This window comes from Aphis gossypii, chromosome X, assembly GCF_020184175.1.
Source record: "Aphis gossypii isolate Hap1 chromosome X, ASM2018417v2, whole genome shotgun sequence".
Taxonomy (NCBI): domain Eukaryota; kingdom Metazoa; phylum Arthropoda; class Insecta; order Hemiptera; family Aphididae; genus Aphis; species Aphis gossypii.
The window spans coordinates 15,275,824-15,347,912 of NC_065533.1; the positions used below are offsets into that span (position 1 = coordinate 15,275,824).

Here is a 72,089-nt window from a genome sequence, read left to right on the forward strand (position 1 = left end):
GCGGCCCAGTTATTTAATATCAATTATTATTTTTTAATTTTCTCTTCTCTTTTCACGACTCGATTCTGGCAACGTTTGTAACCGTTGCAATACGGAACGAAGAAGTGAAACTCATAACTTAACGATACATTTTTTTTATCCATTTTACTTTATTGTTTCGGCAACGTCTTTAACCGTTGCAATACGAGACAATAAGTAAAATCATTTATTACCCGACAGCCTATTAAAAGACAATTCCCGTATCGGCAACGTGTGTCCGCCATTGCAAGACGATACTTATATATATTAGTGTTTTGTAGGGACCGTGGTCGTCATCAATAATAATATATCTTTGCGATAACATTATTATACATAACGGCAACGACGAGTAACGCGTTGCAATACGTTATATATTTATATATATGTTACACTGATACGATTGTTAAACGATAACGTCAGTCTCGTTCTACATTATTTAATACCCATAATCTTCAACATAGCTGTTGTTATTTTGACCATCATAGCGACTTTCGTTATTTATCAGGTAAGCTTATGTTTTCACAAAACATTTTATTATCTACATATTTATATATATATTTTCCTCTGGCTTATATTATTCAATCTAATCAGATTATTATCTTACTACTATTATTCATAGGACATGATAAATATTGATATTGTGTCATCTTGTAATTATTATTATATGTATTATTATTTAATATAATTATTATTTTCACTTGTTATTATTTTTGTAATAAATTTTAATCGAAATAAAAGTTAATAAATAAGGAGAAGAAATACGTCTTCAATTTTGTTACACATCTTATAGTAAAATTAGAGAAAATATAAATTCAAATGCTTGTTTGCTTTTTAATAATAATAAAATAATTTTTAATAAAGCAGCAGCATCAGTATCACTTTCTGCTATTTCAGCTAATGTATCAATTACAGTGGTTAAATTATGGAACACTGATCTTAAGGCTTCATAACGGCAACTCCAGCGTACATCACATAATGTTTTGAGCATTTTAGGCCTACATCAGGATTCAACATTTGTTCAAAAACAGAACAACTTTTAGAAGATGCTCTTTTGAAACTATATAATGTTTTTAATTATAATTACGAGTATCAGATACTACTTTACTATGATGTTTGTCAATTAACCCAATTTTATTTCCAGAACTTGATAATGATTGTTTTTATCCATTAACTTTACAAAACGCTTCTTTATATGAATTATTTTTGTGATGAATAGAAAATCGTTGAGTTGCTTTCCCCATTTCTTAAATCCACATGAAATAAATACTGTTTCCATACTAACTGTAGGAAAAGCTCGACAATAAAAACAAAAAGCTGAATCTAATTCTTGACTATACTCTAACCATTCACAAGACTAAATTCTTGCCTAAATGTTCTACCAAAACATCCGATCGATAGCTTGTCAACGGCTAGATCTAATACAACGCTCCTGGCAGATTGTTTTTGAACTACATCTGATGGCGAATCGCATATTCTGAGCACACCACCGCGTCGACTAGGTGTCTAGGTTATGTACCTAATAGAAAATCTATAGTGTTTAACTAGAGAAAACCGTTTTAGTCCACAGCCCACATAACATCATGATTAAAAGTGAGGGTCAGGTTCTAAGTCCAATATTATATAATAATATAATATAATAAAAATCAAATCAAATCAAATACAAAACAATCAAAACTAATATAACGAAAAGCTAACGTTAATTTTAGATTCTGAACGAAGTGATGAATGTATTGATTTTACAATGATGTGTGTTTTTTTTTTTTTTTTTGTTTTTTTTTGTGTCTGTGTACAGCATAACTAGTCGAAATAATGCTCCAATTTCAAACTATGGGGGTGGTTTCCGATGTAAAAGTGAATATCCTTGGTGCATTATAGAGGTAAAAAGTTAACATTTTCAAACAGTTTTCAAAAAAATCGAGAAAAACAAAAAAAATGACGGAAAAACGGCAATTACACGCAAAACCAGTTTTTGACCAAATCGATTTTTTTTTATGGTTGTAATTCAAAAACTAATCACTGAAAATACTTGAAATTTTCACCAAATGTTAATGTCAGAGGTATCTGTATATAGTTAAATTTTCAAAAAATTTTGACTTTTTTTGAGTTATTTATAGACCACTGACATTTTCGATTTTTTTGAGAAATTTTTTTTTAAGTGTCGATAAAAAATTTTTGGACAACCAAAAAGTTTTGAAAATTTAATACAAGGTTCCTTATGAATTGTTTTTATTGTAGCTAAAAAAAATTAAAAATCGTTATTCACAATTTTTTTTTTATAAGCGTTTATAGTTTAAATTTTTACGAAATCTGTCGAAAACGCGAAAATTTGCAAGTAATTTTGAAGTTGAAAAATCATAAAATTTTTTGTGTTCATAACTAAGAATTAAAATTATAACACTAATTTTTCCATAAGTTTACCTTCAAGTATCTATAGAAAAAAACTCGAAGCATCATTATAGGAAAAATTTTATGTGCGTTTGAATTTTAAATTTTTATGAAATTGCGTAACGATAACGATTTATCCTCAAACGATTTTAAATATTTGTTATTATTCAAAAAGTATAAGTCGTAGATACTTGAAAATTTAACAGTTATTAAGATTCGCGTTTTCTTTACGTGATTTAATTTTCAAAATATTTTGACTTTTTTTCAGTTTCATATTTATAGACAATTGAAATTTTCAATTTTTCTGAAAATTGTTTTTTTATGTGTCGATAAAATCTTTTTGGCCCTATCAAAATACTTGAAAATTTAATGCAAAGTTCCTCATAAGTTATTATTATAGTGATTAAAAAATTATAAGAATTCATAGGCACAATTTTTTTTATTAGCATTTGAAGTTCAAATATTGACAAAAATTCGTCAAAACCATGAATATTTGTAAATTATTTTGTAGGTATATTTCATAAAAAATTTTGTATAAGTAGCTAAGAGTTGAAAATTTAATACAAGGTTTTTTATAAGTTTAGCTTACAATTAATATAAAAGAACTTAAATTTTGTTGTATTCAGGCCATTAAAACATAAACCACCTTTTTCATCAACCACTAGAAATTATATCCTAGGCTGACAAATCGTCTTCGTTCAGAATCGTTTTTCGTATACAATGATAACTATCATTGGATTCAAATTTAACACTCCTATAATATATAATAACAGTACGTGTTCGACCTCCGACCGATACACACGTGTATCCCGGTCTACGATAATCGCATTTATAGCTTCCGATAGCAGTATACGTTAACACTCCAATCGATAAGACATAAGGTATGTTGTTTTATTTCGGCCCCCTCTTGCCTTAGTAACATCATTCAACATCCATCTCCAAGATGGATGACCCAAATTTAACCCCCAACTTTACTACACCCTCAGTTCCAAAACTCAACACTCAAAAAACGTTCGCAGAAACAACAGCTAATTTCCAATTTCCTAAAAAAGATCAAGCAGTAATTTTTAATACCATTGAAGACATACCCCAAATCGAATATATAAGAGCATTTAGTACACTTACTGATCCAAACAATATTAAATTTGCTTCACGCATATCAAACAATCGTTTTTGTATCTACTTTGCCAACAATAATATTGTGGAACAGATTATCTCCAAACAGTCGTACATTGTTATAAATAATAAGGAGATAACCTTCCGCCGGCTTATCAACCAAGCTAAACGCGTAATTGTGTCCAATGTACAACCGGTCATACCGCACGACGTAATTACAAAGGCACTCAACAATCTATCAATTAAAATAGTCTCGCCGATAACATTTATGAAAGCAGGCTTCGCTAATGATGAATTTAATCACATAGGAAGTTTTCGTCGGCAACTATATATACATCCGGATGACATCAATAAAATTCCTAGCTCTATTCTAATCAATTTCGAACAAACAGATTATCGCATCTTTCTCTCTGATGATACAGTGATATGCTATATCTGTAAACAAACGGGCCATACATCTAATTATTGCAAAAAGGAAATTGTAAATAAATCCCAAAATATTCAAGTCGAAAACCCGAATCTTATTTCCAATTTCATGGACACAGATAATAGTATACTAACTGACTCAAATTCAAACAATGAATCTCAAACCACTCTCTCCAACAACAATCCGAATCCTATCCCCAACAATACGGAAATAGATAATAATGTTCTAATCGACCTAACTACAAAAAGTGCAGGTAATCACATAGAAAACTACATCGAAAACTTCTCCACACAAGCATCCAACATCATTCCCCCTTCTCAAAACTCAACCCAGACACCAAAAAGACCAGCCTCATCCACTTCCAGCACCTCCCCATCTATCAAGGCACCAAACGATAATTTCCAAACTAATAGCTCTACGTCTCTTATAAACTCACAAATTCATCAATCTAAGAAGGTAACACTATCCGACAAGCTACTAGAATCCGCGAAAACTCCCCAACCACAAGTAAAAAAACCAAAACGATCAAATTCTTTGGAACAGATCATATTAAAGCTGGATCAAATACTTGAACCAACAAAAATCGTATTTGAAACTATACCAAATTTAAAAATAAACTTCACTCAACTAAAATTTATCATCGAAAACACAATAGGTATACCCAACCCAATGAGTATTATACAACCTTTTAACTTGTCACTCATGGAAATGATTGAAATCATAGACACCATCCGCCCAAAAATCAAGAATACAAGCTTTAAAAACAGGATTTCAAAATTATATCAATTAATGTTAGACTCAACTGGATCCGGAGGTCCTGTCCCCACAGGATTATAAGTTACCAACCTATAATCAACGTATAAAATATTTTATTTTATTTTTTTTTTTTATTATTTATTTATTTTTTCCTTTTTTGTTTTTGTCTCCTTTTAAATCTTATGCTGAACATAAACTTAAACAAATTTCACATTATTCAATGGAATCCAAACGGTATTTATTCAAAAATCGATGAAATCAAACTATTAGTCAACAAATTCTCACCAATAGCACTATGCATCCAAGAAACAAATTTTAGCAACACCAAACCAACTCATTTAAACAATTATTCAAGCTATACTAAAAATAGAAATCACGCTGGAAGAGCTAGCGGCGGAGTAGCTATTTTTATAAACAATCTTTTCCCTTCTGAAGAAGTCCCCATAACATCACATCTTGAAGTAATACCAGTAAACATCACAGTCAAAAGCAATTTAACCATTTGCAATATTTACTTACCAAACTCCCAAGACTTCAACGTTTCAGACATCCAAAATATTATTGATCAACTACCCACCCCATTTATCATTCTCGGTGACCTCAATAGTCAAAACACTCTGTGGGGCTGTAATAACACCAACCACAGAGGAACCAAAATCGAAACAATACTTAATACCAATAACATCAACATTCTCAACAATGGCCAAGCTACAAGAGTTAATTCTAACAAGGGCAACCTTTCCGCTATTGATTTATCTTTCTCCTCTACATCAATGTCACCCAATTTAGAATGGGACGTAATTCCGGAGCTTTCTAGCAGTGACCACTTCCCAATTAAAATAACCTTATGTTTATCAACCCTCATAAAATACACACTCGTAACTCTAAATGGAAATTATCAAATGCTGATTGGAACCTCTTCCAAACGGAATTTGAAAATAATCTATTAAATTCATCTTTTACTAATGAGAATACTATTGAAGAAAATATTGAACAATTTAGCAAACTTATTTACGATACAGCATCAAATATCTTTGAGCAACATAACTACTCTGGAAAACGACCCCCGGTCCCTTGGTGGAATAAAAATATTAAACACGCTATAAGAAATAAAAAGTCATCGTTTAACAAATACAAACGCACAAAACTTATCCAAGACTTCATTGAATTTAAAAAAAAACAAAGCACAAGTAAGATTTTTAATCAAAAATGAAAAAAAAAAATCATGGATACAGTTCACTTCAACACTAAATTCAAAAGAATCAGCTACCAATATTTGGAATAAAGTCAAGATCATAAAAGGGATCCCATCGACACAAATTAAAACCATTTTAACAGATAAAGCAATTCATACCGAACCCCATACAATAGCTCAAGCAATTGGTCATCACTTCTATTCAAATAGTAGTAACGCCAACTTAAACTCGGACTTCCTTAAACATAAACAAGATATAGAAACTAATTATTCTCCTTTCATATATAAGAATCAAAGCTTAGGGGACATTCTAAATGAACCTATAACATTATGTGAACTAAATGCTGGTCTTATAGGAAAAAAGAGCAACAGCTGTGGCTCAGACAAAATTCCATTTATTTTTTTACAAAACCTGCCCCCTAGGGGCATTCTCCTAATACTTAAACTATTCAACCAGATCTGGCGATCTGGGATACTTCCAATCAAATGGAAAAATGCTATTATCACCCCCATACCTAAAAAAAACAATGACAGATTCAAGCCAACTGGCTACCGACCAATTTCTGTCCTGTGCAGCATGAGTAAACTATTAGAGAAAATAGTATACAACAGATTATATTGGTTTGCGAATAAACATAACCTTCTATCACCCCTTCAACATGGATTTAGAAAACACCATTCCACTACTGATTGCCACGTTAAATTAGAGTCAGAAATACTGGATAAATTGGCTAATAAACAAATAATGATTCTTATCAGCTTAGATTTACAAAAAGCTTATGACACCGTTTGGCGTCATAGAGTAATTGAATTGCTTAAACAATGGAACATTCATGGTAATATGATAAGATATCTAACTAACTTCTTAAGTCAAAGAACTTTTCAATTAAAAATCAGGGATTTCATCTCTAATACCTTTGTATTAGAAAATGGAGTACCTCAAGGATCTCCGCTCAGTGTCTTCTTATTTCAAACTGCCATCAACAGCCTTCCCGACTTCATACCAAAACCAATCAAATCAATCATCTTTGCTGATGATACACACATATACGTCAGAGGAAATTCAGTCCCTTCAATAACTAAAGTACTACAAGACTGCCTTAATGTACTGTCAAAATGGTGTCACAATACAGGCTTTATCTTTTCTCCTCACAAAACCAAATGTATTCTTTTTTCCAACAAAAGGAACATAACCAAACCTAAAATTTATTTGAATACCATTTGTTTACCTTTTGTTGAAAACATCACTGTTCTTGGCCTTACCTTCGACTCAAAATTAACATGGAAACCTCACATTCTGAAAACCAAAAAATCAGCTTATAAAAATCTAAGAGTAATCAAAACGCTTAGTCATCTTGAATGGGGCGCCGAGTACTCCATTTTATTAAATCTATATAGATCACTACCCAGATAGCAAAATTAGTTTCACAGAACATTTTAAAAATGTTAGAAATTAAAAAACAATGTTCCGCTAATATTTCAAATTATTTATAGTAATGTAATTTTAATGTTCTTCGAATGTTTCATCATCATTATTTGGCCACTTTATTTCGCGTTTATAAAATATTTTGAATATAATATTGCTCAATTATTAATAAAATAATATTTTCAAAATATTTATTTTAAGTTGGGAAAATGTTCCTTAATTATTAGTATAATGTTATTTCAACATGATTATAATCTTTAAAATGTTCTTAAAATGTTTGTGTAAAAGTTTCAATAATATTTCAATTAAAACATAAAAAGGGTAAAAAGCAAAAAATTGAAGAAAACAAATAAGAAACTAGAAAATATTAGATAGGTAATAGAAAAAAAAATAACGTGATTCTAAATCAGCCAGAGAAAAAAATTCCATACAATTTGGATAGCAATGCAGCTAGCTATTATACATAATGTTCAACCGTACAATGATTGAATCAGCATAATAACCAAGATTTATTCTTGGTACTCCTCTCTAACATTCCTAATGCATTAATCTCCCTAGCTACAGATTGAGCTAAGAAATGTATAAATATATATATGTATAAATAAATGAAATTATAAAAAAAAAAAAAAAAAAATGAATAATTAAGTATATATATATACACTATAAATGTATTATGGTAGTAAAAACTTGACAACTTATACAACTGTGTCAAACATAACAAATTGTCAAACAAATAATTATTGTTCAAGCAATAAAATTTCTTCCAAATAGAATATTAGTACAACTACTGTCATTATAATAATGAACAAAAGTAATAATAATACCATGTGAAAAACAAAACAAATCAATTTGTAAAAATTATTATTATATTTTTAATTTTTATACACATTTTTTATCACTATGAATAAGAACAAAAAAAAAAAAATAAACAGTATTATTTTTATTGTTAAAATAAACAAAATATTTAGTACTTTCAAACACTATTAATCATAATTTATTCATAATTAGTTTTTAAAAATGTCACTCCATCGTAGCAGTATTATAATTATTTTTGTTGATCATCCTATACTTAGCATGGGCCAACCATGTTGCTAGTGGTACATCAAATTCTCTATCAATTAGATTTTGAAACTTTGGATGAACTCTAATTGCATCTATAAAAATGGGTTACATTTTATTATTATAAACAGATTTAAACATAATAAAAATAAATAAACTTACCAATCAATAAACGATAAACTTTGCATAGTTTGAAAGATTTTTTTTTCTTAAACCCTTGTAAAGAGAATTCAAGTATGACTTTGTCTTCAAACATTTTCGCCATCAGCCTTCTGACACTGTCACCAACACTTTTTGTTCCAACTAACAATGTTAATTTTGAGATCTACAAAGTACAATTGAGTTCATTAAAAAAAGTCAAATAATACAAAATTAACAAAAATATTTTATGACACTCGTCTATAAAGTCAACATACTATATTCAATCTGAACTGTTTATCTAAATCAATTTTTTGTTCTAAATCCTCAAGTTCGTTAATTGACTTTATTGGAAAAATTTCATCAAGAATAAAAGCTTCTTGAAATGTGTTTGGTAGGTTTGAAGAAATTAATGTACCTCCACTCTCCAAAATCATGTTTGATGCATTTACAGTGTGACTTAATGCAGTTAAATCATATTTAATTTTAGTTAATGAAGTTATAACAAACTTTTGAAAGTCTGAAACAATAAGCATACAATTTAAGAACACAATTTTATAATTTTTATTTCTATTCAATTATCAGAATAATAATACAAATGTAGTCATCATGTAGATAAACAAAAATTACAATTAACTTAAGTTATTAATAGAAACTGCATATTTTTACATACATTTTTAAATACTATTTAAATTATTATTAAAATATTATTGATTTATATATAACTCCTAAGATTAGCATTTTAAAATAATTTACATTTTCGGTTAAATTATGTCTAGTTATTATTTGGTACTTAACTTTTATAGTTCTTACTAACTAAAAACAAAAAAGAATATAATTTTTCAATTTTGTTACTTTAGAATAAAGGAAATTATTTTTAGTTAATTTAGTAATCTTTTATAATATTTTATTATTATAAAACATGATAACAGATATACATGAATCTAAAAGTTTTACTACAAATAACATTAATAAGAAAATGTGTTGGATGGACAATAAAATGTTAACAATCTATTATATACCAATAGGTAAAAAAAATACTAAAACTTACTAACCTTACCTATACTAAAATAGGTCTTGGCGGGTATTGCAGTATATTATAATTATGATAAAAGTAGCTATTAATAACACTAATTTATTTTTATGACTATTTAATATAATGCATTTACAAATTCTATGCTAATATGGAATACAAATCAATTCCCATGGTAGGCAAAATAAATTATTTATTTAGATCCGTGTCTTACAAGTTGAAATATGCAGAGGTATTTAATATTTATATTTAAAAAGGAGTATATAGGAACAATTTTATCCTTATTGTTGAAATATTTGCATTATTACTAGAAAAATAATACAATTTTCATTGAATTTTGCAGCAATAAGATAGGTTTCTTGAATCAAATAAATGTATTGTGGATTATACTTTTTTTTTTTATATAGTAGCCATAAAATGATTAATATGATTAATGGTTATAAAAATTGCAATAAATATAAGCTATAGATATGTAAGTATTTCAAATAACACATAATAATAATAATAATAATAATATAGTTAAGAGCATTATAATATGGACATAATAATACAAATTATTAAAAAATAATTTTTTAATTAATTATTTGTAATATAATATTTAATTTTAACACATACCAGCTGGTGGCATTAAATAACGATCTTCTTTGTCTGTGTTAATTCTGGGTCTTGTGGTTGAGTTTGTTTCAGGAATCAAAACAGTATCTGTAATAAGTCATAAAATACACAATGAATTATTTCAATATACATAACAGACAAAAATAAAATAAAAAATAAGTTTACTTCAAACCTTTTATAGTTTTTTTTGATGGCTCAGACATAAATAATGCTCGCTTATAAGTTTTCATCGTTTCATCAACAGAAGAATTCATAACAGGCTGGGATGATGTACCAATAAAATGATTTTGGTGATTACTGCTCAAAATATCATCTTTTTCAACAAGTATTTTTCCGATTGGTGATTTCAAGTAGTAATTGTTGACATTATCTGGGGATTTATCAGGCACATTATCATACACAATGGTTGATTTTACTGGTGTATTGAATGTATTAACTGCAGGTGATTTGATTGGGCTCATATCAACTGAATACAAAATATACAATATTGTAACAATTATAGTTAATTAGATATCTAGCAACCTACATAGATATTCAATATAATATATTAGGAAATTATTATAAATAATTTAAACATACCATTTGCTGAACGTTTGGGAAGGTACTCTGGGTCATTATCAGAATCAACTATGTCTTCAATTTCAGATTCTGAAATGTTATTAAAATCTACTAGTTTGTCCTGAGAGTTGTTTTTTTCTGTACAAATTCAAATTATTTTAATTATGTAGCAATAAATGTACATTAATCAATAAACTAATATATAGGGTACCTATAGTGTCCTCTAAAAAAAGAATTTTTATGTTGGACAGATTAGATTATTTCATTACAATCACCATCTAGGATACTAATTTATTTACATCAATACAATTTAATTATAATATTTAAGTATACATTATTATAAATTTGACAAGTGTTTTATATTTATTTATAAAATAAATTAAACAATTAATGATATACATAGGTATACTTATTTCTATTTTAAAATAGACTTATTTTTAAAAAAAACTTATTAAAAATGTATTTTACTTGTTACTAAAGATGGAGGACTTGGAAGGAGTGAAGACTTTGAAGAATTTCCATATTTCTTGATGGATTTTTTTATCTTTTTAAAATCTTCATTTTCAGAAGATAAATCTGATAAGAACTGAGCTTTTTTAGCTTTTAAACGAGCTTCAACTAAACTGCCTAAAGTATAGCACACATTAACTAAATAAACAACAACTTAAAAATATTGAAGTACAGCTAAAAAAATTGGTCATGTTTCTTACCATATGGATATCCAAGAATTCTAGCTGAAAACCATTGAAATTCAACTTTGTTTGGATAAATCCGTTTTTCGATCATTCTTTTAACACAGTTTTTTGATAATGGCCATGCACATTTTTTATCCTTTTTATTGAACCATACATTAGGAACTGACTCTATTGTATTTTCTTTGAGAAAATGAACAACAATCCACATTATGCTGTTTCGTCATCAGTATTAAAATAATAACATAAAAAAAAAATTAATAGGTAAATAAGTCATAAGATATTATAGGTATTAAGTATAGTAAAAAGTTTAAAAATAATAATTATACATTAAATATTATAGGTATTAAGTATAGTAAAAAGTTTAAAAATAATAATTATGAATTAAATAGATTAATAAAAATACAAGTTTAAGTATGAATTAAAGGCATTGCAATTAATTTGTTATTGTGAGTTAACAACATAACTTTTTTATTTATTTCAAAATAATTCCAATATTTTAAATTTTTAGAAGGAGAATCAACAATAAAAATATTTAATAATTTTGAATCAATAGGATTTTTATACAATGCATTTTTATTTTCAAAAATTCTTCCGATTATTATTAAGTGGTTTTCACTTTGTACAATGTTCAAACATCTAGCGACCTCTCCGCTGTTAGTTAAAAAAAAACTTTCTTTTCCAATGGCTATGTTTAGTTTTATATGGCCTATTTGTAATTTTTTAAATTGAATTCCAACAATATTATTAATTAATGGTCCGTCCGTATGTGGTTTTGATGTAATATATTGTTTTGGATTTTGAGAAACATTCTTTTGTATTTCACTACTATAATATACTTCATTATATCGATTTATTACTTGCTCAAGAGGCTTATCATGTTTTCTTACTTTGGATTTCAATTCTTTCATAAAATTTTCAAAAACAAACGCACTACAATTATCAAGAGGACCGTAGCGTTCATAGTCATCTGATATGTGTGTTAGTCCATGAATATTGTGCGAAATATGTTGACAGCCATATGTCATTTCAAACGTTTGGACAAAGTAATTCATAAGTTGTTTCGAATAATTTACATATTGCTGGTAATCAGGACTTAGAAGTACTAACATAGAAACATGTAAGGCCATAAAATTGGTGTAAGCATCTTCATTCAAAATATTTTTTAGCACAACCGGTCCTATGTACAGTAAAAACAATCGTAACTCGGTAGCTTTCCACCTGCATACTTCTTGTATTTCTCTCGTTTTTCTAACAAAGTCAGAGGGAATATAAGGTTTTAAATCCAACAATGATGATGTAAGCTTCTTGACATTACGACTATGTAAACGAACAAGCAATGGCCCTTTATGCAACCAAAGTAAAATTAATTTCTTAACAGCACCCAAACAGACTAAATGCATGTAGTCCAATGAGAATGAATGAACTAAATCTAATCCTGATAACTCCATGAGTCTTGATATTTCTCCAGTATGATGCTCTTCGTATAGCATATTTATATATGCATCATGAGTCCTTTCATTTGGTTTTTGATCTAAGTATGGGAAACACACACGGTTTTTAAAATATTCACCTTCTTGTATACACCTGGTACAAGAAGAAAATCCCGAATGACCTTTAATTTTTAATAAAAATGCTTTAGCAGGAGCATCGCATACAAACACATCAATTGACACTTTTTTCAAAACACCATTGACAACAATACCATTAACAATAAGTTCTTTGGCTTCTGAAATAAAATCTGCTAAAAAATCATTGCTATCACAAGGTTTAGCAGTGCCATAGTAAACACCTATAGGAAAAACTTTTTTTGTGGTGTTATTCATGACAAATGCTAATATAGGCCAAAATTGCCCATTACTGCTTTTGGACAATGGAAGACCATCGATGCCAATGGCAATTTTAATCTCACAAGAGTCAGTTGTTGCATATCTTAATATACCAGCTGCCAATCCAAAATGATAATAATGGCCAGGGTGGACATTACGAATATTAATTCTTGGTCTCTGCGGTGTGGCTAGTAGTGTTCTTGCATCTCTTGGTAGATCTTGGGTGTTAATAGTTTCATATTTTTTCATAACATTTAATAGTTTATTAACAGTTAAGTTTGGTACATTGCATTCAATAGCCCAAATACCTAAGTCTTCTTTAAACTTATTATTTACTAAACTTTTCCTTTCTGTAATTTCATGTATGTCTGATATTTTATCTGGTGAGCTTAAAGGAGAAGACACCATAGGAACTGCCTCAGAAAAATGTGAGCTTGGTCGTTCTACTTGCATTGAGTCTGTTTGACAAGCAATTGTAGGAGAAAGGTTCAGATAGTCAGTTGAACGGGTAACATTATTTTCATTGAATTGGATAGGAATATCAGAATGATTTATGGAATAAATTTTTAGAATATTATCCAATTCTTGTTTTCTTTTTCTTCTTTTGGTACGATTACTTTTAATCATATTGAAAATTATAAGTTAAAAATATTATTTTAACATTTATTAAATCCTGCAAGAGATAATTTAATAAGAGTTACAGCTGACTGACTCTACATTCTTTAAAATTACTAAATGACAAAAGTCAAAACTCAAAATTCCACAGCTCACAATACAATATTAACCAAAAAACTACTCCTGATTTTTGTCTTATTAAAATAAATTAATCATTTAGGTAATCAATTGTTAAAAAAATAAAATTATAAGTAAATATGCTAAATAAGTATTTACCTATATATATTAGATACATACATGCATACATATTATATGTAGATATTACTATATATTATATTATAGGTATTGTTATTACTTATTACTTACTACATCTATAAATTCATAAAATAAAAATTATATAATGTAGGTACTTACATGATGTGAAGCAATCAAATATCAATATCAGTTTAAAATGTATTAAAAGTTACACGTTCAAATCACAATACTGGGCATTAGACCTTAACACAACAGGTGCTCCAGAAAATGCTATAGTAAAAACAATAAATGAAATAATTTTTAATGTAAAATATAACTTAAAAACTAGTATCAGCCTGACTCACGACCAAGCACCATCAGCCACAAACCTAAACAAAATTTAACTACTATTTCATACCTACATTACAATAAAATCATTTTATTTTTAATTAAAAAATATTTATTAGATAGGTAGGTACTAACTGTAAAATTATATGATATTTAAATTAAATAAATATATATATTGTAGTTTAAAAGATTTACATACTTTTTTTGATTTGTACACAAAAAATTTAAAAAAAAGGTATACATAGGTAAACCCAATAAACATAAAATAAACACAAATGAAATAAATTAGCTATACATTAATAAAATAGTTGTTTTTTAGTTTAACACTAGAATATTCTAACATATAAAATGTTTATTGTCTATTTGACCAAGCTGCAGAAGTTAAGAAATTCAGATATTGTTGGCTGATCAAAGATAGAAATTTAGATTTAAAAATTTGAAGTTTGGAAATTACTTACTTAAAACTTAATTTCACGTTTACACTGAAGTATAATACCTAACATATTTAAATGCTACGCACAAAACCATAATGTGGTGAATTAAAAAAAAAACCAAAAAAATGTGAAATGTTTCCACAACTTATATAATTAATATAGGTAATTTAATATAATTAATAATTATAGGTTATAAAGTACATTTTCTAATTTGGCTATGGGCCCTTATAATAATGTAAAATATTCAAGAGCCCCAGGTGGCCAGGTGGGCCAGACCGACACTATTCAACAATTAAGTATAGGTATTAAATAGAAGTTATTAAGACAAAAAGTAATATGAAATAATCTATACTGACTTGTTGAAGAAGATTACAAATATAAAATAGACTCAAAATATTCTCACTTACAAAAGGCGATGACAAAGAACAAAATCGGCTGCAGCAAAGAATAGTAGAATAATTCACCAGACGGAGACACGAACACAAAGTCAAGGCTAATGGAGTAATAGTTAATAATTACTAATTTATTAGCGTCGACGCAACAGTCAGTTTATCTCCAAGATAACAACCGATCAAATATTCCAATGATAATGATTTAACTGAATTTTATTTTGGACTATTTTTAATTTTTTCCTCGAAAACGGCGGTGGGGCGACGACGACGACAGCGGCGACGATGACGATAAACAAAGAACGATATAAATAAGAATACCAACATTAAATTATACATGCGCGCATTGCGCAGAGGCATGTTTATTTGTCGATTATTGATATATTATAATAACGTATCATAATATACTACATTTCCTTCTATAATTCTTGTTATTTCTTGTTATTCTATATTTCTAGTTATTGATACAAATTCGGGTACGCTGCAGTGGCGTTTATTTTATTTTATATAATATGTAGGCACAACGCCACAACGGTTTTCCCAACCGTAACTAGTTAAATATTCAATATTTGTATATTGTACGATACTCCGGCGTCCGGCCCACGAGAGAAGTAACCCGTGTCCCGAATCCCGACCAAAGCTGCGCATCCCTCACATAGTTGACATATCCGACATCACAGCGGTTCACGGTCGGCAACGTTGAGGAAATTCTATAGCGGAAACGTTTTGCTGTACGAACGTTGAAAAGCTGGATCATGGCGCTGGCAAATTGCAATGTTTGCAAACGTTAAGTTTGCAACTTCGATTAGCAAACAGACCGTCCGAATTTCTCCATTATCAAAGTTTTCCGCTACAGAATTTCCTCGTTGTACAACATGCATCATCATAACGTTTACACCTACTCGCTATGTGTGTCAATACGTCTGTGCCACTATATTATGTACTTATATACTTTTAATTTTTCATGTTTTTATGGTATTACGTTCAATTTTGTAAACAGATTGAATATTTAAAAAATAAAAAAAAATTAATTCAGTTTTGTTCCGCACGGGCTATAATATAATAATATTATGAATGGCAATATATTATTATCACTCTATATAGCGCTTGTTTCGCGCTGTATGCACGCCACAACCCTACACTGAATGACATAAACTATAAAGACTAAGGCCTTAAAAAATAAAAGAGGCCTGGGACTGCTGAGTGCTGACTGCCTTCTTTACTCTTTATCATCTATGCGTCAGTCTGCATGCGCGTAGCGGTATACTTCTCTTATTGTGGGCCGGAGTTTAAAATTATTAATAAATATTTAAGCAGAATGCAGATAATACTGTACTAAATATTATTGAGTGTGTACAAATACTATTTAGTATTTACGATGTATAATATATAAATGTTTGTGTATATATATGTGTGTATATATAGTATTATTGTTATGTGTATCATCAAAAATAATTATCTATACAATCGTTATTTTATCGTACATTTTATGAAAGTATTTTACCCACTCAGTCATAGACAATGTGTAAATTACCCGAGTAATGTACGAAATAAACGTTTTATTATAAATAATAATATATTTTTACTTTATTCAATAGGTATAGGTAGTGTTCTCATTACCTGCGGCGGGTAATGAGAACAGTAATAACTGTATTTTGTACTTTACCCAGCCGTAAGGCCGTAACATATATTCAATAAAATCAATATTATTTTATATTTTTAATTTTACATTATTTAAATGTTTTGGGAAAATTACAATTAAAATATCATAAATTTAACCAACTGGAAACATACACAAAATATTCTCAAAATAATATTACTTTACATTCATAACTAAATGTTACTATAATATTGTGGCATAGTTCAAAATTGAATATTACAAAAAAAACAAAATCGTGACATTAAGAAAATATTTAAAAAATTATATTTATATTTTAAACACAATACAATATTATACGAATGATAAAATGATAATATTTTAAATTCAACCTAGTTAAAATGTTATCACAACATAAATGTTATGAAATTGCTATCTGGGTTAGATCAAAACTTGACTACGGCTCAATCTGCTACGGAAACTCTAATCGTAATATAACCAAATTACTTGACCCTATTCATAACACCGGTATAAGATGTGCAACGGGAGCCTTCAGAAGTAGTCCTGTCACCAGCTTATTAGCCATCACTGGGGAACCTCCACTTCACTATCGCAGACTAAGACTATCACTCAAATATATAACCAGAATTTTGTCTACTCCAGTTAATTCAACTATTCACTATTTAAATATAAACCATTCTTCATCTGTATACGATTTAAACCCGAATCTCAGAAAACCACTAAGATCAAGACTTCGCAAAGAAATGTCCGACAACAACATCTCCCCTGACACGATCCTTCAATATGAAACCTGCCTTACTCCGTCGTGGATTTTACAAAACTACGAAATCGATACCAGTCTTAGTGGCCATGTAAAAAAAGAAACACCCGAAATAGTCTATCGAAATTTATTTAATGAACTAATTCATATGGATAACCCCAATAAGTCTCAAATCTATACTGATGCATCGAAAACTTCAACAGGCATAGGTCTAGCAGTTATACACAATAGTTCTACTCAATTATTCCAGCTAAATAGTCATAGCAGCATTTATACAGCTGAATACATAGCTCTCTTAAAAGGAGTCCAAACAGCTGTCAATTCAAATTTTGACAGAATCGACATATGTTCTGACTCACTCAGTGTTCTGTCTAATTTAAAACATAATACCCAGATGAATCCCTTAGCCATAAAGATAAAAAATATAATTCAGTTATCCAAAAAATTCATACGACTTATATGGACTCCGGGTCACTGTAATATCGTAGGGAACGAAGAAGCAGACATAGCAGCTCGAAATGCTGTAAGTAACCCTAACGCCTTAACACTCGATCTTGTGTCACCAGTGGATACTTTCAGGAACATTGATAAATACTGCATACAACTAAGGGACTTAGATTGGCGTCAAGTTACTGATAACAAACTTAGAGAAATCAAATATTCAGTCGAACCTTGGCCAAAACACAATTTCTCTAATCGAAAAGAAGAAATCATTATTAACCGACTAAGAATTGGTCACACAAGAGTCACTCACGATTACCTCATGAAAAAGACTGAACCTCCATTATGCCGCTCTTGCAATTTGCCCAATACAGTCAAACACATTCTCATCCACTGCCAAATATTCTCTGAGGCCAGAAATTAATGTGAAATCCCGGACAATCTATATGAAGCCATAGGACCCCATGCCGACACACAAAAAATTATCTCATTTTTAAAAAAAATCGAAATGTTCAACTTAATTCAATCTATTTATATTCAATTTTTTTTTTTTTTTTGTCTCTTATAATATGTTTTGTGTTGTTTTGTATCTCTTTTCAACCATTGTAACCTAACTTAAACACTATAAGCTAATAACCTTGTCGTTGATGCTGAAACAATAAAAAAAAAAAAAAAAAATATAATAATGATCTATACGGCACCTAATGTACAGCAGAGCGGTACTCACTTGCCGGTTTTTTTTTTTAATTTACCGTAATACGTGACCTAATATTAGTTGTCCGTACTCCAACCGTACGGAGTATCATATTTCATTATTATTTTTAACTGTAGACCACCTCAGCCATTATTTATAAAAATGTTTTGTTGAAAAAAAATCAAATCAATGTTTTGGAGCTTAGTGGAAGTATTCAAAAACTCTGAGTCTACCAATGAACTCTTGAATGAAGGCGCTACAGTACAAAATTATATGCTGAAGTTATTGCATCTTTTAAAGCTGAAAAAGTGTGTCTTAAAAATGTTATTGGGTTTGCTTCTGATGGATGGAATACTATGATGGGTGCATGGAACTCAGTAGCCAGCAAATTTTTGGAAGACTTCCCAAGTGTAATGATTCAAAAGTGTATTTGTCATTCCTTAACTCTTTGTGCGCCAGTGAAGAATGTTAAGTACTTCCACGCAGATTAATAATCTTATATAAACATATTATATTTTAATATTTTTTAAATATGTAGAATATTATATTGTAATATTAATATAAATACCTATTGTTTAGATTTGAAGACCTAGCTCGTGGTGTTTTACAACTTTTTTAAGTCAAGTTGCAAGAGATATGCCCAATTGAAAGAGTTTCAAGATTTTTGTGCTGTAGAGCCTCATCACTTCGGACATGTCAAACTTGTAGGCTATCTTTAGAACTGTTGGTTCGTCGTATTTTAGAACAATGAAAATCACTTAAAATGTATTTCACTCTACATAGGTTAGTATATAATTTGTCATTGGTACTTGTAATCATAAAAATAAGTACTATACTATAATCTATTTTCAATGTTACAGATTTGATTAGCGTGTAACAAATGGAGAAAACAAATATATTTGCTTACATGACCCACTTCTACTTTTTTTTTTAAATTTTTAGAATGGGTTCTACAAAAATTTGTTAATTTTATCAAACTCTTTCAAAGTGAGAAAAGTGTTTAGCTATACTATATACTAAAATGGAAAAAACCTACACAGGTTAAAAAAATAACCTAATTATTTACATTTATAATATATAATAGTTTTGGTATCATTTATATAATATGCAACGTGAAGGGGAATTTATTTTTAAAAATGTTGCACACTTTGTTTTAAAAGTATTTATTTTACCGCATTCATCAGTTGACTACGAAAGAATATTTTCTAAAGTTAACCCAACCAAAACTAAGGTTAGAAGCAAACTTCAAGTACTAGCATTAAATGGCCTACTATTGTCTAGCAAACTAATTAAAAGAACATATTGTGTAAAATTCGAGCCAACAAAATCCTTGATAAACTCTATGAATGTCACGATGTACAATAAATCATCTTTTATGATTGTAGAAGAAAATTTAGTAACTGTCGCATGGAGTAATTAGTAATTAGTAATTACTCTATGAACTAACGTAACTGAAGCTATTGATTAGTGAACAGTGATACCTAATTAGTGAAACTTGATTTTCATTATTTTATTTCAATTTTAAGTATCATGTAATTTTTGTTTTTGAATTTTTTATCATATTGTCCATAATCAATTTATACTTTATATTTTTATCACAGAAGAATTATTCCGTGTTTTCAAGCCACAGATTAACAGGACTGGAAACGAACAATAGTGCACAGTAGGTATCAAAGGCGTATTTAGGATTTTGCTGCCCTGGGTACACATTTTTTTTTTACAACTGTTTAAATCAGTTTAAAATAAAACCTTCTAGTTGAATTGCCTGACCCTCCCCCCCCCAAAAAAAAGTACTTTCCGGGGCAATTGTCTTCCTTGGACCCCCCCCCCTAAATATGCCACTGGTAGGTATAATGAAAAGATCCACATCTGTTACGAAAAGTCAACGAGCGTTTTTGGCGCCATCTTCAAGTCAATTTATGTACAAATTTTACATATTACTTGTTGAATTAAAATAAACCCAATACCCAAACAATTTAAAAAAATTGTTACTTCCAAAAAAAAATTGAACTTAAAATTTAAAGTATTAATTAGAATTTTAAATATATTAAATAATTAGTAGTTTTTACATTGAAACAGACTCACCGGCTATTTTAATATACAGTTCAATACAATTCTATAATAAAAAAACTATAACAAGGGGCATATTGAAATATTTTAAAATGTTTTATAAATGCTCCGTTTTAAACTGTAAGAGTCATGAAAAAACATTTAGGAAATGTACTCTATTTTTTGTACCTGTGGACCGTATTTTATAAACACTATGGAATAATGTAATTTCTACAAATAATAATAAGGTTACTGTTGTGAAAAAAATATGTTAATTGCATTTTACAAATTATGATTTAGTTAGATCTTATGTAAATATGCCAGATGATGTTTCTGACCCATTGCAGCAAGTTTGTACTTATTTGAAATATTTATTACAGCGTGGTTGCAGGAAAAATTTTCGGGGGAGGTTGAAAAAATTATAATTTTTTGAAGGTTCATAAGTGAGAAATTAATCATCCATTCATTTCGGAGGGGGATTGAACCCCAACCCCCCTGCGACCGCCACTAATTTATTATACCTTCTGAAAAAAACTTCCTTGTGTACCATTTTATTTTGAAATTATTTAATCGACACTATTATAATTATTAATGTAAAACTTATTACTACCTAGTACTTAATGATTTATTTTTTCTTAGAGGAGCATTCCTAAGTTACAAAAGGGTGATGTGTCATCATTATATAATACTGTTAACAAAGGCTGTGATGACTGCTCAGAAATTACACCGATACCTGCCACAATTTATCACAGAGGTATAAAAACTATCTAGTTTTTCTATTACCTATATAAATATTGTACAGAGAAAAACTTGTTTTTTTTAAATGTTTAAATGAGCACCTAGGTAACTTAAATATTTAAATTTTATTTTTTGATTAATTTTTATTGAATGACTAAGACAATGAATTAAAATTTTCAAATAAATGTATTAGGAAATTTTTTACCGAGTGAATGGGATTTTGAATAGTCTATTACAGGTGTCTCCAACCTTTTTTTACCGCGGGTCAAATTTGCTATACGCTTTGGCATCGCGGGCCAACATTTTTAGAGGAATAGATAGGTTATAAAATTTAGAAATAAATTATAATAGATAAGATTTATTTAAAAAATGTATGTTAATTTATATTATTTTTTTTTATTTTATAATTCAAAATTTATTATATCTTATATATAAAAATGAATATAATAAGTATACTTAGTCGTGCCATAAATTCTGTCCCTATTTATCAGTTGCTCCATTAATATTTTACGATAACACTAATGACTTTGTTTATGAATATAATTTTCAACAATTGTAATATCTACTATTTTTGGTTAGTACGATAGTTCACGTCACGTATTAAACATGGAATGGGGTATTAAAGAAAATCGTGTTGCTGTTATTGCGTTATTTAAGTGTAATAAAACACCATTAGAGATTTTCAACTTATTGAAACTGTTGAAAATAACGAAAAATTTTGTTTATCGGACCATAAAACGGTTCAACGAGTTCAACACTATAGATGACAAGCCAAGAAGTGGACGTCCACGTGAAATAAGAACAAATGCAGCAGTCAAAGCTGTCACACAGAGAATTCGCAGAAATCCACTTCGCAAGCAAAAAATCATGGCTAGAGAAATGAAAATTCCACCAAGAACCATGTCACGAATAATTAAAGAAGACCTTGGTCTTGGTGCTTATCGAAGAAGCACCGGTCAGCGGTTGACAGACGCTTTACGTCAAATTAGAACGACAAGAGCGAAGAAGTTACTTAAGCGGTACGCAAAAAATGGCCACAGACAGATACTGTTTACAGAAGAAAAAATTTTTACTGTAGAAGAAAAATTTAACCGTCAAAATGATAGAGTTTATGCTCACAACTCTCGGGAAGCTGCTGAAAAAATTCAAAGAGTAAAAAGAGGACATCATCCAGCCTCAGTGATGGTTTGGTGGGGAGTGTCATATGAGGGTGTTACTCAACTGCATTTCTGTGAGCAGGGGTCAAAACACGTGCGGTTAACTACCAAAATGATATTTTAGAAAAGGTAGTGAAGCCTTTAAGTGATACTTTGTTTATAGGAAAGAACTGGATCTTTCAGCAGGATTCAGCGCCTGCACATAAAGCAAAAACCACACAACGCTGGTTAGAGGTCAATTTACCTGAATTTATCGCCGCTCAAGATTGGCCCTCGGCAAGTCCAGACCTCAATCCTTTGGACTACAGACTGTGGAATATTTTAGAGGAGAAGGCCTGCTCTAAGCCCCATCGAAATATCGAATCATTAAAAGCCGATTTGGTAAAATCAGCTGCCTCAATACCGTTAGAAGTGGTGCGTGCTGTCATAGACGAGTGGCCAGATCGTTTGAAGAAATGTATAAATGCAAATGGTGGACATTTTGAATAGTATTTATTTTTTTTTAGTTACTAAGTTAATAAAGAATAAATAACATCAGTTTTTTTGTATTTGTTTTATTTTATTAATTATGTATACTCCTTTGTATAAGGGACAGAACTTATGGCACAACTAAGTATATTAAATTACTTAGTGAGACGTTTGGAACTGCTTGGTTTTTAAAATGTCTTGATAGTTTGCATCAAACTTTGTGGTTCCAATTAGCAGCGTCGCTTGTAAATGTTCGTCACTTAAGTTAGTTCTGTACTTAGATTTTACGTATTTCATTTTTGAAAATGTCTGTTCACACAAGTATGTTGAGCTTAATATTGACATCATTTCACGCTCATGTTTTTTAAGATTTGGAAATGATTCCTTTGGTAACATGGCGTAAAATTGTTGGAGATTAGCTTCCTTGAAATAGTCTTTGAAATTGTTGTTTGACATGAGCTCGATAACTTCAAGCTGAAACTCTGTCGGTAAAGTTTCTATTTTTATGGCAAAAGGATTTTCAAAAATTCGAATACGGTCTTCTGCACTTTCGAAATCTCTAAACCGGGTCTGGAACTGCTCTTTCAAATATGTGAGAACTCCAACAGCAAAATCGGTAGGAAATTCTACATCATTTTCAAGTTTGAATTTGTTGCATGTTGGAAAATGGGCAAGATTTTTTTCTATTAATTGATTTGTGAATAGAGTTAATTTTAATTTGAAAGCTTTAATGTAGGAAAATGTATCAGAAATTAACGAGTTAGCTCCTTGCAACTTTAAATTTAACTCATTAAGAAGCTGAGTTATATCAACGAGAAAAGCTAATTTCCATAGCCATGACAAATCAGTTAACTCGGTTATAACACGGTTTTTTTCTATCATAAATATGTAAATTTCTGAACGAAGATAAAAAAATCTTTTCAAGACGTGACCTCGGCTGAGCCAACGAACTTCGCAATGATATGGAATATCTGGGTACTCGCTTTCAATTTCAGTAAGAAAGTTCTTAAACTGACGGTGACTGAGAGCACTTTTTCGAATATAATTTACATTCTGCACAACCATATTCATAACTTCAGATATTGGTGCATTTTTCCCACACAAAGCTTGCTGGTGTATTATGCAGTGAATAGCCATTGGTGCTGCTGCACCAGTCTCCAATACAACTTTACAAACATTTCCAACCAAACCTGTATGTGCTCCACACATGTTACGTCCACCATCAGTAGTTACGGCTTTTAAGATGTTAAAATCAAGACCCAAAGTAAAAATAGATTCTTTTACCTTCAAAAAAATTTCATTACCAGTACATGAATCTTTCATTGAGTGGACGGCGGCCAATTCTTCGGTTATTTCAAAAGATTCATTAACTCCGCGAACGAATAAAAGCACCTGCGCTGAGTCTGAAGTATCGGTAGATTCATCCAAAGCAATTGAAAAATATTTAAAGCTTTTAGCAATATCTTTTAATTGACGAATAATATCATTTCCGAGATCTGTGGTACGCCGTGCAATTGTATTCGCTGACAAGCTAATACCGGTGAATAAATTGATTTTATCGGGACAAATCTCTTCAACTGTCTTCAAAATGCACTCTTTTACAATTTGGCCATCAGTAAACGGCTTTCCGGCTATCGCCAGAGTACGAGCTACTTGAAAACTTGCTTTTACGAGAGATTCATTTTAACATAACTGTTTAGTAAAAATAACTGTTGAGCTAGTAAATTCTGTTTTAAGATTTCAAACTTGTCCGATCGTAGTTTACCAGATAGGTCGTGTACTCTGTATCGACTTTCCGTTTTTTACTTTAACTCATATTTATTTTAATACAGAACAGAGCACTTCACTCGATAATAAACAACGCTAAACTACAATAATCATAAAAACTGATTCTATATAAATTATAAATTATACCCGATACATTACAGTGGACTCGCGTAGTTAGAAAAACCCGTCGATTAAACGTTTGATAACATTATTATTACAACGGAAAAAGTCGATCGTAACTTATCTGACAATCGCGTAAGTTTTGAGTACAACATTAGTCAAATAAGTTTGATTGACGAGTTTTTCTATTATTAGTTAGTGTTAGTATATGTGTATAAATATTATAAATTGTTATGAATAATACCAAAAGAAAAAATAATAAATTTATTTTATTTTATTAATTAATTCAATAAAAAATAAATTAAACCAATGAAAATTAATATTTATATTTTTTTATATTTTATTTTCAAAACATTAATTAGCTTGGCGGGCCGGATTCGGCCCGCGGACCGTAGGTTGGAGGCCCCTGGTCTATTACATCATATATAAAAACTAGCTAAATCGGATGTTTATTGTTTACTTTCTTTCTTTTTTCGGTGCCCTAGCAACATTCCTTAAATAAACGACGTGAATTTTCAAACGAAAATAATAGCACGTAGGTTGTACAGTTAAAATTAGTTTTATAATAAATAATAGCCGACCCCTGTGCACTCCGCAGCACCAACACAAATATGCAATAAAAATCATTTATTTTTTCAAAATTCTTTATTATTAATCCAACACATTTGAGTAAACAATATTCTTTGTTTGTACATTTGGGGCATACACAAATAAACAATTTGGAGTGCCAACTCTTGAACAGGCCACGTATAGTTAGTTGCCCGTACGAAAAACACGGCTCCTCCAAATTTAAACCGCATACTTGGAGCGTTTGTCCTTGTGCCGTATTGATGGACATGGTGATTGATAGGTGTACGGGGAATTGCAATCGTTTGAAATCAAATAGCATGTATGTTGGTATCAGAGGAATACGTGGGATGGGTACAAATTCCTCTTTCGCTTTGCCAGTCAATATTGTGGCTTCGATTAAATTCGACATCAATCTTTTTAAAGCTAATCTTGAACCGTTGCACAGTTTTGATGCATTCGAATTCCTTAGTAAAATAATTGATGAGTCGATCTTCAAATTCAAGAAATGCGGCGGTATACCGGGTGGTTCCAACTAATTAAAAAATTCAACTGAATAGTTGACTGCATCATCTTCATTCAATGCGCTATCAATAGATTTATATGATATTACTGCACCAGACAATTTTTCTTGGATGAGATAATTGATAGCATTGACATGCGCTTTCTTTGGTGCTAGAATTGCGCGTTCACTCAACCAATTGTGATTCCTGTGATTCTGGATAATATTTATAACACTCGTTCAATCAATTCTTCTTTTGATTTTAGAGTTGTACAAAAATTGTTTGGCAAACTAATTAAACCGATTGTGTTATCGATTTGAACTTTTCCATTTTCAATTTCCAACAATTCCTTCGAAAACCGATCTGCAGATTGATCATTTTGCAACTGAACACGCATGTTTATGTTCAGCGTCAATTTTCGCACATATCTCGACATGAAAGAAGACTTTAGGCACGCATTGATCTCATCTGCCGGTTTTGAGAGTGGAATTACGGGCAGTGTTTGCCTAAAATCACCTGACAATAATATCAATGCACCATCAAAAATGTTTTGATTGCCACGCAAATCTTGCATTGTGTGGTGTATTGCTTCAAGTGATTTTTTGTATGTCATCGTACATTCATCCAATAAAATAATTGCTGTTTGTTGCAAAACTTTCGCCATCGCAGAATTTCTTGATACATTGCACGTTAGATTTTCAATCACCTGTAATCTATTATATAAAAATAAGTCCGGTTTTCCTCCCTGACGCTATAACTCCAGAACGCACGAACCGATTTCCACGGTTTTGCATTCGTTGGAAAGGTCTTGGGCTCCGTGAGGTTTATAGCAAAGAAAATTCTGGAAAATTCAGGAAAAATTCAACAGAAAAGTGGGGAAATCGTTTTTCACATACAGCGCCATCTATTATACATAGCATGTACTTCAAACCAATAGCAACGGTGCGTGATAAAGTGTGTGACAGATAGTCATTATTCTCTGCTCAGTTAATTTCATTTAAGCTCAGTGTAAATTATGTGGATCGTGCATTTGAAGTTAAATTCAACACTCTGTCCATAGTCCAAAATGCCTAGAGAACGACGTGCGAACATCGGCCGCCGCACAAGACATGCAAGCCAGCAACAAGTCTATTCAAGGAACTTAAGAGAAGAAAGACAAAATATAATAAGAGAAAATGACCGATTGAGACATCGCGTGAGCACACGAAGATCATTGGCATCATACAATCGCTTGGCATTCCAATATGATCCCACTGCGAACTACAGTGATGATGAAAATTTGGATATTGGACGAATGACGACTATATGCCGATATTGCAAAGTTCAAAAGAGAAACGGTTGGATTGTGCTGCGCAAGTGGAAAAGTCAAACTGGATCCATTACTTACACCACCACAGCCACTGAAAACATTGTTTGATGGAAGTGATCCCGATTCCAGCCATTTTCTTCAACACATCCTTGAATACAATAACTGCTTTCGCATGACTTCCTTTGGAGCTAATATCATTCGAGAAGGCGGCTTCATGCCGACTTGCAAGGTAAAAGATACAACACACATAACCAACACATAACAACTTCATATACACCACACACTACACCATCACACGATTTACAATGTATTCATGAACAAATTTTAATGATTATTTGCAATTACAGATACAAGGTCAAATATATCATTTGCATGGTTCAATGGTGCCAACACCAGATGAACCGCATCAATTTCTGCAAATATATTTCATTTCGTCGATGGTGGATCAGCTGAACGTGCGGTGCAATATACAGGGAGCACAACAGTTAAAGAGACGAATTATTGAACAGTTGCAAGCATTTTTTCACGCTAATAATGCTGTGGTTAATATGTTCAAAACAGCATTGGAACGAATGCCATCGGATACGCACAAATTTGTCATAAGAGCGGATTGTACTCCAACAGGTGAACATGTGCGAAGATTCAATGCACCCACCGTTAATGATGTTGCTGCAATTATTGTTGGCGATCCAACTAAATCACGAGACATTGTCGTTCAGCGAAGAAGCAATATCATGCATCGTGTAAACGAGACACATCGTTTGTACGATGCGTTACAATATCCAATCATTTATTGGCAAGGGCAAGACGGATACGACATCACGTTGAAGATGGTCGATCCAATTACAGGTACAATATTCACACACTAATTATTTCCATTATTACTTTTATTGGTTTCCATTAACAATTCATTTAATTTTGCATTTTCAGGAGTATCAACGAATAATAAAAATCTAAGCGCAATGAATTACTATGCGTATCGTATGATGACTCGTACACATGAGGAGAATGTCATTCTGAAGTGCGGTCGGCTATTCCAGCAATTCGCTGTCGACATGTATGTCAAAGTCGAGACCGAACGTTTAGCGTTCATCAGATTCAATCAGCCAAAGCTACGATCTGAGGACTATATACACTTGCGTGATGCTATTCATTCAGATGGTGATGTTCAGAATATTGGACGACTGACGATTCTCCCATCAACTTATATCGGAAGCCCACGCCACATGCACGAATACGCTCAAGACGCTATGACGTACGTGCGAAATTATGGAACTCCGGATTTATTTATTACGGTCACATGCAATCCGAAGTGGACGGAAATTGAACGCGAGTTGGAACGGGTCAAAAACCGCAAGATCGCCATGACATAATCGCCAGAGTATTTCAGCAAAAACTCAAGGTTATGATGGATGTGCTTACTAAGTATCGAGTTTTTGGTGACACACGTTGTCATATGTACTCGGTGGAATGGCAGAAGCGTGGACTACCGCATGCTCATATCCTAATTTGGTTGCTGAACAAATTACATTCAAATGAAGTGGATGACATCATATCAGCTGAAATTCCTGATCCAGTCACTGATCCCCGTCTACACGACATTGTGACGACACAGATGGTGCATGGACCGTGCGGTGCATTAAATCCATTATCGCCTTGCATGGCTGATGGAAAGTGCACAAAACGATATCCGCGACCGTTAGTTGCTGAAACAGTCACAGGGAACGATGGATATCCAGTTTATCGTCGGCGTTCAAAAGAAGATAACGGTCGAACTATCAAAGTTAAAGTTCAAAATCAAGAGATTGAGATCGGAAATGAATTCATTGTACCATATTGCCCGCTGCTATCACGAATTTTCGAAACACATGCAAACGTTGAGAGTTGTCATTCGGCCAAATCAATCAAATATTTGTGCAAGTACGTCACAAAAGGCAGCGACATGGCTGTGTTTGGTATTGCGTCGGAAAATGTGAATGACGAAATCAGCAACTTCCAAATGGGCAGATACGTCAGTACTAATGAAGCACTGTGGCGATTATTGTCATTTCAAATTCATGAAAGATATCCCACAGTTGTACATTTAGCAGTGCATTTGGAAAATGGCCAAAGAGTTTACTTCACTGAGGCTAATGCGGCACAACGAGCTGAGAGACCACCATCGACAACATTGACTAGCTTCTTTGCAATGTGTGAAGCAGATCCATTCGCAGCGACGCTGATGTACGTTGAAATGCCCAAGTATTACACTTGGAATCAATCAACAAAGAAATTCCAACGTCGCAAACAAGGAACCCCAGTTTCAGACTGGCCACAGGTGTTTTCAACTGATGCACTAGGTCGTATGTACACTGTTCATCCTAGAAACGATGAATGTTTTTATTTGCGACTGCTGTTAGTAAATGTACGTGGACCGAAATCATTTGCGCATTTGAAAACTGTGAATGGCCACCAATGCCAAACATATCGAGAAGCATGTCAACTATTGGGTTTGCTGGAGAACGATTCTCATTGGGATTTAACACTTGCAGATTCAGTTGTTTCATCAAATGCGTACCAAATACGAACGCTGTTCGCAATTATCATCACCACATGTTTTCCTTCACAACCAATTCAGTTATGGAACAAATACAAAGACGCCATATGTGAAGATATCTTGCATCGCTTGCGTATTCAAACGAATAATCCTGACATCCAAATAACCGATGAAATCTACAATGAAGGATTGATTCTGATTGAGAATCAATGCTTGACTATTGCAAACAAGCTACTGATTGAAGTAGGAATGATTGCGCCAAATCGATCGATGCACGATGCATTTAACCAAGAATTAAATCGAGAGCTGCAATACAATGTTGATACATTGCAGGAATTCGTTAGAAATAATGTTCCGTTGCTGAATGAACAGCAAAAACAAGTATACAAAACATTAATGCAAGCGGTGGACAATAATACTGGTGGTCTATTCTTCCTGGATGCACCTGGAGGAACAGGGAAAACATTTGTCATTTCATTGATTTTGGCCACTATTCGATCAAGATGTGACATAGCTTTGGCGTTAGCATCATCTGGAATTGCGGCGACTCTTCTAGATGGCGGTCGTACTGCACATTCTGCGCTTAAGTTGCCACTCAATTTAAACACAATTGATACTCCAACGTGCAATATTTCCCGATCCAGTGCAATGGGAAAATTGTTAATGCAATGCAAGCTCATTGTTTGGGATGAGTGCACAATGGCACATAAGAAATCACTTGAAGCACTTAACTTCACACTGAAGGATCTTCGGAGAAATAACAACATCTTTGGCGGCTTGATGATATTGTTGGCAGGCGATTTCAGGCAGACGTTGCCAGTAGTTCCCCGTGGAACGCCTGCAGATGAATTGAATGCTTGCCTAAAGGCATCACCTTTATGGAATAACGTAAAAACATTATCGCTAACCACTAATATGAGAGTTCAACTTCAAAATGATCAAAGTGCTGCACAATTTTCCAAACAATTGTTAGATCTTGGAAATGGAAAAGTCCCAGTTGATGCGACATCTGGATTAATTACTCTTACCAACGACTTTTGCCGATTTGTAGACACTCAATTAGTTCTTATTGAAAATGTTTTCCCAAACATTAGTGAGAATTATAAGAATTATGCTTGGTTAAGTCAACGAGCAATTCTTGCAGCAAAGAATAATGATGTCCACGCACTGAATTTCACCATTCAATCAAAAATTGCTGGCGATTTGGTGACATACAAATCCGTTGATTCAATAACAAATCCCGATGATGTAGTAAATTATCCAACGGAGTTTTTGAACTCTCTGGAGATACCAGGATTTCCACCACATAACTTGCAACTGAAAGTTGGTACAGTTATTTTGATACTGCGTAATTTGAATCCACCGCGACTTTGCAACGGTACTCGACTTTCGGTAAAGAGACTTATGCCGAATTTAATTGAGGCAACCATTATTAACGGAAAGTACGCAGGTGAAAATGTATGTATTCCTCGAATACCAATGATTCCGACTGATCTTCCGTTTGACTTCAAACGATTGCAATTCCCAGTTCGCCTTGCGTTCGCAATGACAATTAATAAGTCGCAAGGCCAATCGCTTAGTGTTTGCGGGATAAATTTGGAAAATCATTGTTTTTCACATGGACAATTATACGTTGCGTGTTCACGAGTTGGGAAACCATCCGCTTTGTTTGTGTTAACGTCAGACCAAAAAACAAAAAATGTGGTTTACCAAAGAGCACTACAATGAAACAATTAAATAACACTTCATTTTAGTAGGTAATTGAAATGAATTTATTACTGTTGTGAAATGAAATAAATATTTTCCTTTTCAAATATATAACAAAAAAAATTTTTTTTCTTTATCTTTTAATCACCAAACGAAATGTTACATAAAACGAATCTGGTGGCGAAACGGAGTTCGCCGGGTCTGCTAGTACATTAATAATAATTACATCTCAATTAATGTAAATGCATTTCAAGCCAATCAATCAATGAATATAAACAAACCTGCACATTTAACGGTAATTTTAATACAGAGTGTGCTGTTCGTCCTCCATCCAACAGAGTAGCAGCTATTCCAGACGCAGCAAGTGGCCAATGCAATTTTCCCTTGTGCTCGAATGTTTGCCAAAATGAGTGATATTATAAATATTTTACCCGCACCACCGGGTGCGTTCAAAAAGTACAATCCATCGGCTTCATTTTTTACTACTTACATGATGGTATCGTACACATTTTTTTGATGGTCATTTAATTTGGGAACATTTAAATTCACTAATGTTTGCAATTCATTGATATCATACCGTTGTACTCGTCGCAATTCTCGATAGAAAAAATCATGCATTGGACAATTGGGTGAAATCATACCTAATTGTCCCAATGTTTTATTGGCGATCGTAAGGCACATATCTTCAATCGCTATTAATGCCTCATGATATATTTTCAATGTTATGATCAAATCAGAGTTTCCTGTGTGATGGCGCATTCGAATCAAAAAGTCTTCTGTCATAAAATCTCGATATTTAATCCATAATTCAATCGGATTCGATGGAAAACCTGTTGATATTATTATGGCATACAGCATACGTATTTGATGTGGAAATGAAGCAATCGATGCATCTTGAAGTGATGAATTCCAATGTTCATCTTTTTCCAGTAAACCCAAATGCTCACACTCTTCACGATACGTAGCACATAAATGATCATAACTGTTCGCAAATCTTCAAATGAACTCGGTCCCACAACATTCACAAACATCAGCTGCAAATAATAACATTCTACCATTTTGGATGAACTGTGTATAGTCTTTCCATAGTTTCTGCATAGAAAAGACCTGGATGCCATCAACTGCTGTTCCCTGTTTACGCCGTTGCCATGTTTTTTGTGCAGTCCAAGTGTAATAATGCGTTACATTTGAATACAGCAAAGTTCTGGCAAATTCATCACTTGCGCACAATTGAAAAAAAAGTAGTTAATGTTGTTACTGGTGGACGTGTCACTCTCTCTTGAACATTTTCATAGGTAAAATATACACGTTGTCTATTTCTAAGGTGAACTGCCAAATGAATATCAGCAGGAAATCGTTCATGCATCGGGTATGAATAAATTCTCCAAAGAGCCTCATTAGTGCTGATGTAACGTCCTATTTGATATTGAGCAATTTCATCATGACTATTGTCAGCAGCTACTCCGAAAACAACCATATCACTCCCTTTGTTGACATATTTGCAAATGTATTTGATCGATTTGACCGAATTGCAATACTCAACGTTAATGTGTGCCTTAAATATTTTTGACAGTAGTGGTGAGTATGGAACTACCTAACGATTATCAACTTCGATGTCTTGATTTTGCATTCTAATCGTTACCGTATGGCCATTATCTTCCGTAGACCGACGTCGGTACAACGGATATCCATCATCATTGTGACAGAAGTCAATGCTCTTGGGTACCGTTTTGAACATTTTCCATTGATCATGCATGGAGAATTCAAATCGAGTGCACCGCAAGGAACGTGAATCATATTTTTCTTGACAACTTCAAATAATTCAGGATCAGCAATTTCATCTGGAAAATAATGGCAATTATTAATATCTGGCAGTTTATCCTAAATAAACAACATAAAATAACCCATAGCAACCAAACATTTCCAAAGTAAATTTTGGCCATGTCACCAGGGGTGCACTTAAGAGGCCATAACTCCGGAACTACTTATCGCACAGCTTTCAAACTTCACAGAAATCATCTACATATCAATCTTAATATGCTCTGATATTTTTATCCAATCGGTTCGGTGGATCTTGAGTTATATAATTTCTTCAAAATGTACACTAATTTTTGTATATATAGATATTGCATTTTAGATTCTCAGTGAAGCGAGTGTTGCCGTTGGGCTTTTACGAAATACGAGACAATATTATAATAGACTAATATATATAAAATTATAATAATAATATATTAATATATTAATATTATTTTATATTATAAAACGCCTTGTGGGTTTGAAGGTATGCAACACAAAGCACACTGCCTAGAATCAATGGGGTAGGCAATAAAACATGACGACGACGATGACTATGACAGGAGACTAAAATAGCTTAACGGCCATGGGAATGAGGAAATTGATTTTAAACACGGGAAAAGGGAAAACGAGTTTAGTTATAAGGGGGGATGTCTCGGTGGTCGGAATCGGTATGGTGCAATGACCACCGAGCTCACATAAATCGGACTATACTTAAAATTATACTTAAATTAAGATGCTGGTGACGATGGTGGCAATGACGATGATGACTCGAAGACCTGGGCGGCCTCTCACACACCACGGCGGATGCTGGCGGTCTTACGCAATGGACTCGGATCAGGAATTGGCTCCACTTGTCGCAGGCCACAGACGCTGTTGATCAACAGGCTGCACCAATCCCTGGTATCGGGCGATGGAGGAGCTACGCCCGCCGTCCCACTCGGTGACAGATTTTGTCACAAGTACACCGCGATAGGTATACACACCCAAATAATATAATATATAAAACTCACGTCTATTTGTCGTTGATGGTGTGTTTATTGTGGAATATTGCAACAATAGTAATAATAATAATAATAACAGTAATAGCAATAATAAATAATACAATACGAAAATAAGCAATAACTCCGGAAGGATACAATTGGTACACCACTTCGGTCACAGTGACCCGATCGGCACAACCGTGCAAATGTCACAATGACAAAATAAATAATATTGTGAGACTTGTTGCCACATTGACACCAAACCCAACAATACTTACAAGCTGCTTTAATAGCAAGAATAACGAAAAACAAGAAAAAACCAAACGATCAGCGATGTACGGCTATGTACCGGAACCGAACAACGAGTAAAAAAAAACAATAATAATAAGAAAAATTCTTGGTCGCGTAATCACAATGACAATAATTAAACAGGTGATAATAAAACAAAGACAATGTAGCGACAACGATAATAATAATAATAAAATTAAAATAAAATAATTTACATACAGGTAATTATAAATCACATACACAACGGACGAGGAAGGGGATAAAGATAAAGATGGGTTGCCGCCGTCGTGTTTTCAGTATGTTATATAATAATAATGATAAATAGAATTTGCCTCAGCAACAGCGAGGAATGTATTGGTTTTATAATAATGTTTATTTCTTTTTTTTTTCTGTAAACATTTTTCTCCTCCTAAACTTGCTCAAAAGTATCAAGTGTAGCATCTTTTAGTTAATGTTCTTGAGCTGGTACTTTAAAGAGGTAATTTTTCGATTTTCTCAATAGTTATTTAACGCCACGGAAAAACACCGAAAAATTATGAAAAAAAACGAGATTTCAATTTATAACGCTTGGTTTATCACAATAGTAACGAATAATATTTAAATATTTAATGAAATAAAAAATATTCTTTCGTCCGCGCAGAATCGTTTTTTTTATCGAATGCAATAATTGCATTCAAATCGATTACTGTAAAATTACTCTATCCTGTCAGAGGACCGTAAGGATGATAATGGACAAACTTTCTTCACCGTAATGACCTACTAATTTTTTGTTAATTTATTACAGATTCCTCTATGTCATAAAATACTTGATTTAACTTGTAGTACACCAATTGACTCATCTAGTAGAAATTCAAATTATAACTCATTATGACCAAAAAGCTGATTATGCTTTAGTATTCATGTTTCAAAGCTATGCTGTAAATTGTTCTTAACCAATTGCTGTATTTACATCAAAACCACAAGTTAAAGGTATATTTTACAATAACAACAACAACAACATTACCATATTTGAAGTATTTCAAATAATTAATATAACTGAAAATTATTTAATATTTTTTAAGGTTTTATGCTATGGTAGATGGTTTAGTTAGTGATGGTGCATCCACTAACAGGAAATTATGGTATGAATTTAGAGTTAGTGAAAAATAGGAAGATTCTAAAAACTTTTTTTATACATCCGCTTAATGACAAAAGAAAGTAAATGTTTTTAGTGATGCATCACATTTAATAGAAACAGTATGGGATTGCTTACATAACAAGAAATATTTAAAGGTATGAATGTATGATTAACACTAACTACTTATCTCATTTTTGATACTTTATCAAAAATAAGTGTTAAATTAGCCACTCATGTAATTGAAATATTAAACATACTTTGTTAAAATTTGTGTCCAATTGACATTAATATATTTTAGGTTCTGAGTAATTCAATTGCTAATGTTTAGGAATTTTATAGAAACCGATAATTTATTATCCTTCAAGGAAGTGAAAAAACTTAAGATTTTGTTAAAAGTTTTAATGACACTTTTGATGCATTAAATCGAAGACACAAAAATGAAAGAATTAAGTTAAACGGTACTGATTTTAAGGTAAATATATTTTATAATACACAATATGAATTTTTAGTTCTAATTTTAAACCTATTAATATTAAAAAAAAAGTTTTTGGAAAGCACGATCAATTAGCTAAATTCCTAAATTTTTGGGAGCAAAATAGTAAAGATGGTTAAATATCTGATGATGAATTTCTTACTCGGCCAACTACTGAAGGCTTAAGAATTACCTACGTTGTAATCAACTATAGATTTGTTTAAATATTTACTGAATGAATGTAAGTACCATTATATCCTCAGTAATAAATTTAACTAGGGTCAGATTTGTAATGAGAAATATACAGCGCTTCTACCGACATCACTCACGTAATAATTACGCTATACAGCTCGTCCCGCCGTAAAAACAACAACTATAATTACGCTGTTTTGCGACCACCGCGTACATACCGTTCACCTCAGATGGCCCTTATGAGCAACACGTTTTAATCGGTTGCTGTGGCCGCGATTCGATTTGCATAGTAAGTATAATATGCAAATCGAATAACCAATTATCAACAGTACACATGCACCCTATGTCCAATACAGTAAGAAAAAACCATCTATACGCCCAATGAATGATACAAAAACCAATTAAACATATCATGTTAATCGTGTATACTGTCTGGATAATTCGGACCAGGCAGTGTACAAGTAGGGGTCAATTCTGACCGTGAAAATAACAAAAGTTATTTGACCGAGTTTTAATCGCCGTTAACCGTCGTGTATATTACGATCCGCCGTGTTTTCCCCGTCATCGCTAGCAAGCGCCACCGCATCTCCTCCTCTGTCCGTCTTGCCACTCGCGGAGAACGCGCTCTACCTATACCCTCCGGGTACGGAATACGTCTATACGTATTATACCTGCACGGTGCGGGGTACAGAGCGTACTACACCAATGTGTTAAGAACCGCTCGTCCTCCCTACCGTTGTGTTGTAATGGCACAAACCATTTACAATAATTTAAATGATCCACTAATTTTTTTATTTTACAACTTTTTGGAGTGGGTATTACCAAAGTTTGTCAATTTGAATAAACTTTTTCAGAGTGAAAAAAGTGTTATAACTGTACTACATACTAAAATGGAAGAAACATATAAAGGTAGTTAAAAAACAAATAAGATAAATTTAAATTAAACCAATTTATGAATAATATTTGTATAAATATGTATTAGGTACTAAGTAAATATTTTTTTTTTGTCTACCAGAGCTGTTATATTCATTCATAAAGAAGTGTCCAGATCCATTTAATTGTGATGTCCAGGATAGAACCATGTTTTTAAGGAACGAAGAAATGTATTTAGGGTTTAATGTAATGACATTGGTGCAAAAACCTGAAATAAATTCAAATAAAAAAATGCTAATCGAATTTTATAATAAATGTAAACAGTTTTTAATTGTTTCCTGTAAACAAATCAAAAAAAGGTAAAAAATATGGTATCTACTATTAAAATAAAGTGGATGTCTTGATTTTACTTTTTACTTAATTTCTATTTTTTAGTTTCAACTTTCAAGTATGATTTTAATAAATCTTTACTAAAAAAACTCCATAACTTTCAACCAAAAGTTGTAATGAGTAAAAAATGTCTTGTTTCCTTGGCTTCAATGTATAATGAAGTTCCAAGAATCTCTGAATAATATACCAAATTTGAACTTCAAGTAATTGATACAGAGTGGAGAAAGCTCAAAATAATTGATTTAAGTGATACTATAAAATCAATAAAATATGTTGATGAGTTTTGAACGTTCTTGTACAACTGGGAATGTGATGATGAGTTTAAGTTTAAACATTTGGCCGGTTTTGTGTTAAAGATTTTGAGTTTACCTCATTCTTCTGTCGATTGAGAAAGAGTTTTTTCCAAAGTCAACTTAATAAAAACCAAAGTTAGAAATAGATTACAAGTAGAATCTTTAAATGGATTACTACTGTCTAGTGAACATATTAAACGTACAACTTGTATTCATTTTAAACCTACTAAATCAATGATAGATTCTATGAATATCACTATGTATAATTACGAAGCAACCGATGTTAGTGAAACTGAAATTTCAAATTCTGTAGTAGAATTTGGAAATTATTCAACGTTTCAACATTCAATTGTTTTATTTTTTATTTTTTGTTGACTATGATATATTATTTTATACTTATTAAAAAGTTGTAATTATATACATTTTTTATATTTGATTTACCTTTTGATCTATTCTAATCACACATGCCATCCTATTGCAATATTTCCTATCACATATTCACATCGAGCAACAGAGTGTCGGGAGCACAGCTATAGGTACTAGTATCAATAGACTGATACCGAATAGACTAATAGTGTATCTACTAAATAGTGAGTAATGACTAAAGAGTATAGACTATTATAACCATGATCACAAATAAACATACACCTTAGATATATCTTGAATCGCAGCCGTGTAATAGAGTAAATATAAGAATATAACACGGAGTACTAACTGTAAACTGACAATGTTAGTCTGACATAACATTTTGATTTTTATGTTAAACTCGAACTGATAATAAATATTACGTCAATGTTATCACTTAACTACGAATTTATCACGATGAAATTTATTTATTAACGTACGATTTTGTACGGTAATTTGATAAAATATATACGGACGAAGGCCTTTTGGTTCTTGGCAACACAGACACCTGGTTTCACACTTTCACCCAGACTCCCACGCAAACAAGAGACGCACCACGATATATAAGGGAGCCCGAAGACCAGCAACGGTAGATGTACCAAAGCTATCAACATCTAAGCACTTTTACGACACTCAACCACTTATTTTATTTGTTACATATATTTCGTTTATACGTAATTAAGACATTATTCGTTATTAAGTTTTAACTTTCATTCAAAATAACCATTTGGTTTCAACTCTGAAACTGGCACGCAACAATAGTTACCAAGTTGGTTTATTTGGATTTATTCAGTAGATAGTTAAAAATATCTATTCAATCGGAAAATCACTTGGTTGTTTTATAAACTATTGATAGTCAAAACTAGTCGGTAGTGCCCATCACTAGCCGACACCGACGCGCGATAAGCGCGTCTGGAATTGTCAACCGCCCGTACCGCGAACCGGCTCGAGGTGAGCTAGTTCTTTTACCCGGTGTTCGTCAATTGCGCCGGATTTGGAACACTACCTGTATAGTATACATCTATTGCGCCGGTATCAAAAAGGTATAACTAAAAGGTATACATCTATTGCGCCGGTATCAAAAAGGTATAATTAAAAGGTATACATCAATTGCGCCGGAGCATTTGACAATGACACAAACTGTCTTGGTTAGTTTTAATTTTTATAGTAATTATATTATATTATATTAATTAAATATTAATTTATATTAACTATATTATTTTTATAATTATTTGTACAACAATAAACAAAAATATATACATTACACACAATTTATACAATTTATAATCTAAAAATCTTTATCATATTGTGAGGCAATTAAAAATATGTTGAACAAATGGTCAAGTATCATATTTCATTTTGTCATGTCTAATAATTTGTCATCCCGGTGCAATACTCAAATTGTCTTGATTTCGGTGTCAATATTTACTTTTCTAAAATAATTAAATTAAAATTAGACAATGTAGATATAAATGAAGATTTTTATTTAATTACCTTATTAAAAATTTTTGTTGTGGTAGCTTATACGTTTTACAAATTCAAACATATCTAAATGGCCATTTAAATATTTGGATATATTTTCGTCAGCTATGGTTTTTTGTTTTTTATACTTATGATTTTTAATTTTCTTTTCTTTTTCGACGCTATTTATTTTTATATAATATGATTGAAGTTGAATAATTTTTAAAACTTCATAAAAAACAAAAATATTTGGATGGGGTGAATAAAAATATTTCCCAAACGCTGAGTGAAATGACTCACAGGCATTTGTTGTTCTTTCGCCTGATATGTTACACGATGACCAAAGATAAGGTGGAAAAATTGCATTTTCATCAATATATGTATCAACGAGGTAATCACAAAATTTATCAATTCGTTCGTCCATTGGTTTAATGCCCATAAAATCAACTGCGAAGCAAGTGCCGACGTTTTCAGGTTCAAGTAGTGGTAGGCCGAATATCCACTTTAACCATTTTCCAATTTCACTTGAATGATTTTTATATTCTATAGATAAGTCTAAATTTTGGATTTTTCTCCACCATGATTGAGAAAGATGAAATCGACAACCACGTAAAATTATATTTGGCCAAACTGTAAGAACAGCCTTATGTATGCTTTGCTCAAAATCTACAATGCAAATTTTTGGTTGAAAATGTATAGACAATTTTGATGTACATACCTCAATTAAACTATTAAATGCTTGTTCATAAATTTTAGTTTCTTTATTTGGCAAAAGCAAAAAAACTAATGGAATATAATTACCGTTTTTAACTGTATGGATTGTGAATAATTGATAAAAATATTTGGGACAGTAAGAAAATGTCCCATCCATAAATATTTTTTCTTGGCAACAGAGAAATTTTAAGTTAGTCATTGTTGAAAATGCTGTTATTTTGTTTTCAGAATCGTTTATTAATAAAAATTCTTCGTTTTTATTCGTAAGTGTCGGAATATTAATTAAAGCTTCTTGGGTTTCTTTTAAATTTGTTGGTAATGTTGGAATATTTTTTCGTCTAGCTCTGTATAAATTTTGTCTTATATTTGAAATATCATCGGTTTTAAGGTTGTTTATTACATGATTAGATATTTCCTTACTTATTATTTTTAACGGTTTTTCTGTTAAATCGTCCATTGCTTTTCTTTTCACCTGATTTGATATAATTTGCCGTTCCAAGTTATTAGGAGTAGGATGTTCATGTTTAATTTCTTCAGATAAAATTGTAGTTTTACCCTCGTCTATGTATAACTTAGAGTTGCAACTTTTGTGAGCGCACCGCCATTTATGCCCTTTTTTGGTAAGTTCCTTGTAAGAAAATTTATAATTTTGGTAAATAATAAGTTCTTTACCACGTTCGCTCAATACTATTTCCATTATAAATTTAAGCACGAGCCACAACGACTATAATACGTACAACGCGTGGAATTATACTGCACAATACTACAGATTTATTTTATAAACATACAATATTTGACCAAATTTTATTTTATCTTCAAATAATAAAATAATATAATGGTTTTCAAATGTACCTATGATATAGATATAAGATATAGATAAAGATCCACTTATTAGATTACAACACGTAAAAACCATAGTTGCAAAATTAATTTGTACCTAAGTTCCTTATTTACAAAATATACAATAATTCTAATCTGTAAGTTTTGAAATCAATAGACAATAGACATAGTATTATACACATTTATATAATAATATATTTAAAAATCGATCGGCGCAATTGACGTACACAATTTATAACATTGAAATATCGATCGGCGCAATTGATGTATACCTTTTTCCTATCCCATAATTTTTCTTTTTTTACCTGTGATTTTCGGCGCAATTGATATATGCCCCTTTTACCGCACTGACGACACCGCCGTATATACCACCCGCACCGTACGCCTCATCGACACCGTACGTCTGCATTAGTTTTTTTTTTTTCTTTTTCCGTACACACATCTTTTTTTGTCACCACCGTGTGCATATTTTCATCTTTTGTGATAATACAATTACAACTTTATTGTGTACAACAAAAATATATACTACCACCAGCGAAAAACTAGTGTTATTTGTTTATTTCTCTATCCTTGTAAAATTTGTGTTGTGAGAACCTGGTCGTTGTCAGCCGCCACCGGTCCGCAACAATAGTAATGATAATGTTGTTACTACAAGAAGAAGTAGTTTCAAATTTCAAATTAAAACTTGACATATTGATAAAAGAAGGCAACTGGAAACCAGTATCTATACTTGAAGACCACAATTATTTCAGACATCTACTATAAGTTGTGTAATTTATTATTTTTGTAGATACACATAATATGTGTAGAAAATTTTTGAAAACTACAATATGTAATATTTGTTTGGAAACTTTGAAAGGTTCTACTGAACTGTTTAATATACCAGCAGCTACATTAACATTATTAAAATCAAATAGACAACTAATTTATCCTAATTTTCATATTTTCAATTTAGTTTTAGTTTTTGAAAAAGGCATTACTATGCACTGTACAGAAATCGATGTTTTTCAATTAACTCTAAATTATCTTTAGAGAATTATACAATAACATTCCCATGTGATATTCATTCTTCGGGTATCGTAAAAACTACCAATAAGTGTTTATTATGTAAGAATGCGAATGCGGCAGTATTGTGCTATGGAAAATTTACAACAACAAAAATATTTGTAAAAAAGAAAAAATTAAGTAAATTAACTAGCTACATCACGTCACAGATAAGTATAATATAATAGATAGGCAACTCTCATGTAATAAAAGAATACCATGTTTCAGCGCCCCCGGTAGGTAGTTGTACGAAATAACTAAATTAACGCTACCATTGATAGTTAAAGTTATCGATTTATAATCGATAATTTTCAACTTTTACTATAGATACATTTTCTTTTTATTAAATTTATTTTAATAATTATTGATTATACATGGTTAAAAAAAATAATTAACATACAACTATAAATAAATAAAAATCACATCATTTTGAGGCAAGTTAAGTGAAGGATATGAGTTGGCATTAAATCTTTTGGTTCTGGGGCTTGAACAATTAGCAGTAAAGTGTACAGCACAAATCACTTTTTGTTTAACATTGTCATGTTGGTTTTCGGATTTAGAAAACGATGACAGACTACACCTATTTACATAAATACCATAGTTTTAGACATGTAATGTGAAGTATAAATTGTATCTGGTTAAACGCTACTGTAGTAAATGCGCATTTAACACAAATTATTAGGGTACTACATACCGTCACGACACACCTTGACGCGTTCTTGGATGACATAATATAAACTTAATTGAGACAAACAAACTATACAAGTCAAATAAAAAATTACACGGCATACAGTAAAAACTCGAGTAAAAACAAGTAGTCATAGATTATTGTTTTAGGTTAGAAGTGAACATGGATTAGTATAAACCATGAAGAATAGAATAAGGAGACCAAACTAGTACGGCTGCTCGCATGAAAAAATTTACCGAAACGAGTCGCACGATTAAACGGTCACAAGTAGCGCTGCATATGCTAAAGTTGCTACTTTAACCCACGTAGAATGGGACTATTCATGTTTTTTGTAAAATATATGTATTATATTGAACCATGATCCAATATAAATTTTATAGTTCATAAATATTTCATTGACATTTTTTTATTATTATATTATAGTCAATTCTTTAACACTATCAAATATCAATATTAGATTAACATATTGTAGTTTGTACCCTGTGCATTGCTGTTCATAACTCAAATACTTAATATTATTTACAGTATAAAGTAACTATTTACTATTTTTTTGCTGGTGACTAGTACCTTACGAATGTCGGGAACTGAACATACTTACTTTTGTGCAAAGTACTTTCATATTTTATTCGTCGAATAACAAAGTTGAATGAAAATGTATACATAATTATTGTAATTTAGATACGTATCTATTTTTTTTAGCCGTATCTCTGTAATTACCCTTTTTTACAATGAAATGCATTCGCATTATTATGAAAAATCTAATTATATTTTTAGTTAATTGATTTTTATGGTTTTCTAGTGAACATCCAACTAGAGGGAATGAATCAACATCAGAATTTATCATTGAAGTTATGTAGTAAATTATATCCACATTTAACTCCTCTGACAATAATGCTTTCATGGCAGATTATTCTAAAGATGTAATGAGCATAAATAAATTATTAAATGAATAAATCAAAAAGTCTTTAATACGAAGTGATATAAGTTTGTCTCTTGATAGGGTTGCATCATTTTATCACTTGTCAAACTCTGGAGACATAGAATGCAGTTGGAAAATTTTTTTCCTTTTCTTGCTATATGCCCTGAAAACTAGGAAAGGACCAGACTGGAAGTATCTGATACACTATAATCATTATCACGAATAACTGCGACTACTGGTATTTCTTGATATTCTCCTTTGTCTAAAATTACGGCCAATGCGTTTTCTAATATTTTTATACGTTTTTAGAATCAGATATATCTTCAATATTCAAAAGAGTTTCCAACATTGTTCCATCTGGAATATTTGAGCCTCGGGGAGGTTTAACCAATGAATATGCACTCAGTAAGCGAAACATCTGTATGAATAAAATAGCATCAGGATGATCATTAGAGCCACATGCAGATCGCATCATTCTAAAAAATCTCTATAAAACATTAAAAACATTTACATGCAATTTTCATATTAGGCAGTACCTATTTAAATATACAACTTCATTTTTTTTTTTATTATTATTATTAAATCCAAACTTTTAATGCATCTTGATTAAGGTGTGATGTCATTAAAACTTCGGTGTAAGAAATTGCATAATTTCTTATGTGGCTTTCAATGTAACTTTCAGTCCCAAACAGGTATTATCAGTAATGAAATTATATCCAAAAAACTTACACTCTTTTTCCCACTGAAATAAATATTTGATAAATACTTGGACACTAGAAAAAAAATGCATACAGATAATAATAATAATATGGTTCATGTTTCAATACACATTTAAATAAATGTAATAAAAAAATATCATATTATCTATTTATAAATATCAAATAGTAATTTTAAGTTTACAAAATATTACTTGATACTGTTGTGAATTGATTCTTAAGGCCTGAGCTGGAAATCACGAGGTCATTGTATGAATCATTTAATTTACTCTTTTAATGAAAACTTTACTACTCTGACTATCTATCAAATTTGGATTATTTTTTTGACAAATTTCCATTGCAATAGCAGCATCATGACTAAAAAACTAATATAAAATAAAAATAGTTATTTAAAAAAAAAATATGTTGAGTGTTATACTATTATATTATACTCGAAAAGCTCGTCCAACGTTCATTTTTTGGAAAAATGTCATCTGGTTGAAGTTTTGAAATTTTTAAAGAATAATCTAACAACTTTTCTATTCAACAATACTTTTCCATTGCTTTATTTTTATTACTCCATCAAGTGTCTGGTGAAATGTAAAACTATTTTTTCTAACAATTTTTTTTATATAATTAAACTTGTACTTTTTAATTAGCCATACATTATATACTATATTTTATTAAAGAGTTTCTTAAATTGTTGACTAGATGAGAGACATCTAACATGAACCAAAGTCTTCGGTTTTCATCACATATATTCTGACAGCTTATATTACCTTCAGTTATACCAAATTTTGCCCACATACTTCTATTCCATGCGGCTCCATCAGTTGTAACCACATCCACATAAAAGCCGGACTTTTCAAGAAGTACTATAGCTTCTATGATCAGTTGATACAAAACTGTACTGTTTGTTGCCCATTTACTCAAAAATCAAGTTAAAGCTTGAACCCATTTCCCTTTAAAAGGTTGGAACATCAACACTAATACGTGGTCTCTTCTTTGATTTTTTTGGTGAAGTGGAGTATACTCATCAAGATCAGTAAAACCATTGACTTTCGACTTTCAAAGTTTTTTTGTCAAACATTAATTGCTCAGATACTTTCATTTCATCAAATACCTAATTGAGTACCTAAAAGTGTATGTATGATAATATATAATGTAATATTATGAATTTTGTAATCTTTTGGATTATATTAATTTACCCCTTTTTTCAGGTTTCAAATGTTTTAATTTTTCATTTAGGCAACTAACAGTGCTGGTTTGAAATCCATACACCCCTTTAGTGTTAGCAAGATATTTATCTAAGTAACTATACTTGGCAACGAAAAAATATCATGTGACCTCAAATGTTCTTATACTTTTTTACTTTTGATTCGAATAAGTATAAATTCATATATCCAATTTAATGTATATCTACGTCCGTGGCCACTCTAACCTTTTGATGCAGCTAAGCAGGATTTCACAGCCTCTTGTTGCATATTAGGTAACATATATTTTCTCCAGAACAGTTCCATAATTTTTTTAGTACAATCATTTTTAATTTAGAAACGTTCTTTTTTATCAGATCTACATAATGAGGTATATTTATTATAAAAATTAAAAATATTTAAATTTAAATTTATCATACAAAAATATATTGTATCACATATACAATTTTATTTAGACAAGTACCTTTTTCTCAGTCTGTTATTTTTTCTTTTAAGTAACTTTATTTTGTTTTGGGCATTTTTTATATTTTTGACTATATTTATCTGCCATTCTTTTGCGTTAAATTAGGCATTCAAAATATGAATTACTTTTAAAACCACGTTATGCATACTCTTTTTCAATAAAACCTTTACATTTATTAGATTTTCTGTAAAATAAGTGCCAATATTATATATAATATCAGTGGCGGCTCGTCAGGGGAATCTTTGAGACGGCGACTCTCCGTAAAAATAAAATGTAGTAACGTAATAAAAAGGTTTGAAGAAAATTGTATTAAAAAGTAATATTTTTATGTTTTATCCATTTTGAAAATAATTATTATAATATTATAGTTTTCGATTGATAATATTTTGAATTCTATTTTTACATTAATAATGAGAGGATGGGACGGGTGTTATTCCATAACAATACGGGCTAAATATATCGATGACGACGACGGTCGCTAGTTCGGGAATCTCTTGTCCAAGAGACTCAATTGTGTATACTAATTTCATATGCAAGACAAAGCGGAGGACGGGGATAGATTGTATAGATGTTATTCAGTACATTGAGACTAGACTCATTCAAAGTTTTTGCCATTCGCGTCGCGGTCGTCACGTATTTTTCTGTGAACACAAAAACTGCAGCTAACTTGGTGTTATGGCAAAGGACCCGACATTTGTGGGAAAGTATTATTGATGATTTTGCGAAAAAAAAGAAAGAAGAATTGAATTAGAATATAAAATAATATAAATTATCTATTCTTATAATATTATTATAAAGGTATCAATTATAATAATAAAAAAAGATTTTTTGACACTTTTGTATTAATTTTTTTTTATTATTGAATGTTCAGTTTCCCCAATGAATTTATTTGCGAGCCGCCACTGTATATTATAGTTAGATGGTTTAAAATAAAATTGTATATTTTAATTAAGACATACAAATAAATTATTTATTTATTTAACATCGTGTATTATATATCCCCAACAAAAACATAACAGTGAAAAAAGGCCAAGTTCCAGACTCCCTCCTAAAAAAGTCGGCCTATCAAAGTAGTGAAATCTACATTATGGCCAAGTCTGCTATTTTTTAATTCATAATCTCAATGCACTCCTACATTAAGGAGCAACACTTCTCTTTTTTTTTGTATTGTTTAACACTTGGTCAGTTTCTGAATGAGGAATAAACTAGACATGGCCGTAATGTAGATACCACTACTTACTATGATTCGCTGTCTTTTTTGAGATGAAATCTAAACCTTTTACTTTTTTCCGAGTCTTCTTCTCCCCATCATCCTCGTAAGTCATAAGCGAGCACATTCGATAATGATGTTTTATTCCTCATTCAGAAACTGACCAAGTGTTAAACAATACAAAAAAAAGAGAAGTGTTGCTCCTTAATGTAGGAGTGCATTGAGATTATGAATTAAAAATAGTCTATTAAAGTAAAGTAAAAATACCTTTTTTCACTGTTATGTTTTTGTTGGGGATATCATTTATTTTTGCGGGCTTCAGCGTCGTGGACGACGTGTTGTTATTATTTATTTATTTTTTTACTGTTTTATTTTTTAAATTTTTTTAAATTTTTTTTTTTTATTAGTCGTAGATTTTCTCTTGTAAGATTATCGTTCGCAAACCGACGAATATTATTAAAATACTCTGTATTTGTATAATTATATTATATTTTGTATTTGAATAAAATAAATGAACGAAAACATGATTATGTTTTATAAATATATATATATAAATCAACTACAAACAATTGCTTATTACCATATTGTAACGCTGTTTGAAAGTAAACGTTTATGCGTGTTAAGCGCGCCACTTCATACGTTTAGAAATACACAATCTAGTAGATTTTAATTAAAATATTATTTATCAGTTATAAGCAAACATATTTATATAATTTTTTCAATGATATTATATATGTATCTCTGCAGCAGTTTATCGTCAATATAAAATTAAACTACTATAAAATAGTATAATATATTAAATAATATTATTAGTTATAAAGTATAAGAAAATATATGTGTAGGCTCTAAAATGATATACAGGGTGTAACAGGAATATATGACAAATAACATAATATACTAGAATAATCGACCGGGCGGAAATTTGTTGCGGCGACGCGGTAACGTACGGCGAATAGGCCGCAGCATTGAACGTGTTAAGAAATACACTCTGGAGAGGCATTAATTTTGAAAAAAATTTAATTTTTAGATTTTTCCCTTTAGTAACACTGTAAAATCTACCTGTGTGCCAAATTTCACGTTTCTAGCTATACGGGAAGTGTCTTATAATTTTGATGATCAGTCAGTGAGTCAGTAACAATATTGCAAATTTTGAAATCCTGCCATTTTGAAATGGCACAATATTAAGGGCTGTTCCAACTCGGTGGTCGTGGACTGTATTTTTGGTTTAGAAGTAACAGGTGAGAAAATAACAAGAACAATAAATTAATAATTTGTTATGCCGGGTGACCGCCTACTATTGCACTGAATTTAAGTGTAAGAGGGGGCACAAAATACGTGCTGGCCAGCCTAACGGGAGCTTAAATACTAATTACACAAAAAAAGGTACAATAAAATCTGACTGAGAACGAGCGCAGTGCTGATGCTGGTGAGTGGTGATACTTGCCGTCGGTGACGGGTACGATGGTGACGGTAGTGACAGTATTGACGGTGGTGACGGTGGGTAACGGCGATGGCGATGGTGATTGGTGGTAACACTTTTTTACACAACGTCACAAGAGAGTCGGAACGGTCGGAAAACTCGGTGCACGTAGGCGATTCGGACGCAACACTGTGACTGCCGTAATGTGTCGTGTATACGTAAGCGGTCGGTGTACACATTCAAACACACACACACACACACGATATATATATATACACACCGGCCGATAATATAAGGATAGGTGCGGACTTATCTGGTGTCGTCCGAACATACCAGCGGCCTTGAAGGTACCGACCTCCAAAAATTATTGGCAAAGGGCAGAGCTTTACAACTGGCCGTCGTAAAATGGAACCAGTAGCCAGTTTGATGTCAGCCACACGCGTTACAGCATCCTCTCCTGGAAAGACAGCTACGACACCAGCAGTTTTCCAAGTGAGTGGAGCTGAGTGCTCTTTTATGATTACCAGGTCACCTTCCACCAGGTTTTCGTCGGGCTTTTGCCACTTTTTCCGAGGTTGCAACGTATTCAAATATTCCCGCTGCCATCTTTTCCAAAAGTGCTGCTGTATCTGGGTCACTAAAGCCCAGCGTTGCCGTATACTAATCTGGGTAGTGGGCGCTTCGGTGCCTGATACTGGTGTGGTTGCAGGTGGTCCCATGGATAGAAAATGGCCAGCGGACAATGGACTAAAATCGCTGTGGTCGGCAGATAAAACACCCAGAGGTCGTGAGTTCAAAGATGCTTCTACTCGATGCAAGACCGTATTGAGCTCTTCGTACGTCAATATTTGGTCCTGGATGACTCTTTGCAGTAGTGATTTCGCGGATTTGACGGCGGCCTCCCACAGGCCCCCCATATGAGGCGCGGAAGGTGGGTTGAAATGCCACTTTATCTGTTTGTTTGTCACATGACGAGTGTACAAGTCCTCATGGATTATATCATAGACTTCTCTCAGATACCGGTCTGTACCTACAAAATTTGTACCGCAATCGCTATAGATATCTGAGTAGTGACCCCGTCGCGAGAGGAATCTATCCATCGCTGCTATAAACTTTGGTGTTGAGAGATCCGAAGTTAACTCTATATGGACTGCGGTTGTTGACATACACACGAAAATGCATAAATAGGCCTTCGTTACGCGCAGTTTACGCAATTTTGCAGCCTTAACGACAAAGGGCCCAGCGAAGTCCATGCCACTTTTATTAAATGGTTTCACTTGGTCCAGGCGGGCACGTGGAAGGTTACCCATAAATGGTTGAGGTGCTCGAGGGTGAGCCCGGAAACAAGGTACACATCAATGTAGTCGTTTTCGGATAACGTTTCGCGCCGAGAGTATCCAGAGATGTGTTGGCGTTAATGATTGGAATCATAAGTCTCGAACCGTATAGGTTGAGTTGTTCGTCAAGCTCTGGATTAGTTTCGGGTGTTTGGTGTAAACCCGGTTGTAATAGGAGTGAGCGGTCTTGAGCCGTCCAATTTCCTGTTGGGAATACGCGTCCGTTGATCGTGTGCTGTGCATCGCCGCTGAAAGTGTCTGGGTCCGTGTAGTCGGGGATTCCGTCTTGTGGAGCGTGGATAATGGAGTTAGCAAATTCTAGAATGATAGGTATGTTAGGCATGCCTAGCATGTAGTCGTAGGGGCTAATCGCATCTCCTTGAATCCGTGGTCCTGGGTGAGAGGGTACAAACGGAGAGTCCATTCTGTAATTCGCGTCGTCTGGTGTTGTGGCGCATATGCTTTTTAGCATTGGAAGAAGAGGACCTGGAACTGGTAAGCGTTCTGGTGGCAAGTTTTTCTCAAGTTGAGAGTGCATTAATCGAACATTGTAGTCTCCAGTTTTGGAGTGGTTCATAGCACGTAGTATTTGGTAGTACATAAGTACTCCGAAGTAAGCTCGAGATAGAAAGGGGTGCCATATTTGGCCAGTTCTTTCGTAATACAGGTTGTCAGTCATGAGCTGATCCATATAATGGATTACCTCATAGTAGTTAAACGATGTAGGCGTGAAAGTCGAAACTTGAAGCGTTTTTCTTGGTACGATTGGAAATCTTGCTAAAGCTGTAGCAATGAAGTCTTTGCGTGCCATCGCTGGTATATGTTTCGTTTCAGGCTTAATGTCGACGTCTAGTTTTGTTTTGACTTGATCTTTCAAGTCTGTAGTAGATACTTTATCTGGATGTGCAGATGAGCGAGCATCATTTGAAACCGTGTTTAGCGTCTCTGTCTTGTTGATTGACAGGATAGCTGAGTCGAGAAGTTTCGCGGTCTGCGAAGGCATCACTACGTTTAATGTCGTCATTATCACGTGTGTGTGTAGTGTGTTTCCAGGTATATGTTTCTTAGGTTTAAAAAGCCGTAGTCTTTTGATTAGAGATCAGAAAGTTCGGTGGAAACAATTCCTTTTAGATGCGACCACTCAGCCGCAACCACATGCTTGGACGGCGTAAGTCCGGTAATTTGTTGAACCACGTATGCATTGATAGTCAACTGTGGTTTATTTTGTCGTACGGGACACACTTCTAGGTGTGCTAGTGCTTTTACTGTTGGTGCCTTAACTCCACCTATACCGTTGACTGCTACGTGACACTTATGCCGCAACACGCCTAGCCTGTTACGACATCTTTCAGTCATGTAGCTGCTTTCGCTCGCACAATCGAGTAACGCCCGCGCTTCTTGGTAATGACCTTGAGCGTCTCGTATACGTACCAATACCGTTGACATTAGCACTTGCGAGCGTGTAGGTTTATCCTTCCCCGAAGCGAATAATACCCTTGTTGGATCATTCTGATCATCATCGCTGGTTTCCCTACTTCCTAAATGCAACCAGGAGTGGTGGCGGCCTCAATATTCCTGACACACTCGTGTATTTTTGCAGTTTCCAACGTGATGCTCACTAAAACATAAGTAGCAACGATTCAAATCTTTTATTATTTGATGTCGTTCTAATGGTGTCTTCTGCTTGAAGACCGGACACTCGATGAACAAATGCCCCGGTTTCACTTTGCAGACTTGACATGTAAATGAATTTTTCCTTTCACTTAAGTTGCTGTGACCCTTTTGAACGGTTTGAGCCACGTGTAGAGTGGTTGATTTGGTAGATTTTTTAAGTGTCCTTTCTCCTCCACTTGTAGTAAAGTTTCCAGCTCCGGCTGCCTTACAAAACTTGGTCAGAAACGTTATGAAGTCTTCAACCGTTGGGTCATCATTAGTGTCAACTGACAATTCCCATTGGCCTCGTAATGGTGCATCCAACTTTTTCTGGAACAAATGTAGCAATATTGGATCCCATTGGTCGACCGCGTACTTCTGGGTTCTTAGAGCTCCAACAGATTCGGTGATGGTATTCAATAATTGACGTATTGATGTTGAGTCACCAAGTATAGCTTCTCGTGCCTCCCAGAGTTGATCAAAATGATCTTGTGCTATTGTACGACGGTTGGAATACCGTTTCTCCAAAATATCCAAAGGCAGGTGATAATTTTCTTCACTAAGAAGTAAATTATTTATAAGTTGTAAGGGTCCCCCCCCCCCGAGGTACGCCTTTAAGTAGCTGAACTTTATAACTGGTTTAAACATTTCGTTATTATGTACTAGTACGTCAAACTGATTTCGAAAACTCGTATAATATTTTTGATCCCCCTTGAAGTGGGGGAACTGGTAATTTTTCTACTGGTATAGAGACATGATGCGTTTTCTGCTCATAAAACGTTTGGTTTAGACTAGCGTCGGCGATTGCTTCCGGTAAATGCTCATCAGCGAAGATTTTACATCCAATGTATTTGTCTTCGAAACTGGCACGTTCTTTCTCCGTGTCGACCGCGTCAGTCCCGAGAGCGGTTTTACATTGTTGCCTTATAATTATTGTCAGTTGTGCTTCAAACTCATTTGACACGCTGTCTAACGATGCAAACATAATTTTAAATTTTGATTTTGCCGTTCTGGATTGGTCCTGTGTCAGTGCCTCCCCAGCATACGCCGGCCGATAATATAAGGATAGGTGCGGACTTATCTGGTGTCGTCCGAACAAGGGCTTATTTTCTTACAGCGTCCTAAGCTACTAGAGGTTAATCTGTGTTTTAAATTTCAAAAGTTTATCTTAAGAGGAAACAGAGATATATGGGTTAATAAAAAAGGGCGAATTGGTTCGTGTAAAGATACACTGCCATTGCTGTAACTTGGCCTGGCGCACTGCCGTGCGCTCAGATCTATAATAATGTAGGATTTGTATTCTATTGAAATTTAGAAATAAAAAATTGTGTAGTGTAGTTATTAATTACTGTTACTTGCATATGGCATACCTGAAAATATTTTCTCCCAATGACATAATTCCTTTGCATAAAATTATATCATGTACAATATCTATCAATCCATAAAGGTTATCTAAGGATTCTATACTAGTAAAATTTTTAATTGACAACTCAATGCCATTTAAGTATATCTAAAATGCGACAAAAAGTTTTAAATTTGGTGTCAATGAATTAATTAAAAAAAATAGAAGGAAATATTTTTTTAAATAAGGTAAACCCAAAACCCTTAATTTAGTTTTTATATCTTTAGAAATAATACCTAATTGTTTTTTATTATTTACATCAAGTTTTTCAAAAATCACTTCATTTTCAAATATCCCATACTTCCATAACTCATCGGATTTTCTTAATTGTTTTTATCCAAAGACCAAAGGTTTTCAATACCTACATCAAAAGAAAATGTAACTGGTTCATTTAGCAATATCTTTGTGTTTATATCACTTGAACACTCTAGTCTGATACATTTCTCTTTAAACATAGTTTTATTCTCAGTTTTTAATTTTCTTTTTTTTTACATTTTGTTTTGAAAAATATGATAGTATATTAGGAAATATTGTATGTATTGAACCATCCTTCAACCTAATTTTATCTCTTTTAATTGTTTCGGTATCATCAAAAACCTGTCAATGCAATCATCTGTGAAGTGTACACCATACTTTTCTTTCAAGGCTTTATCACTCCAAGGGATAGCCAATACTCATTTTCTAATGTGTATAGAGTCCTAAAAAATATAATAATTTATTATACTACTGTCACTGAAATATTTTACATTACCGTCGTTAATATAAGTAAGTTTTAATATTATATATTTATGATTTATACATAGTATGTAAGTATGTTACTTTTGGAGTTAAAAAAAAATACTTTTATTTTTAATTTTGTTAATTTTATTAAATTTAATGGTAGCAGAATAACCTGTTTTACACCCGTACGTAACATGATTTAATTTAAAAAAAAAAAAATAATATATTTTAATATTTCTAATAAAAGATAATGAAATATTAGTACATAATATCTATAATAGGTACTAAATAAGGTAATATTTTGAATTTTTTATCATAAAGTTGACATATATATTCTGCTAAATATAGTAATGGCCATGATTGCATTCATTGTATTTGTATGGGTACCAATTATTGATGGGAGAAAAAATCAAATAAACACACATGCACAAGTATGAATGCGTAATTTTACAAACTATAAAATGTATAATGGGTTATGGTTGGAAATAATGCATGTATTTTACAAAAAACGCAAAAACATGAATAATCCCTATACTACGTGGGTTAAAGTCATAGATAATAAAGTTATGGATAGGCCATGCCTATGATAAATATATTTGAGGCCACGCGCCTGGAGGGGAAGGCAATTTAGGCGTTTTTATAATGTTATAATGATAATTGATACTCTATATAAGTATACTTGTTTGGCCTCAACTGAACCCCTTAAATACCGCTGATAATACCGATATGTCCTATCCATATCTTTATTATATATGTTTAAAGTATACCTTAGCATACGCAGCGTCACCTGTGGCCGTTTAATCGTGCGAATCATTTCGAGACGTTATCAGAAGCGGAGTTGGGTCTCCTTATTCCAGTCTTCGTGCTATCAACACTTCAGGCGACGGCAGCATCTGGGGACAGTACCTGCTCCTGGTGGTTGTACAATGAACTATAAAAAGGAACCAATTACCCATAGAGTTGCACCTGCCTGCTACATCATAAAATTATTAAATAATTTCAACATTATACTATTATAATTTATTGTTTTAAAAATGTATTTTTTGTTTTTATTCATATAAAATATATATATATATACTTATTTTTAAAAGTAAATTTTTGTACTTTATATTAAACTATAATCTACAAAAACTTGGTATAATATAAATTAGTTTATTATTAGGTATACATATTTTGTAAGAAAAAAGTGTAGTATGAATTATGACCATTTTTTGAATAAAATTATATACCTGATGATATATTTTAAATAATATTTTATAGATTTAATAAATTTGTTTTTCTTCAGCTTCATGAACTGTAATCAGTGATTTATTCAATTTTATAACACCATACAGCGCTACAGTCGCTCATTGATTTTCCGTAATAGATCTTGTTTAAATGATACAGTTCGTTTCTGGTCCTGTTAGTCTTAGAATGTGCTTTAAACTATTTTGTGACAAGATGTGATAATCGCAGTTTCCTATAAAAGTATGTTTTGGCATGACAATAAACAAATCACAAGGGCAAACCTTGAAATTTTCAGGGATCGATATAAGAGACAATCAGTTAGTGTCTAGGTAGTTATTTTGGTACCAACAGGAATTACAGCTAATGTAGTTTATAGAGAAATATTATATTAACGATAAAAATCAGCTTAATAAACAATTAATATAATATGACATATTTTTTTTGTAACAATATTATTTAAATTAAATTTAGTTAGACAATATTTAATGTTACCAGATAACAACAATTAATAAGCCCGAAAAACGACAGGTAATTCAGATATTTAGGTGTATAAATAATAATTATATAAAATGTAATTTAATTATATTTTTACATCAATAATATTAAATAATATTAAAAATTATAATATTATACAGTGTATATTTGATTATATTTATTATAAATCTGAATGAATATTAAATACTGAAGTTTGAAATTTTAAAACTATATCAACTTTATCACGGATAATATGCAAAACGGCTTTAGTGCATTACAATACGGCTTTCTCTATAGCCGCCAGTTGTTGATCGGCCTTTTTGCGCTACTTAGCAGAAGGCGCTAACCAAAGTGCTGTCAGATTTGGACTCACTTTTAAGCTCGAGTGATTACACCGTTTTACCTACGTCGTGTTACTAGTTATAAGACAAATTTTAATAAAACCGAGGTAGCGTGTTAAAAGAATATAGTAGATAAGAAATATATTTCTTTTTAAATATAATTCCTTTTCTATAATACACGATAAATGATAGTTTATCAATAAATAATAATCGTTTGTTTTTAAAGGTTTTCTTTTACATTTTAAAATTAAAACTTAAACTTGGAATTTAGAAAATGGATCAGTGGGTTCAGTGATCATTTTGATCAAAATTAAAATGGTAAATTATTGTAGTAGTTTTAATTGTACCAGCTCTAGTGACGTTAGGGAATATTTGTTATTTCATAAGTTAGTATAAAGCTTATTAGTTTATAATTTAAAATAAATGTATTATATTATTTTAATATTTAAGGTTCCTTTTTAAAGACTAAGATAGGCTACAGAAATGAGTACATGCTGTCCAAAGAAAGGATTTTAAACCTTCTTCCAGTTCGAAATTATGTACTATGTAGCTTACATTTCAGTAACAACAACCACAACAATAGATGTTCATAATAGTGATGATATATTTACTAAAGAAACAGGGCCCAAGTTAGTAGATGTTGGTGTACAGACTAAATTGACTGGTGAAAAATTAGACAAGACATTACAAGATTTACGTCGAGATCAGAGAATTTTGCAACAAAAATTAATTAGAAGCGATGATATGTATGATAAAATAATAATAATAATATCTTAATGTTCCGCACGCGGAATTGTGAACGTTTCACTCTTGGTTATCAAGGCTTCTACCATATCTTCAAAAACACTCAATAATTTATACAAATATTTATTTGGATGTTTCAGCCATCCCCTAGATTTTATACTTGTCAAATCAGCCTTCAATACAGAAACATTCAATACCTACTCATGACACTAGATTAACATTTTGGACTAAAACTTCTTTTAGTTATTTGGTGAGTTAAATAACTAGCTATATAATACTTTAATTAGTCCACAATTGGAGAGAATGAATAATCGTGTTCGACTATATCAGTAAATTCCCATTCACCTTCATTTATTAGACCATTTAATTCGGTTTTAATTTATCTATTGCTGTTATATTATCTTCTTTGTTTTCATAACAATTCATCAGAAATAGTTATTAAATTGTATTACTCAAACCTTCTATGTAAAATTCTATTATAAAATTTTAAACCATCTGTTGGTCATGGTCAACAGATTTACTAAAAATCCGTAAAAAAAACAAACTTATATTACCTAATAACCTATAGGTACCTGTGTTACAAGACGTACACGCATCTTTAAACATGTATTTAATAATTTTACACGATTTTCATTCAACTTTGACCATACATTGGCTGTTACAATTCTTCATATCTTAGGCATGTAATGTTTCAAAATATTCCCAATTTACTGGATTTTCATTTGGATTTATCTGCAAGTGATGTATGAATGTTTAGTTGTATTATTATTGACACAAAAAAAAAAAACTGACTATTACCCGAAGTTTTCTGTTGTTATATAGCCGGTTCCTGACACATTTTATTAAATGGAGACCTTCAGAAAATGTGAACAATTTCCTACTACTATCAGCAAAATGTTTAATATGAGTTTTTGAACTACCTAATTTTCGACTTATACCAAACTCAGACCATACTCGTCGGTTAGTTTGAGCTCCATCTGAAACAAACCCATGGACCCGAGCACCTGTTTTCTCAAGAAACAACACAGCTTTAATAATTAATTTTGCCAGTGTTTACCCATTAACTGGTCCTTTGGATGCAAACACTCTGATAGGCTATGTATAATTATCAGATATGGGTTGAAACATAAAAACTAACCCATGTGTGACTTTAGAATTTATGTCTATTACTTTAGGCAAGTTGTTCATTTTATCATCTTCTCAAAAATCTATTAAGCCCGTAAAAGTGAGAGATCTAGAATTTCCTGCAACACTTCCTCTAAGCGAGATTTCTTCAAATATTAAAACCGAGAAATACTACTCTAAGTTGAACCAAAATTTCCATGACAATTATTCATAATCTTTAATATATTTTCAAACATAATTTTTTTATCTTCATTATCATTATTTTTAATTCTAGATGTTCTAGATATTTTCTTCAGTATTACCGTTTTATTACATAATACATTATTTTGAATAGTTCTAATTTCAAGATTAATAATCTTTTATGAAAGGTTCATAAAAGGATTAATCAACAACTTTATCTCCTTAGGCAATTTTAGCTATGCTGAAACGTTCTGTGGGAGTTATAACTGGACAATATTCAGAAAAAACACCAAAATATTTATAAATATCACATTGGTAACATAGATACACATAATATAAAATAGCACATATAGAGCAGCTGAACAAGAACAAAGTTCACTATATTAGTGTACATTAAACCACTTTCTTCTTCACTCTGTACTAATAACTCATCATTACTTTCTTGAATAATCATTTTTTTTTTTTTTTTTTGATAAGTAGTTTTGTTAATCATTTTTTGTAGAAATAATATGGACGATGCATTTCTACTGTCTGAAAATTCTCTTAATCTATGTTTATAATAGTTTTCTAAGTTAATACATGTTAAATCAATTAGAGCTACAACATTATAAGCCGTTACCCTACATAAAACATGATCTTTAAACAGTCTTATAGCAAACTCATAATAGTAATTTGTAACATGACTTCTTGATGTATGATCTCTAAAACATTAACACCACTTTTGTCTCTAACTCCAATAATTATGTACATAGTTTATCCAATTTAGACAGTCAAGATTTTCTCCAATTAACTTTAAATATGCATGTTGTTCATCAACAATTGATTCAGGGTGCAATATAGCTCGAAACTCTTTAGGCTGTTTTAGACGATCGCGTTTTCTCGCGAGATAGGAATGGCGCGCCATGCGTGAGATCAATTCCATCGGATTGGAGCACCAAGATCAAAACAAAAGAATATAACACACGTCAATCCTACATTTTTTTTGTTTTACGTAGAATTGATAAGAAAGTACGTCCATTTAAAGGCTAAAAATGTCCACATTTCCACGAGATTAGCGTGGCGCCTGGAATTTCGGAAATATCAATAGTTTTATCTAGGTTCCACAGTTGCACTTGTTTTTGAACTAACTTCAGTAGAGCGCAGTCTCGTGTTATTTTATGCTTAAACTTTTGGTTTAATTTACATTTGTTTAATTTACAATTAATTATGTACAAATTAAAACAAAAGAAAATATTTTTCAATCCATCGGACGCTTCGAGGCTTTGGAATAAGTATAAGGACGATTTTTCGGACGATATCCGGCGACAATACCATAGACAACACATGGAAAATAATATAGCAGACGATGAACTATATATATATGAATTAAAATAACCTTTTGTAAGTCCATTGAGAAGATACAAGTTAACTCGATTCTTAGTTTAGAATCTTCCTTATATTTAGACGTTGCTGCTAAAGCCTTGGATTTTTGGTTTACCAAAAGTGTCTTACTAACTAGTTTGTTTTAGATTAATTAGATTATTTGAACAATTTTTTTCAAAATAAATTTCTGCGGTTTTTAACATGTTATAACCATCTACGTCAACTGTTTGAAGAGTGATTGTTTTATTTAAGTTAAAACCTTAGAAAAATTTGATACAGTGTATTCGGGTTCTTCAGTTTCTTCATGTGTTTCCTCCTCGTCATTATCTGTTGTTATAAATGACTTAATATCTGTACTATCTTCTTCAGCTCTTAGAGTTTTGTTGACCAAAAAAAACTCTTCACCTTGCATATGAGTTGGCAGCATATTAACTAATTGTTCACCAAAAATTATTTCGTTTTCAAGATCTGTGTTATCTAAATCTATAGGCAAATTTTCCAAAATAAAACCTGATTTTTTAAAACATTTAGTAGCACAATTACCAGTTATTTGCTTTATAGACTGTTTAATCCACATCAACGCATCTAATACAGAAATGTTTATTGCAAGTTCGTCAGCATCTTTTACTACGTCTATCTGTGATAATATTTACCTAAGTATCATTTAAAATTTTGGATTATATCTTGATCTAGAGGCTGACAGTGTGACGTCGTATGTGGTGGTAAAAATACTAAGTTTATATGTTGTAGTTTTAAATCAGGATGTGATGTTGCATTATCTAAAAGCAAAAAAATTTTACGCTTTTGTTTTTTCATTTTTTCGTCAAACCACATTAACCACTCAGTCATTATACATAGTGTCATCCATGATTTTTTATTTACCTCCCAGTGTAGGTCTAAACGTTTTATGGCCACATCCTTAAAGCAATGAGGTTTTTAGATTTACCTATGATTAGTGGCTTTTTTAATTCGCCTATTAAATTAACGCATAACATGACCGTCAATTTTTCTTTAGAATTTTTCCCAGAAGTACAAATTTCATTTTTAAAACTTAATGTTTTATTAATATTTTATAAAATAATTCTGTTTCATCTGCATTGTAAATATTTTGTGGCTCATAAGAAGAAATTAATTGACTTTTATACGCCATTCGTCCACTGTTTCCGTATCAACCGATTTACTCTCGCCGCAAATCACTTTAAAAGAAATATTGTATTATGATTTAAATTTATCAAGCCAATCATTTGACGCTTTAAAATTTCCACATTCAAATTCTTTACTTACTTATAAAGCCTTTTCTTTAAGTATTGGTCCCCTGATTGGAATATTTTTAGCACGAGCTGCACAAAACCATTCGTATACAACTTCGTTGATATTGACTGATTCGTTTTATAGTTTTCATTTTATCATTACCATGCGATTTCCTCAATTTAAAAACCGTTTCTCTATTTTGTATTAAGTCGGTGGATTGAGTTCTTCCTATTCCAAATTAATCTGCAAGAGTACGTGCACTCACATTTTTTTTTTGGTAAAAATCTAACAATTTGATTTTTTCTGCTAAAGTTAAATGTTTTCGTTTAGATACCATTGAAATTGTAGGTACGTACTTACTTTGAAACATTTTAAGCTTACACTGAACACAAATGATAAAATACACAGTCACAGACAAGTGTTATTGCCTTATCAACATCATAAATTAGGTTCGTTAAGATAAATTGTCAAAAATAATTTCGAAATAATAATTTTCTATTTGATATACTTTTAAACGTTGACCGTTAATTGGAGTGCCCGCTATTTAGAAGTATTAATGTATTTTTCCCATTACACTCGACGGGACCAAACAAATTGAGTGTTACATATAAGTGACCGTTAATGGAAATTTTACTATAGTTACATCCTCGACATATGGTGTAATATTTTTCAAGGCTATATAATAATCATAATACGAGATTATTAAAGTACTAGGTTGATCTTATTCTAATTCATTTTCTATGATATAGTTTGGTCCTACATTTACAACATACATTTGTGTACTATCTTAAATGGCAATACAGTTTCCATATTAAAACCCAGAAATTTTATTATGAATTAATAATTTCTTGTAAACTGTTTTGAATTATTTGCAAATGGGATTGTTATTAAATCGTTCTCTCGTTGCTCTACAGAGCTAAAAAATGTCTCTAGATGGTTTTGAGATAATTTGTAAGACAATAAATATTCAATTGAATATTGATTATGAATAAAAGAATATAATTTCAGCAAATTATTTTGAGCTTTAACTAGGCCAATAAATCCAGTTCTTCTGCTACCCTCAATCACTTTTTTACAGAGTTGTGTTTGAATGCCCCGGGGCAAAATTTCATTTTGGGCCACAGGTATCATATCAAGCACAAATAAAGGCGACACCTACTTTTACAAAATTAAGGCTCCAAGGGGCAATTGCCTCCTTTGCCACACTTATCACGGCACTGCTTTTTTACCATTCCCCAACTTAAAACTATATATGTATTCTTCAAACTCAATGCTAAATTTTCTATAATTATCTATACTTCATTCATCTAGTGACACATTGAATGTGCTCTTTGAATATTTTGACCGACAATTTAAACTATCAAATGCGTTATTAATCATCAAACAAAATTTAGAAGTGCCATTTAATGAAATATCATTAAAATATTTATTGCTTAATGATTGAAAAAATTTAAGTGCAATACTTACACTGTTACACTTGAGCTGCTAATTTAACATTAATTTTTTCATTAAAATAATAAATGGGCCTTTCGGTTAATTTTGTCGCAACTTTTAAGCGCTTATTTTGTTCTATCTGATATAATTGTGTTATGTGTTCCCATTTGATTGATCGTCCCTCGTCATAAAAAAAAACACTTATAATCACCCAAAGTGTTTTGTATTAATCTCAACATGTGACATGCATCATAGAAAATATGTATTGGATCATAAGTAAAAAGATTTTGGATACAAAAATGGTTTTCATTATTGTTACTTATTATATGTTAAAAGAAGCACCTAAATTTTTACACATAGTACTGTTGGAGTAAGCACCATCAAAAGTTAAACTGTAGACTTTTGCCCCTGTTTCATTCAAGAGTTGTAAGCAATCTCATAGTAAACTACTACGTTCAGCACCATTCAGTCCTCTTTTAAAAAAATATTTCAATGTCTATTGATTTCTACAGCCATCAATAATGCGTTTTTAGCATGAACTAGGTTATCACCATCACAATTATTAATATTTGTGCCCATACCATTAAATCTATGCATTTTCTCTCCATCCCACTTTATATGGTCTCTTATGCACATTTCATCCACAACTAAATTACAAATAATTGTTTGATCCTTGGCTTTAGGTTCTATACAACTAAAAAAATATTTTAATGTACAATTTTCAATTATTTTTAAATTGAGTATTAGGAACTCAATTAAATAATCACAAGTAAAACCAGGTTCACCATTAACGACTTTACAGCATTTACTTATAGTCTTTTGACGAGGAAAAACGTTTTTAAAACTCTTGCTAACATACACATGGGCTTTACTTGAATAAAATTGAAATGTAATGGAAAACTTTCTCAGTTTTGATGTAAAAGGTATTTTCTGTCCTAACATTTTACGCTCAACCAAAGAACGCAGTGTATCTGATCCCAATGACTATTTTAAATCAAATATTATATTATTATACAGCAATATTGGAAAAAAAAATCCATTCAACAAAAAAATATCAAATTAGCTTATAATTAATAAATGTAGTTAATGTAAAAAAATTGTATTAGTTATTAATTTTAAATAAAATAACAGATATTTATTATTACCATATAACTATACTAACTATAGTACTATACTAAAGAAAAGTTATGATCATTTTAAAATAGTAATAGTAAGTAGTAATTTTTGTACTTAGTACAAATCAAGAACCAGTATTTCAATACAGTATTTAAAAAATCTAACCCTTTAAATTTTCACCTAAACATTAATATCATCAACTAATTGCTGCATATAAATAATATAACTGATATAGATTTTTAGTTTCAAAATTGATTATGCACAACTCTTACAATTTAGTTGATAAGTAAGTGTAATACTGTCTGGTTATAACATTAATAAATGACATTTCAAACATTTTAATCATTTCCTCTCATTTTCAGTGTCCAAACATCTGAAACAAAAAACATAATAATTCAACTTCTTGAAAAAAAGTTGAACTTTTTAAATTAAATATTATAGCTATTTAAGTTTTTTGAAGCATTTGAACATCATATTAAAAGAGCCATAACCGAAGAAAATACAAAAACATTGAATTCTATAAAATACATCAACATCAAGAATGATGTTGGCAAATTGCTTCACTGCTTTGTTCAAAATATAAATAAATGGTGGAAAATCCATTTATTGATTTAAGTTGAACATATAAATTGTAAATATTCCACAGTATTCCACTTGGTGGCGTAATCAGGATTTCTAAAAGTGTGATTCAAAAAAAAAAAAAAATTTTTAAATAAAATATAGCCAATGAGGCTATATGTGGAGGGGCATGGCTCATCTGCCCCCCTGGCTACGCCACTGATTCTACTATATAACTTAAACAATAAAAATTAATAATGTAAACCAGTGGTTCTCAAACTTTTGTTTGTTCGCGGAGCCCTTATATTCCTAAAAAAAAATTACGGAGCCCCAAAAATCAGAAATGTCTATATGAGACAACAAAACTTCATAAAAAATGGTGTCAATTGTAAATGATTTGCTTTTTATTTTCTGTAAAATACGAATATATACAAATTATTTAATTAATTCAATAAGAAAAAAAGAACATAATATTTTAGCAATTTATAATTTTTAATATTTAATGATTTTAATGTGATCCATGATGTTGGCATTTTTTATTGACCAGTATTTTTTATATTTGGCTTGATAGGCGAGAGTTGAATGCGCATATCTGCTTCAGCGTCCAATTTATTACGATATTTAGTTTTCGTTGATGCATATGATGAAAATCCGGTTTCACATAGATATGTTGTTGCGAAAGAAGATGTGCTAAGATAGCTTTTTTAGCCAGAGATTGATATTCGTTAGTAATACTGGTATTGCACCAAAAATCTGTTAATGATATTTTATCAAATAAAGTTTTTAAAGATGAATTGGTGGTCATTTCAATAAATTCTTCATACTCTGTTATAGATTAATCTTCGGGCTTATCGTTAATTAAAAACGGATTTTTAACCCAATTAAGTCGTTGGATAAATTCTATATCTTTACTTTCTGGAAAATATTTTTCTAATGACGATAGGATTTCATTTAAATGTTGTTCAATTTCGCCATTTATTTCATCGAAATCTTCAATATTACCATCAATCGATTCTAAATATTCTTTTAACAAAGGAAAACTATCAATTTTATGTTGAGAAAAACACAGCCCAAAATTTAATTTTTTTTTTAAAGCTCGAATTTTGTCATTTGCCATAAGAACGGTGGTCATTTTACCTTGTATTGATAAGTTCACTTCATTTAATTTTGTGAAAATATCAGCCAAGTAACAAGTAACAAGTCGAAATAACCAAATTTTATCAGTAAGTCTGAGCTGTAAATTAAATGGGTGATCGGTGAAAAAACGTATAATTCATTGCGCAATTCAAGTAAGCGTACAAATGTTTTTCCCCGAGAAAGCCATCTTACTTCGGTATGGTAAAGTAGTGATTTGTGCATACTTCCCATATCTTCACACAAAATTGTGAATAGTCTTGTGCTCAATGGTCGAGATTTTACGAAATTTATAATCTTCACTGCCTCATCAAGTACATTTTTAAGAGGTATTGGCATCTTTTTAATAGCAAGTGCTTGTAACGAAGTGACTCAACTCTTGAATTTTTATAGATATATTGTCAAATACGTTAATTTTTTATTTTATTTAATACAATTTACAGATTATAACATTTTACAGATAAATACATAAACAAATATATTAACATATTAAGTACAATGTGAATACAGATAATAGTAATTTACAAATTATAATATTTTACAAATAATACAGATAAACACATAAACAAATATATTAACATATTAAGTACAATGTGAATACAGACAACAGTATTACTTAATTTATATAATAATAACAGCGGGCTATAGCGGTACTACCACGGCGAGCGTAGTCCGTACAATACTATAATAGGGACAGAGAGCTGTTACGGTATTACTACGGCGAGCGTAGTCCGTACAATACTACAATAGGGACAGAGAGCTGTTACGGTATTACTACGGCGAGCGTAGTCCGTACAGTACTATGGTAGGGACAGAGAGCTGTAACGGTATTACTACAGTACAGTACAGTAGGATAGTCAGGGGGAGATGCGTCGGTATTACTACGGGGTACGTAGTCCGGGCAACAGTATAGGGACAGTGAAATGAGTACGACCAGGGCCGGATTTAGGATTTGTAGGCCCCTAGGCTCAATTGTGGTGTGGGCCCTACTAGAAAGTTTTTAGAAAATAAAAAGGGCATACACACGAATAGTGAAACTATTAACTAAGCCATCTCTAAAACATTTTCAAATAATTTTCTACCCGAAATCGAGGGTAATGCAACATTCTAACTTCTAGTTTTTTGACCGAAAATAATAACATTTAAAATATAGTAGGTATAAGTGTGGATTCAATTATCACATAGATAGTAGTTAAAAAGGTATTCAACGCTCTTTATTAATATTGCGACGGTAGTAATTAGTAATTAAATTCACAACAAATAATTATAATATTTAGCTTAATAAATAATAAAAATTAAATTTAAAGGTTTAAACTTTAATCAGTTTACGTCTTAACTTTGTATTAATGAAATCACTTATAATATCTTCATAATTTATTTGTCTTAAAATGTCACTCTCAATGCTAAGTAGAGCTAACGTGTTGAGCCTTTCTTCTGTCATGGATGTTCGGAGACGGTTTTTGATCAACTTTAATTTTGAAAAAGATCTTTCTCCACTGCTGTTGGTGACCATAAGTGACAGGTACATTCTTAAAGCTACCTCAATATTAGGAAAACAGTCTTTTACATTTTTTTCGATTAGAAGCTGGTACATCCATCTTTCCTGAGATATAACTTTATCATTTTTTCCATCATCATCTTTTAGAAACTCTTGGTAAAAAGCCTTGAATTGAATCAGTTCATTTCCTAATTGATCGTCCAAGTCATTATCGTATAATTTTACTAAATTTTGAGCTGCTAAAATTATCTTTTTATCATCAAGTATATCTAACTTACAAAGAAATCCAAAACGGTTATCAACTAGTTTATATGCATCAAGCCTTTGTTTCAATGAAGATTCAAGTTGATCTATTACAGGAAGAAAACTCTGAATTCGGAATCTGTTTGAAGAGCTCATCTCAATTTCTGGTGTTTGGACACTGTCAAGAGGGGACAAACGCACATTTATTTTACGCTTACGCTGTGTTTCACTATCGTACTCAACAAAATCATCCAACTCTGCAACTTTCACAACATATTCTTCAAAGCTATCTCGTTTTGTTCCTATGAAGCTTCTTAGCGATTTCAGTGCTAAAACAGCTGTGTTCACATCTAATCTAGGATTCTGTAATGTTTCACTAGTTTTATTTACTTGTCCCAAGATATCATTCCAAAATACTGCGTAGAGGCCTGTCTGTATCTTTAACATTTTTTTATATAAACTCAAAGCAACAATACGCGATTTTCCTAATTCTTCTTTATTCTCAGAAATTTCTAAAAGTACATTTTTTATTTCTTTATAGCCACGTAAGAGGGCTTTTGTAGCATCTGCTCTGCATGACCAACGTGTTGTTTTTGTCCTTTTTGGTATAAGAATGGGGTTTTTAGTTTCTGTTCTTTTTAAACAATCTGTAAGAACTTTATACCTGTTAGTTGAGGCAGTGAAATATACATAAAGTTCTTCTAAAAAATCGAAAAAGCTCACAGCACTCAGACAGCATTCAGCAGCAGCTTGCACTACGAGATTGAGTGAATGCCCCGCGCAAGGTACCCATAGTGCCAAGTTATTTTCTGCCAGTACTAACGCTTGAAGGCCATTATACTTTCCACTCATTGAAGAAGCATTGTCGTAAGACTGACCACGACAGTTTTGTATGTCCAAGTCATTTTCTTTCAAAAATGTGTCCAATCCTTTAAACATATCTTTTGATTTGTGGCCTTGGTTAGGCATGAATGCCACAAATCTTTCAACAGGAATATTTTCTTCTAAATACCTGAAAATCAAAGTAAGTTGATCAACGTGACCTTCGTCTGGAGTTGAGTCCAATGATATGGAATAGTACTTTGAGTGTTTGATTCGAGAAATAACTTCATTGAAAACTTTTTTGCCGATTAGTTGCACTATCTCCTCGCAAATCTTCGATGATAAGTAGTTTGTGTGGCCACTTCCTTGGTTTCCATTTTTTTTTATGTGGTCATTTAAAAAATGGTCATACTTTGCAATAAGCTCCAATATTCCAAGGTAGTTACCATTTTTTGGAGACCCAAAAGTTTCGTTTTCACCTCTAAATGCTAAGCCCCTTTCACTTATAAAAACTATCACACTTATCAATCTCCTGAGAATTTCTCCCCAGGTTTTTGCTTCATCTTCTGCTTGTTCTGTCAGTTTTTGATCAATACGTCCCACTTCTCTAGACCGTGCAGCTAAATTAATAACTGAATTCAGGTGGTTTTTAGAAATTTCGTGTTCTACCAGACGTGTTACAGCATTTTTCCAATCGCAATAACCACCATGAGTAAACTGAGAACGTGTTTGGGAAAAAAGTTTACATACAAAACAGTAGACATGTCCATTATTAGGAGAAAAGCAGAGCCATGAACGTTTTATGATCTCACCGTTTCTTGTTTTTCGTTCAAAAAAATTTGTTTGGCATTTTCTTGTAAAATTTTTTTCAGAATGTCGGTCGCTTTGCTTAAATGATTTATTATCAATTATATCTTTGTCACAGTTTTGAAAAGCTGAGGCGCCTATTTTTATGCAGTAGTCAATATTACTTGATGTCATATTCTCTGGCCACAATCCAATGTCATTTTCCGAGCAAATATTTTCATTTAGAACAAGTCCAACAGAAACCGCTGGAGTTGATGAAACCTCGAGAACCTCCTCTACAATTTCTGAAATCTGAAAAATACATGAAAATTATTAATTTTTAATATTTTAGATTTATTAGTAGTTAGTTATTTGCAAGCTCGGATTAACACGTTCAATGCCGATGCCTATTTGTGGTTCCGATACCGCGTCGCCGCAACGATTTGATGCTCGGTCGATTACGCGCTGTATACAACATGGTGTACACATACTAGATATCTAATATAAGTTTAGATGTAAAACCTATACAAATATTTTCTGATAATTTATAAATAATATATTTACCTAATAATATCTAATAATATTTATTAAGCGATAATATGCATTATATATATATTAGAATTATAATAATAGTAATAAAAGCCACTTCGTCTACAATTCCGGGTAAAATTGAATTTTATAAATAATATCTTTAATTAAAGATGTCAAATAATATTTATTACTTTATTAGACGACGATATGCAATTTATGCTGGTATTATACTAGTAATAAAACGAGCTCCGTCTCTTAATTCCGGGAAAAGTTGAAATAACAGATGTATTTTTAGACCTAATATAAAACCAAATACACCATTCAATTAGTAATGTAATCACAAATGGCCAGAAGAAAAATTCAATACAATCAAACAACTCCAGCAAAAGTTATGAGACATTAAAGTCAATAACTAATTTGTCGACTACGTGGGCCCTCTAAATTTATGGTGTCCTGGGGACCCAATCTATCATTAATCCGGGCTTGAATTTATATTTTGAACTTACCTTTTCTCCGTCTTCATAGTTCTGAGGATGACTCGAGCTGGCAAGTGAACATGTCTCATCATTTATGTCAGGACTTACATTTAACTTCATATAATCAGTCATACGACGTGATTTAGCAACAACTTCTTCGTTCCTCTTGTTTTTTTCTTTTGCTATTTTTCGTTTGTAACTTCCGCTTTTATATTCTTGTTTTTTTTTGTGACGATCTAATTGTATTTTATGGCGATCCATAATACTATAAAAGTTTAACTATTTATGAATTTAGATGGTACAACGAGTCATTAACTATTAAGAGTGTCAAATCCAGTACATTTTTAGTAAAAAAAAAATTAACAACAACTTTTAAATGTTTCTCTACGAAAGAAAAGAATTGGATCGACGGATCCATATTTATGTGGAACGAAAATTATTTAAATAATAATTCATGTACTTTTTAATGGTGATTTTGTGACAATTAGAAAAATAAACTAAACAATAATAAAAAAAATAATATCATAAAATAGAATTATCTTTTCATAACTATTTGTATGTATAAAAAATGTCAATAAAAAAAAGATACATACTTTAATACTTAGTTAAAAAGATACCAAAATTAAGAATATTTGAATATCAGTAACCGATATATTTTTATTTATTTATATAATTTTATAAAATAAAAAAATTTATCTTAAAAATAATAAATTAGTAAAAATTACCTGCAGGCAGACGGCAAACAATGTAGACTAATAGATAATTCTTTATCAACAGCGTCCAGCGATCAAAGTTGCAAATGACGATATTGTCATAAATGATAATAATAAATAATTTTGCCCATAGGCGTGTTTACGTACGAGTCGTTTTCAATGATGAAACAAGAAACGGTTCAGTCGTGGGAACGAATTAATAATAATAGCAAAAAAAAAACTAACCGTTATCGAGCGATAATCTGAGCCTATTAATAAGTATTAATCCACTATTGCCGACTGCATTACGAAAATAGTGTTCGCATCTCGTACCGACGACGCGGCGTATGGGAAATTCCCATTATATATGTACACACGTACACACTATATACTATATAGTATATTTTATTACACAACACCGATTTTAGAAAACTGTAAAAGAATGAAAAATTTTTAGACGGAGCTTTTTTTTTTTTTTTATTAGTTGTATGATGGTGTGGTGAGGGCCCTGTTGTGGTGCGGGCCCATAGGCTACAGCCTATATAGCCTACGCTTAAATCCGGCCCTGAGTACGACTTACTAGATCCTCGATGCTGGTGACGTCTCTTCGGCTGGTCGCTGGTGGCTCTTCGGCTCTGGTGGTTCGGTGTCGTCTTCTGCTTGGCGATAGTATGGCACACGAAACGGATCGATTATAATAATATGTGGTAAGAGACAGTGGGTACAGGGCGTTAATACAAATATATTGTATTCCTCTGTACCGTCTCTACCACAATATTATGTTTCGATCGGGAGGGAAACTGGTCATCGAACTGCCGTCAATCACGTATATTTATGCACCTCACGGTCGATCTTCCCGGTGCAAAACATTGATTTGCGTTTCGTAGTTTTTTGGACTATTGTACTGTTCTATGAGTATTATGCGTGCCGCTGGCACACCCAATAAACCCTTTGACTTATATAAGTAATGCAGATACTATTAGTTTTGTCTTGTATTGCATATTTCTTGTGAAATATGCTGGCCACATCGAAGTTTTAATATGCTTATGTTGTCAGCGCGCTCTCGTGGCACCGCGTGACGATGTGCCGGCCGCTCGGCGGTGTATTAGTGATTTGTTACACCACTGGTCGCGGTGGTAGTACTATAGTTGTGTTACGCGTTAATTACGGAATAACGTATTCTCGTTACATGCTTGACGATGAAGAATGCAATGACTATTACTACAATTGTTTGTTACTTCTTTAATTCGCGAAACCACGCCAGCAGTTTTTCCAACCATTGCCTTCGCTTCATCTGTACAAATATCAATACAATTATCCCAAGTCAATCCTTCTATTTTGAAAAAATTGTTCAGCATATTGAAGATTTCATGACCAGTTGTATAAGTGGACAAAGGTTGACATAATAAGAGGTCTCCTTCAAGTGAAGTTTGATATTTATACCTAACGAATACAAGCAATACAGTTAATCCAGAAACGTCAGTGGATTCGTCCATTTGTAAAGAAAAATTATTACATTTAAGACAAGATATTAATTCCGATTTTATTACCAAGTATTCTGAATGACAATAATCACAAATCTATTATTCCTTCCACACTCATTTTTTTCATACGGTATATATAAATTAGACATCTCAGTCTCCGAAGAAGAATTTCTTGAAAGTGTTCAGTCTCCCGCTATGATAAATGCTTTCAAACGTATCAGCGTAAAAAAGAAAACAACATAATCTGCCTAGTTGAACTCAAATTCGTCGCCCCAAAAATTCCACCTGCTATCAGTTTTTACAACATGATCTTCGAAGTCAAG

The 72,089-nt window shown here is 31.8% G+C and overlaps 6 protein-coding genes, 1 long non-coding RNA gene and 1 pseudogene across 7 annotated transcripts; 4 read left to right on the plus strand and 4 right to left on the minus strand.

Moving 5' to 3' along the window:
* Positions 1–8,343: 8,343 nt before the first annotated feature.
* Positions 8,344–11,707, minus strand: LOC114130969 (uncharacterized). Its single transcript, XM_050207072.1, has 8 exons — positions 11,437–11,707; positions 11,195–11,353; positions 10,748–10,864; positions 10,341–10,634; positions 10,169–10,255; positions 8,799–9,040; positions 8,545–8,707; positions 8,344–8,477 (listed from the first exon to the last, which is right to left on the minus strand). Exons 1-8 carry the CDS (start codon positions 11,627–11,629, stop codon positions 8,344–8,346), a joined length of 1,389 nt encoding a protein of 462 aa, XP_050063029.1. The 5' UTR covers positions 11,630–11,707.
* A 10,466-nt stretch (positions 11,708–22,173) lies between these two features.
* On the plus strand, positions 22,174–23,213 carry LOC114130251 (uncharacterized). The gene is made up of 2 exons (XM_027995182.2): positions 22,174–22,777; positions 22,888–23,213. The coding sequence occupies exons 1-2, from the start codon at positions 22,174–22,176 to the stop codon at positions 23,211–23,213; spliced, it is 930 nt and encodes a 309-aa protein (XP_027850983.2).
* A 138-nt stretch (positions 23,214–23,351) lies between these two features.
* LOC114130252 (general transcription factor II-I repeat domain-containing protein 2B-like) lies at positions 23,352–25,917 on the minus strand. Its single transcript, XM_050207073.1, has 3 exons — positions 25,812–25,917; positions 24,140–24,856; positions 23,352–23,875 (listed from the first exon to the last, which is right to left on the minus strand). Exons 1-3 carry the CDS (start codon positions 25,915–25,917, stop codon positions 23,352–23,354), a joined length of 1,347 nt encoding a protein of 448 aa, XP_050063030.1.
* Positions 25,918–27,215: 1,298 nt separating this feature from the next.
* Positions 27,216–28,831, plus strand: LOC126552377 (uncharacterized). Its single transcript, XM_050207074.1, has 4 exons — positions 27,216–27,344; positions 27,472–27,687; positions 27,806–28,307; positions 28,389–28,831. Exons 1-4 carry the CDS (start codon positions 27,216–27,218, stop codon positions 28,829–28,831), a joined length of 1,290 nt encoding a protein of 429 aa, XP_050063031.1.
* Positions 28,832–28,866: 35 nt separating this feature from the next.
* LOC126552378 (uncharacterized) lies at positions 28,867–32,115 on the plus strand. Its single transcript, XM_050207075.1, has 2 exons — positions 28,867–31,444; positions 32,012–32,115. Exons 1-2 carry the CDS (start codon positions 28,867–28,869, stop codon positions 32,113–32,115), a joined length of 2,682 nt encoding a protein of 893 aa, XP_050063032.1.
* A 28,514-nt stretch (positions 32,116–60,629) lies between these two features.
* LOC126552815 (uncharacterized) lies at positions 60,630–61,636 on the minus strand. Its single transcript, XR_007606269.1, has 3 exons — positions 61,353–61,636; positions 61,026–61,235; positions 60,630–60,937 (listed from the first exon to the last, which is right to left on the minus strand). It is a non-coding gene; the product is annotated as an uncharacterized LOC126552815 (long non-coding RNA).
* A 4,538-nt stretch (positions 61,637–66,174) lies between these two features.
* Positions 66,175–69,961, minus strand: LOC114130257 (zinc finger MYM-type protein 1-like). Its single transcript, XM_027995187.2, has 2 exons — positions 69,621–69,961; positions 66,175–68,895 (listed from the first exon to the last, which is right to left on the minus strand). Exons 1-2 carry the CDS (start codon positions 69,849–69,851, stop codon positions 66,544–66,546), a joined length of 2,583 nt encoding a protein of 860 aa, XP_027850988.2. The 5' UTR covers positions 69,852–69,961; the 3' UTR covers positions 66,175–66,543.
* A 1,979-nt stretch (positions 69,962–71,940) lies between these two features.
* The window catches only part of LOC126552799 (uncharacterized), a 2,905-nt pseudogene continuing 2,756 nt past the window's right edge, over positions 71,941–72,089 (plus strand).

What these genes read in the sequence shown, in the direction of transcription:
- LOC114130969 (XM_050207072.1), bottom strand. Translation starts at nt 11,629, where the DNA reads ATGTGGATTGTTGTTCATTTTCTCAAAGAAAATACAATAGAGTCAGTT. An exon ending in TCCTCCATCTTTAGTAACAA is followed by an intron (nt 10,865 to 11,194) that starts GTAAAATACATT and finishes GAATTTGTACAG; the next exon opens with AAAAAAACAACTCTCAGGAC. An exon ending in TTATTTAATGCCACCAGCTG is followed by an intron (nt 9,041 to 10,168) that starts GTATGTGTTAAA and finishes TTATTGTTTCAG; the next exon opens with ACTTTCAAAAGTTTGTTATA.
- LOC114130251 (XM_027995182.2), top strand. Translation starts at nt 22,174, where the DNA reads ATGGAATGGGGTATTAAAGAAAATCGTGTTGCTGTTATTGCGTTATTT. An exon ending in GTGGGGAGTGTCATATGAGG is followed by an intron (nt 22,778 to 22,887) that starts GTGTTACTCAAC and finishes CTTTGTTTATAG; the next exon opens with GAAAGAACTGGATCTTTCAG.
- LOC114130252 (XM_050207073.1), bottom strand. Translation starts at nt 25,917, where the DNA reads ATGTCCATCAATACGGCACAAGGACAAACGCTCCAAGTATGCGGTTTA. An exon ending in TATACGTGGCCTGTTCAAGA is followed by an intron (nt 24,857 to 25,811) that starts GTTGGCACTCCA and finishes CTCTCGTAAAAG; the next exon opens with CAAGTTTTCAAGTAGCTCGT. An exon ending in TCCATATCATTGCGAAGTTC is followed by an intron (nt 23,876 to 24,139) that starts GTTGGCTCAGCC and finishes ATCAATTAATAG; the next exon opens with AAAAAAATCTTGCCCATTTT.
- LOC126552377 (XM_050207074.1), top strand. Translation starts at nt 27,216, where the DNA reads ATGCCTAGAGAACGACGTGCGAACATCGGCCGCCGCACAAGACATGCA. An exon ending in ATGACCGATTGAGACATCGC is followed by an intron (nt 27,345 to 27,471) that starts GTGAGCACACGA and finishes GATATTGCAAAG; the next exon opens with TTCAAAAGAGAAACGGTTGG. An exon ending in GCTTCATGCCGACTTGCAAG is followed by an intron (nt 27,688 to 27,805) that starts GTAAAAGATACA and finishes TTGCAATTACAG; the next exon opens with ATACAAGGTCAAATATATCA.
- LOC126552378 (XM_050207075.1), top strand. Translation starts at nt 28,867, where the DNA reads ATGGATGTGCTTACTAAGTATCGAGTTTTTGGTGACACACGTTGTCAT. An exon ending in TATTAACGGAAAGTACGCAG is followed by an intron (nt 31,445 to 32,011) that starts GTGAAAATGTAT and finishes ATTTTAATACAG; the next exon opens with AGTGTGCTGTTCGTCCTCCA.
- LOC114130257 (XM_027995187.2), bottom strand. Translation starts at nt 69,851, where the DNA reads ATGGATCGCCATAAAATACAATTAGATCGTCACAAAAAAAAACAAGAA. An exon ending in ACTATGAAGACGGAGAAAAG is followed by an intron (nt 68,896 to 69,620) that starts GTAAGTTCAAAA and finishes TGTATTTTTCAG; the next exon opens with ATTTCAGAAATTGTAGAGGA.